Genomic DNA, 63383 nt, shown 5'->3' on the forward strand with positions numbered 1-63383 from the left:
GCAAACCGAGAGAATATTCTAAACCTGGAGAACTTTCATCCTGAGATGTCCTGTTGTGATTTAAATTCTTTAATTTAAATTTCAAAATGGGTAACTGAGAGGGAGCAGAGAAAACCTGTGTGTAACCTCTCGTCTTTTGACCAAGGAATGGCCAGATAAGGTCCCCAAGCAAGACATTCTATGGAAACTATAAATAAATTAAAACCAATTGCCGTATATGTGACTTCGCCCCCACTTCTTCACTTTTTCCATATTTTCCTATGCATCAAGTCCCATCTGTATCGATATACAAGGCCTTGATACATAGGAAACAGGGAAAAAGCGAAGGAGTGGACAGAAAAGGAGGCGAAAAGCACATATACGGCAATCGGCAACGCTGAATGCCGTTTGGTCTGCCTCGTTCTTAGATATCTCAAACTCAGTGTATATTTGAGTGTCGTCCGCAAAATAGTGAGCAGATAGTCCATTTTGTCTTGTCGTAACTTCCATGTTGTGTTGTCGACACCAATTTGAAGAGGAGTAGGGGACAAAGAAACCCCCCGATATCAATACCATCTGAGATATGTTCTTAATTGTAAGGATCCGTCAACCACGGCGTCGAAGAACGTTATTATTTTTGTTTTATTATGTTTTTTTAGCAGGTGAAGTTGATTCATTTTATAGCTACTTCCATCCGCTGCCGTTTCGATTGAACAGTTGAGGGAGAAATTCATCACCGAACATAAAGGAAAATAGACCTTAATGGAAGACTATTCTTTCTTTCATACCACACTTTATTCGTATTGCTTCAGGCATTCTACAGCAGAAATTAGATTAACACACAAAAACGACTATCATTTAGTCGCTAATGTAGACCCTGTAGTATCAAGTTGCAAAATTTAAGCGCATTATTTTTTGTACCTTTGATATTTGCGGTAGATTAATATTTCTTCTTCTTTCAAACAATCTTCATCGTCCATTTTTCTTTCAATTTCTTGTAGTGCTGTTGAGCAGGTACCGCGGATGTAAATATTGCCAATAAGTCCGTAATATAATTTTCTAGGCTGTGAAAGCAACTCGCCGAGCCACTTGAAGCAGGTTTCTTCTCAATTGCAATTTGGTACCAGTCATCTCTTTTTCTTCGTTTTTCAATTTAATCTCCCTAACTTGGATGTTTGAGAGGTAATATTGCGGTTAAGATTTGCAGTGGAACATCCATGGTTAATTCTCCAGGCGGTGGGAAAGAAAACAAATCTGTTTTTCTTACTTTGATTAATATCTTACTTCTTCAATACTTTGATACAACGCGAGAAGGAAAATTGGACCGCAAGGTTCGTGATAATCGTTCTAGTTAGTGATGGGGCTTGACAGGTAGTTTTTGAGCTTCCAAGAATCTTGATACAAATTGACAATATTCCAATTGATTTTCCCCTGCGGACTCAATATAAGGGTGCTTTGAATCTGGCCAGGTAGTTCCGGTGCTAGACCTATCTGCTGCTGCTTGGCTTGTGAATAATACCACAAGCAGAAATTTTGTTCGCTGTTTACAGCTTTAAGATGGTCGATGACGCGTTGGCAATTTTGGAATACATCTTTCTCCGATCATTCGTCATTTTTGGCTTCGCTGTGGTATTTTACGAGTTGGTAAAATATTGAAACGTTTCGAATTTTGCCAGCAGCCTTTGATTTAAAAATGGAACGTATCCCCCTTCGGTTCAAATAATCCAAGTTCAATAATCCGGTTCAAATCTAATCCTCAAGTTTTTCACAAGTTTCTTCCATTTCTTTAAACCTTGCGTCACGATGAATGCAACATTTCACCTCTTCCACCTCTTCTTCAAGTCTTGTATTGTTGGTGCTATCACCTTCTTGATCACGCACGTCTGTGATTTTTCCTTCGACCTCAGTTTCACAAGGATCACCGGATGTTATAGCAGTTTCTGGGTTGGGTTGATCGTCTTTTCTGTATTCCTGAGAGCTCGTTGAAGATGGGGGAAACAAAGTCTCTAGTCGCATCACGACAGATTTAAGTGAAATTCGTTTTTCCGGTTGTGGGTCGATCATGTCACGAATCAAATCGTAAACTTTCTCGTGTTTCAATGCCTGCATGGATGCAAGCTTGGCAGGTTATTGTTTCACAACAATGTCCCATCGAATGGCGTCATCCTCTTCCCCATAAGGATGAACTCCTCTCCTCAGAAAGTAGAAGAATTGACATCCCAGTGACCAAGTATTGCACGCGATACCAAAGGAGTTGACTGGTTCTTCTCTATTTCTTCTTACAACGAATATTTGCTGGGTTTGGAAAGGTAGAGACTACGACTTGGTATCAAAACGATTAGATGCAATTTTCTCCCGAAAAGAGCGCATCCAACGCAATGGCCCCTTCTTTATTGCTGATTCTCTTCTAGTACTCTCTATCCCGCTATCTAGATTACTATTATGATTATAACAATAAAAAAAATGATAACACTAGTTAAAAAAGGGAAAAGAGTTGGCCCGTTTGAACTATCGGCCTAATAGTCCTCGTTAACCAATCTGTGAGAGCGTAGCTCAATCAGTTTTTAATTGCACTGAGAGCGAGTTCTATCAGTCAGCTGAACGTGGGAGTTCTACTCAAAATTATGTTTAGCTAATCTCTATTAAACGTGAGGAAAATTAGATAGTTTTTTAGGTGATAACACGTTGTCAACGAGGCAACGGGGACTTCGGTAACAAAAGGCCTCGATAACCCACCTCGGTTACATCAGCACAGCCTTTTGCCTTCTGCGACAATAAAAGTTGTTTTGGGGTTAATTTGTTTGAGTCCTGAAACAAACGGGAAGGAACCCAGTTTGTTTGGGCTAGTTACTTGCATTCATTTCTAGCAAACTCGCTACAAATCATTCATTGTTCCCTAGGATGGCCTAGTCAATTTAATGACTATGGGTACTCGGTCTGTTAAAGACGTTATCTTACCCTTTTTATTAAATACTGACTCTGGCTGGCAATCTCTAATTCTCACGATAGAGAAAGGAAACTACTAACGTGAAGAACCGGACACTTTCTGTTCTCTCGTTTTCGGTTCATTCCAAAACAGTGCACTAGAGAGCTGACCACTAGTCAGTACTCAAAATAAAGGCTTGAAGAGGTACGTATTTACTAACGCGGTCCAAAAGGCTGGGAGATCTCTATTTCAAGCCCTTGATTTGGGATCACGGTCCACCCAGAAATCTCTTACGCTCACTTAGGGTTTCCCTCACGTTCCCAATACGTTAGCCACAGCTGAAAATGACCGCCAAGTTCAATAGTTGGGGCGAATTTCCAGCAGGCTGTGGTAAGTGTTGGTCGGTTCACTCTTCGGTGCAAATTAAAAATCGAGACAGTTGGGCCCATAAGGACTTGTCTCGATTTCCAAAACCCGCTCAGAATATGTCAGCGGAGAGGGAGAAGGCGAAGATAAAAGTTAATGGGTTCAAATCCCATTTCTGACACCATAATGTAATAACCCTACTTACTGCTGCATAGTAAATAGTTTTACTACTTGATTTCCAGTTCTGAATTCACCGTGTATTCAGGTCGACAGCTGTAGAAGGATTCGTACCGATTGAAAGACAGTTCGGCCTTTTATACTAAAATGGCATGGGAGAAAATGGCAACTGATGTAAAGGGAGATAGAAACATTCTGGAGGAAAAAGAAGCTACTACGGAGAATTATAGAGGGAAATATAAGAGAGACAAAGGAAAGGAGCGGAAATAGATTTCCTTGGAATTGCGGGTGAAAAAGAGTCAAACTAAGAAAGGAACATTCTAGAAAAAAGGTTCAATACCGAGTATAGGAAAATAAAAAGGTCAATCAACTTTAAAAATAATGATGTTCTTCGACGCCGCGGTTGCGGATCCTTACATGGATATCCTTTTCGTAAGATCGCGTCCCGTGATCTCAAATCAGGAGTGTCGCAGCCTCTCGGTCAGCTCGCCTAAGGTTGTCTGGATGAATTCTTCCAATAAATTCGGGGTTAGAGAATTTAGATGGTACAGGAGCATTTACAATCGTAATGGGGGAGGACATGGAGGTAGGGTTATAAAAGGCCTGGTGACCTAATTTCAGATCTGGAGTTGTTTGTTTAGCGTTTTTGGTAAAATAGCTAAAAGGGTTGCATGTAGTTAAACAAGAACAGCAGGGTATATATCGAGCAATGAGATATCCAAAACCACAGCAGCAAATTATCACGAACATAATAAATCCTATTCCAAGAAACCACCTGATACTAGTCGTCCAACTGATTATCTTATCCATTAAAGATAACTTCTTTTTTTTGGTAGACGAGAGAACACTATCCATGTGAAAAGGATTTAAAAGATTTATGCTATGTTCCTCTCGGGCAGCAGCAATAATTTGTGCGATGGCTGCTGCTGCTGCTGCGAGCACTTGGTCTATAGGGTTACTTCTTCCAATCTACAGTTTACCAGCTGATCTCCTGTGAATAGAAGCCATTTTTCTTGGGCGTTTGGTACACGCTCTAGAGACCATTTGTTGTCGCCTAGGTAGTCCATTGTTTCTGTATTGCATATTCGAGAGTCCCTCATTTTTTTACAATCAGTTACGGTTGTTTCCATTGGAATGCGCATTTGGGTTGACGTTTGCCAACCCAAAAATCGGTGTAGATGTGTTTTTTCTCTAGCCACATGGTGCATGTATGGCCAACGAATCGGATAACCTCAGGAAGTTTGGAAAATACATCGTAATAATCGGGAACTGGTGCAAGTGGACCAATTTGGAAATCGCAATCATTGCTCGAAAATTTTAAAAAGCCTTTCGGTTGAGAGTCTTTACAATCACAAATGGTAATGTTGAAAGCATGTACCAGGAAAAGAAAGGAAAAGAGGAGGAGTGGGAGTAGGCACGATCTAAAAAGAGATAAAAAGAACTAGGAAAAAAAACAATAGTTAAAAGTATCGATAAAACGGAAAAAAACACAAATATTGGGTTAGTTTTAAGAAAATAAAATTGAATTTTACATTGTTATTTGTAATAAAAACATAAAGTTAGTATCAAACAACAGGTCTAAGAATATTTCTAGGACGTAATCCAAGACGACGCTCAGGTTGTATTGGAATGGTTGACGGATCCTTACATAATATAGGAACGGAATCAGAGCAGCGCCGTCCCAGATACACCAATCCGATTCTCCAGACGAGAGAGAAGGGTCAGGTGATCCATGGTTTTGAATGCCGAACTTAAATCGAGAACAATCATTACAGCCGCTATTCTTGAGTCTACAGTTAAGACTAAATCATTAAACACACGAAAGAGAGCAGTTTTCGTAGAATGATTGGAACGATAAGCGGACTAGAACGACACAAAAAGATGAGAAGACTCAAACGGGCAGGCGTTTGAGCACAGCGTTTTCAATCAATTTAGACACAAACGGCAAAACCGAAACCGGGTTGCCGGGAAATTCGTTAGGTTTTTGGGGTCAAGATTGTTCTTCTTCAAAAGTGGCGTAATAATTGCCAATTTGAAGGGGTCAGGAAAGGTTCCGGTAGCAAATAAGAAATCAATCAAACGAGCCAATGATGACGACATAACATGCACAACAGTAAGATTAACTGTCTCTCTGACTCTGTCCGATTCTCATACCATCCGATTAGCACAGCTGAAATTGTAGTTCAATCCTTCGATCTGGGACGCCCCCGTGGTTTGTATACGCTATTGCTGAAATATTATAGAACTAGATCATCATGGAAATATTTTCCGATTTCGCCGCAAAAACTTCTACAACATACAACACGCCCAGCAGTTCAAAATCGTTTATGTGTTTCTCGGTATTCGCATTTGTCCAAGAGTGTCTTCTCGCACCTCATTACAAAAAGACACCCCTCCTGAAAGTGAGGCGTGTAAAAAAGTGAGGTTCTTGCGGGAAAAATGTCTTATTTCTACCGCGACCTAAGTTGATGAACCATCACTCCGGAAAAAACATGACTACAGCAGAAATTGTTCATTTAGCTTGTAGATTAAATTATGTGCAAATGGCTTGCCTAATACATAACGTTGCATTCTTCAAAAATACCCCTGCCAAACGGTAATGTTCAAATCGCAAGTTAAATTTTCCATAATGAACGCCATTTAGCGCAACTTAATGGAAACTCTTGCCAGAGCCACATCAAATTTAGCCTTAACCGCTGATGCTTTTGGTTTTAATCTCAAATATGTTTTTTATCACATTAGCATTAACATTTTGCTGCATGTTCAGGGAAAGAAAAAATTTAAACTCTTTCAGCAATAACTTATTGTACCAAATTCAGACTTCGGTGAAGATCCTCGGAATCAAAATAAAAGAAAGTAATTTAAAGCTACAAACAATTAAACTTGTATGTAAAATTAGTAGTGTAACTGAAAATAACCTTTAATATCATGGATGTAAAATCAAAAGAATATCGGGGAAATTTTACTTGGGGGAGATTTTCAAAAATGATCAAGAGAAATGAGGTAGGGAGAGGGGAAAAGGGAATTAAAAATATATTGACTACATTAAAATAAGGTTCAATTTCTTCTTGTTACGAGGGAATAAAATTTGAAGTTTGTGCGACTTTTTGTTAAAAAGTTCTTCACAAAATAGAAAAGCGCAATTGGCTGCACTAGCGGCGCGAAACGGGAAAAGAGGGAAATTGTCTAAACCCGAACGCACATATAACGTTCAGGGTATTACACGCCCATTGATGCGTCACTGTTGAATTGATTTTTTAAAATTTTGATTATTGTAATGACTTACCAGTAAACTGAAAAAAAGGAGGAGGTAGAGGATAAGAGGCCATGTTTACATTGCAAAAAAAGGACGTGGAAAAGTGTATTTTCATTCTGGCATTACTGTAATTGTATTTAAAAAAAGAAAACGCAGCATGACGTTTTAAAGGAGGATTTGAGGACGCGTTTATTGTTGCTTTTGGTTTTTTAATGACCGGTTGCAGAAGGATGGTGAAGATGAGAGAGAGGGAGGAAAAACATGTTTTTTGTACAGAAGATACGGAGACAATATTTGAGACCATATTTGAGACAATGTTTCAGCCATGATTATGAGACATTATATGAAAGCAATGAGATGTTTGCAATAAATTTTTTAAATGATCTGATGAAGTTTGCCAGTACGTGGAGGATTTGTATTTATGTCCCTGCCATATTCCCCTCTATTCTAAAAGAGGAGAACATGAAACAACCGTAATTAAAACAACTATCTGTCTCCTGAATATGAGCTTGGTAACGGTTTGTTTCCTGAAGGGTTTGAGTTTTTTAAACCTTCAAGGTGACCTTGGTGACGCCAGAAAAATTGACAAATGAAAAAGTAGCTGCCTTTTTTATGGAGTTGGAATCTTTTGAAGAGTTTCCTTAAACGAGTCCATAATTCTATTATTCTGACTAGAAAATGAACCACCTCCGAGCGTTCCACCCTTTATCATTTTCGAATAAAGAAATGACATTATGATTTTATCTGGAAAAAAAATTTAAGCAAAGTATAAATACGCAAAAAAATATGTTAAATTCAAAAATCTTTGCCAATTAAACCTTTCATTTGAATGATCTGCAAGAAAGCTTCTTCCTAAATATTCTCCAACCTGATTCCCACCTTTTCCCCACGAAAATTGCCAAGCTCTTCCTTCTCAGAAAAAACTTCTGCCTTCTTCGTTTGAAGCATCTTCTTCTGCTCAATTCAGGTATAGAATGTACAAACCCACTCCTATACAACAACAAATTTCCAACCGATACCTACCAACCCTACTAACTGCGCAATGTTTAGTGAAGGGGACACTTTTTAATACAAATTTCAACCAGCGTTCACCATACTACAAGCAAAAAAACTTATTCTCCCCCACCCCCAAGAGAAAAGCCAAACAAAAGCTCAAGTCACAAAACAACAAAAAACCCCACTAAAACACCAAAAGACGAAAAAAAGCAAGCATTTACTTACCAACTGATTACTGCGCTTAGCTACAACACACACTTATCGTTATCCACCAAAATGAAGAAGCAGTCGTCAAGACCACCAACAAGCCACCATTGAATACGCGAATCAGGTATCCATCAATTGTGGGGTCGACTACAACCCGCGAGATTACGCACAACCCCATGACCGTTACTATTCGTATGCTATTTGCTCAAACGCTATGAAGTATGAAAGCTAGAAAATGAGAAAATGTAGAAAACATTAGAGATATCGTGTTTCGTAATAGTTCATTAGCTTTCTGACTGGATTGGTTCAATCAAAATTTATTAAAACATTACTTGGAAAACTTTCATGGTTGCTGTTGAAATGTAGAATTTATTTGGTTTACCAGAAATCAAATAATTTTTATTGCCCCTTCAGACAGAACCACTGGTTGCTTAGCAAATATAGTCCTGATGTGATAATGGGTCTATTCTAAGATGATATAAAATATAATAGCTGCTGATCAGAAAGGCAGAACTTTTAACAATTATGAAGTCTTTGCAGCTTTAAAAGTTAGTGAAATCAAATGATTGGTTCTCAACAAGACCGGCATCAGGAAACTACTCCTACGATCAGATAGCAGTTCATAATTGTTAAGTTCAAGAACTTTACAAATACGGAGCTTATTTTACCTTGAGTGTGACACCAGTTATTTCTGAATTTCTCCATTCAGTATAAAATTTATCCTTATTTTATTCTTCCACCTCCAGTAGTGAGCACAGAACAGACTTCTTATATCAGATCGAGGTAAATAAATTTTGCTATGTTAGTTCTTGCTGAAAATTTATATAAAGCCTTTATTTTTGGAACTGTTTTCAGCAAATAAGAATTTCCAAAACATTCCCCAAAATATACAGAATCACAACAATATATTCCCATGCGATCAGAGCTAATGTTTCGTGTGTTAATCGTAAACACAAGCAATTAAAGAGGGTTAAAGAAAAGTGAAGTCATAAAGATAGTTCAAAAGTTGAAAACAGTCATAAAGAGGAGAAAAGTAAAAACGTAGGGGGAAAGAATACTTGGTTTGGTTGGGTGACTGAATTCACATAAAGTAGTCAAGAAGTTCAACCCGATGTCATTTCAGTGCCTATTATTGATATAGTTTCGTTAGTTAACCCCTTAGTTGCATCCTTTGTTTACCTCTTGTCCTTAGAATGGCCCTAAGAATGATTCGTAGAATAATCCCGCTTTCTTCGATCTATTTGTCTGGCCGATGAGCCAAATTTGTCAAATTTGTCCTGACTCATTAATTTTACTATCAAATCCCATTAATTTTCTAGGCACGTCATTTTCTCGATTGCAAAAATCGCCTCTTTCTGTTTTCTATCGTTACTGCTGTGAACGTAACTCGATAACGTAACTAAAAGTAAAGTACCCTGAGATGATTGATGAGACAGATATAAATGTCATATGGAGTAATGGATGATGGATGACTCTGGAAATGGATGACTATGTTAAGCCACATAAGACCTAAGCGTCTTTTATATATAGCGAGGGGATACCAATAAGACCTGGCAACGCTCAGCAGTCAAATTGTGGGAATCGACGCAATAGCTGCCTGTAATTTAAATCTGCTATTAACTGCAGAAGTTTAGACATGAATCTACAAACGAAAAAATGTGTAGTAGAATAAATATATTATCTCATGTTGTAAGTGGAAACCGTCTTGAACGGAGATATGGTCTTAATCCACTCAAGGGAATTTTGTGAAATCCGAATATGTGCTACTGAAAGAATTCTTAATTTCTGGCGTGCTTCTTACTAAATTTGTTTGTATTAATTAAATTTTTACATTTGATTTAGCAGTGAAGTAACCAATTTGAATTGGAGATATATAAAGAGTGAATAAGGAAAAAGAAAACATGGGGACTTCACTGGTGGTTTTTTGGCTGGATTCTATGTGACTGTTGGCATTATTAAGGATGGATTATTAAGGTGGCCAGACAAGTTTAAATCATCCATATTGTGAAAGAAGAAACCACAACGTTTTAGAGGTGGGACATCTTGAAGCCTTTAACATAGCACCTACAATAAATCCGAAGACTGAAGGCAATTTTGTCTAGTTAATCTTGTTCGACGTCCGTAGACTCAAGGAGATTGGTCGTAGACTACAGGATATATAGCGCCGGAATCTTAAGCCAGGCCAGAGAGGGAGGCAACGACTGCAGTTGCAGCAGGAGCCCCAAGCCTCAGTCTGAGCTTGTAAAGGTTCCTTAACCATGCACATAGCAACAGCCGGGACACTCTCCTTATTAGGCGGTAGCTGGCAAGTTACACGCCAGATGCACGTGAACGATCCATATCTGGATCGTCTGGAAACTGACCCACAGTCTGTGTCCACAAGGCACAGCCACGTCAGCATCCTCACTAGTATTTAAGCGGAGTCTACCTGAGACTCCACAGGACTGTGTGCATAACTGTTACTGTATGTAACAAGTACATCTGTGTTTCATATCGATACAAGTGGTCTCCCATACTTTGAGTCCGTGCATTTACTCATTGTACCTAATTGTTACAAGCTTCTACAGAAAGTGGACTTTTGCATTTTGATGTATGTGTACCCTTGAAGCTCTTGTTAAGGAATGTCAAGCCACATGAAAGTAACTTTTCTGTCGGCCCAACCAGGAGAATGAATTGGAAATTCCTATGGTAAGTAAATGTAATGAAGGTAAGAGGTAAGTAAGTAAACAATAATAACTGATACGAAATCCATAGGATTATGCTGCATGGCGTTATTGAATTTGAACTCGTGGGAGTTCTTGTAGAAAGCATTGCCATGAATTCGTGTTAAGAAGTTTAAGAAGATTCAAATATGATTTTAATGGTAGTCACGTGGATAGGGTTGTTAATTTTTTCTACAGTTATAACCATAATGGTTCTCTGTTAAATATTTGACAATAAATTTAGAAAGAACTTATTATTGCAAGGTTAGTGTGCTGTGTGATTTTCTTCAGGAGGGTTTCAGTATTGTTTACATTTTTATATTTAAGATAATGGCCAATTTTAAAATTTTTTGAATGTCATTTACCTTCACCCACCGACTAATCAAAGTTGGCACTTTTAGTTTTCATAGAACAATTAAATAGGGTTATCGTGATGTAGAAGACAGTGATGAGTTACCTTATTATATTTCTACACATCTTCATATTCTTGATGACATTGTTTGTATCATTGGGAACGGTCCAACCTTAGCCCTTTTATATCAAGAATATGCTTGTAGTAACCCAATGGAAGGGAACGGTCCAAATAAATTTCTCATTCGCAGTACTTGTACAGTTATGAAGTCATGGGCCGTGAATGAAGAATTAAGTGGGACCGTTCCATTCTTCTGAGTCACTTTAATCTCACAATCCACCTGATTGGTGAATGAGGTATTGAGTTGGACCATTCCCATTGATCAACCGAACACATATATTTTCCTTTTTGATTCTTATTACCTAACAATAATATCAACATCTATTAACCAGAAAACACTCGCAAATATTTGTTGTGATTACATGCCATATTTTTTTAATGCTAGAGGGGGATTTGCAACGTAATATCCAGGCAACTCGCCCTCTTCGAGTCCTCCAATGGGTTTCCATTGAAACTTCAAATCAACTGGGGCCAAAATTACTGGGAATTAGTCTGCTTATGATGAAGGAAGGTGCTAATGCTAATGAATATGGAATACGGGATGTGCCGTATCACGCCCCAATGTTGCATTAAACCTGTTTGTCAGATGTTTTTTTCAATAGCTGAAATTCGGAATCCATTCTGTGTCACAACTTTCCTAAGCTCCTTTCGGTTTTCGTAGCCAGCAAAAATGCTGTTTACGAAGGTCTCGCTTTGATTCACCCAGATTTTCCTATATTTCACCAAAATTCTCAATTTGGAATCCAGGCTGTACCGTATCACGTCCCAACATTGCATTCAACACAGTTAACTTATAATTTTCAAAAAATTCCAAGCTTGAAATCCTGGATATGCTGTATCATGTCCCAGCTTCAATTACTTTTGACAGGCGAACTACTGAAGTCTTCAATTTTATTGCGTTGATAATGTTCTTGTTCAAAATGTTCAAACAGTCCAGATCGGCAAAGAGACATAACTAATAAAACTGTAAAATAATGTCCTTACAAGAAAATTGGCACATCGTGAAAATAGTGGCGCTCCGAATACTAGGTATGTGGTCATAGTTCTTTTTCGTGCTAATTGATAGCTATTTTTATTTCATTATCATATTTTGGTTTCACTACTACTTTAGACCCGAAGACAAGAAGTCTTCTGTTAGCGACAACTAAGGTTCAAAGATGTATCTTCCACTGGTCTTATAATCCATTCAAATGAGGTACACGAAGCTGATAACGATGAGTCGAACGATGAAACGACAGACCACAGAAATGAAAGTGGGGAGAAGGCTGAAGTTCAAGAACACCTCGTTCATAAATAAAGTGAAAACTTAAATGAAAGCAGTCCTGTCCCGCTTACCATAGAGGAAATATTACAACGACTGACTCTGCTACATTTTAAAAAGGGTTTGTAATTCAGTGCTGTTGGTAGAGCTGCGAAACTCCTTAAAGATGTGGGCCATAACGTCCCAACTGATCCAAGAACAATACTTAAAACCACAAAAATCAAAGTCGGCGACAAGTCCTTTCACCATTTTTCACTGTCTGCTGGAATCATAATTAAATTTAAATAGGGAATTAAGGCCCAGGCAACAATGTGGTTGTTATACATATCAAAATTGACGATATTACCGTTTTCATAACTAACACGGTCGAGATGTGGCCAATCTGGTCTCGTGTGGTATGTACTGTCGACGGCGTCACCTTTGTCGTCAGCATTTCTGCTGCCAAGGGAAAACCGAAACCAAAAAGTATAGAAGAATTTTGGGTCCGTTTCTGGAAGAGATGATACAGCTAAAAAAGAAGGTCTACAACGTACAACGTACTGACTCTGGTACAGAAACAAGATTAGGGCGATAATTCACGATGCCATAACGGATGTGTGGCTGTGAGAGATGCACTCATTCTTGTTGGACTATATGCACCTAGTCTTGCTAAGTGTTTTTATAAGATAAATATTAATTTGGATTGGCCAAAGGCATAAACAATTGAAACAGAAGCTTGGAATTCGAGGAAGAGCGTGCATCGATCGTAATATTTAAAAAATGTACCCTGATTTTCAAAGAATACCAACATCAATTTAGAACATTTCTTAATGTGCTAAATGAAAGGCAGATGAACTGCGAAAAAGTATAAACACTTCCTTTACCTTCATTTTCCTCCTAATATCACCGTCTTTATCCGGCAAGTATTCAACTCTGGCCGGCGACTTTTAAAATAACTTTGTATTTTCATTTGAGAAAATGTATGGCGTTTATCATTTGACCTTAAATGTTTATTCATTGATACATTTGACCAAGAATATATGAATCATGGTCCCCTTGATCGATGTTCTGCCTTCCTGTCCGAAAACTACATCGAAAAATAAAAAAAAGTTAATCAGTTCTCCAAAAAAACCTTTGGACCAATTTTTAAAAGAATTTCTGAGCAGGATTACATATCAAAATTCAACAAAGACTTTTCATCGTCAATTTTCAACACTGTATCTGAAATGGGTGAGGAAACAACAAGATTTGATTCATTTTATTTATGCAAAACTTCTTATAAACGTATATCACTGGTAGAATTTAAGTGGATCTCAAGAGTTTGTATGAGAAGCCGATGTCATCAAATTCCATCAATATTTGCGGACTTGCACGAGATACGCGTTCTTCAAACATATGAGAAACCAGCAAATTGTGGTTCTCTGCTAAATTCTGGGTTATACCATACGAAAAAGGTTGCATCATCGTCCCAATACTACATATTGATCTATAGATACGAATATGTTTACCTAAATGTTGTATGTGAACAGACAGAAACATGCGAAGTTAATTTATTCGCGAATTAGGCCAGCAGAAACCCACTAACCTATTTGGAATGAATAAGGAAGAATCATCCAAGGCATCTTCAACCATTTTAACCAAATGGACAGACGATTTGTTTACACAGTCCTATGATACCTGCGTTGTCTAGTATTTTTTCTTTCTTATATTTTTTTCCATGGCTTGGCTTTGTTAACGTCTGCCTTTTCACCGTGTAAAACAATTTGAACAGAAATATTATGAATTTTTCATGGTTTATTTGTTAATGGTTCACAATTTTTTCAATCTTATATAGAGCATTTTAAATAATATTTGATTGTGTTGTATTTACTGATATTTATTCTTCTTGTGTTGCCTTTGGCAGCATCGTGAGTGAAGAGGAACTTGCCGTTGATAGAAGGAGAAAATGAAAAATCACTAGTGAAACACCAGAAAAAGGCAACACAAGAAGAGCAGACGGCTTGGGATCGCCGGTTTGTCCTCTGATTTGCGTCAAAAGGAAAGAGTTGGTTCCATTTCATCTATTCGGCACATCAATCCTCCTGCAACACCCAAAAGTATTTCAAATTTAAATTTTCTAATACGAGTTTATAATTTATTTCTGTCTTTTATGGTTATTGTCTGTTTTGGGTATTGAAAGGCGCTTGTAATGAGGACGGAGGTTAATGAACAGTACAAATTGTCAAGCAGTCAAAAAGAGGGGAAGATGAACCAGCAAAGAAGTTAGAGCTGTTGAACAATTTCCCCTTTCTCCAAAGGCATCGTAATCTAAGAACGCACCAGCCGCTGAGCAAGTTTTGCCACCTCTAAAATGAAAGGGTAACAACCAGGTGTGGCATCAGTTATACCACACTCTTTAAAGGCTAATGATTCGTCATTACTGACTACAGCCATCTTCTGAATCAGTAATGGGGATTTCCAGGACTCAAAAAAGGAAGAGGAAAAGTAGATAGCAACAACAACGATAATGCTTCCGTAGTGATGCTCTACGTTCAACACAACGACCGGAAATGCCGCATAACATGAAAGATATCGGTGATATCGGTTAGAAAATTTGACTTTTGTTATTACACCATTAATTAACTATTGCTATAGTTAATTTCCTTGCGTTTCTTTATTAGAATGCGAGGGAAATATTTCTCTCCATATATAAATATTAGAAGTTCTTCTGACTGTGGTATTCTATACAACAGTGTGGGTCAGGACGTCAAAAATGTTTTGAAGAATCTATAAAATTGTCATATGCGATTTGCTGTCCTTAAATGTGAGAGAAATTCCCTTGCCCCAGGAAGTAAAGCCTCTATAATGCTTCCTCTATACAGCGTCTAATATTTCAACGATAAAGAAGAGCTATTGAATAACGATGCCGTTGCGTGGAAAAAATTATTAACGTGACATTTTTTATAAACGTTAAGGTTCCTTAAATTTTATTTAACTACTGTCATTTACAGGTTTTTTTTCTTTATCGCTAATCCAAGCCAAATTATAGTCACCAAAGTCCAAAGTCCGAACTGCGCCTACAATTCAACGCGCAAATACCCAAAGAGAGGAAAATTGTATTTAAATCAATGAATGTGTTCAAAGTGGTTGAAGGATCTTCAATGAAGGTGAGAAATCATAATTAGACTTCAGTCTTTCGTTTGTATTAAGGTTTTACTTTATTTTCACCTTTTTGAGAAAGTCTCTACATCGAAAATTTTATAAGCTGTTTGAAATTTAGTTACCCTAACAGCTAATAAAAAGGGTTACCGCGAAAGATGCCGAGAGACAGCAACATTTATAAAATTTCATTAGAAGAATACAAAAAATATCACCCCCAAAAGCTTAAATCGTAAAAAGAAAGAATACAGCTCGAGACGACTCTTCTGGCAATTATCATTCTTCTAATGATAATCTTCCAGATTGAATTTTTCTTTTCAATTTGGCGATGCTTGTTTTAAAGCTTCTTGAAAAGTTTCAATACATAATGGACAACATCTAACAGTGTACTGATTTTAACGTATCTGCGATATTGGATCGCTGCTGGTTGTAGCCTGACTGTGGCAATATTTTGTTGGGGTAATATTGATGTTATGTTTCTTGGTCGTCGATAGTAATAGACGCAATTGTATTAGATGAGCCGTATACGAGAGACGCCACAGATTACACGTGAGGTCTAAACTAGACTGAGCTTGGTCCGACCAGGCGACCAGGGGGAGAGGGACATCTAACGTTCGGTTGGGGAAAACCATCACGACGCGTACATAACAATTGAAATCACAATATCGATGTGACAAGAAAAAAAAGCCTGGGCCAAGATCAGAAAGCTATTTTGGAATAATATTGGTTTCTGTACATGGGCCCAAATATGAAAGGCCCTTTTCAACCCGAGTCGTCGACAAATGTTTGACAGCGGATTCTAAATATCGCACCAACTTTGTAACAGTATCGTTTCGCTACCTGCTATTTCATTATTGTGCCAATGCAATATTTCCAACGACGTATACCTAATCTCTTTTTTTCAAGTTGGCTTAGAAGCGACCCGCATACACTTTCAACATTGGGATAATATCGGGCTGGAATTGGCCATCCAATATCAAATTTGGTTTATACAACATAGGCACAACATTGAGGAGAGTTCAAAATGCAACCCGGGTGTGGAAAATTTCTTCTGATCTCAATATAGGTGTCTATAAAAACATAAAATTGGCAAATCTAAATCAAAATGAAAGAATTAGGTTGTAAATTTAATTACTGGAGCGAAGCTTCAATATTTTTGTAACAAAGAATTGATTCCTAGTTTTCTGTTTCCGATCCCACTTTGAAGCAGGTTAATTTTGTAAGCAGAAAAATAAGAATTATCAGGCAAATACAGGGTTTGTTCAACTATCAAATTTCGGCTTTAGTATATGCACCAACTCTTTTAATGGTGGATCGTTAAGAATCAATAAGTTAAGTTCTATGAGCAAATGGGACATTTGCAAGAAAGTGTGATCCACTTTTACTTCAGTAAAAAACTTTATAACAGTTAGAACTAACTTCGTCTAGCCTTACTATTAGCGTCCCATATACTCATCTCTTAACTGATTTTTATTATAACCTTAAATGTGTGGATGAAGAATTCAGGATTAAAGAAAGGCAACGAATTTTCAGAGAAAATACTATTGATTGGGCCATGGAGTCCAACGTTTCCAGAAATAGTGTAATTTTTTTCGCCCCAATACTTATAAAACACTGTTGGGTACACCTCGTAAAGTTAAACAATTGAAGTTAGTTCAAGCGGTATTTTAAGTTTAATCTACTGGAAGGTATAACAGCTTCTTTAGACTATTTTTATAAAAATGATTCTTTCTCCAAGTGTCAATTTTGGTCAATCCTTTGTCTCCATTATGAAGGTGCCAAGAAATTTGAGAATAAATTTTATCATGGACAAGCTAAGCCTGATCAGCCAAATAACTTATCTTCACAACTTTCAAACTTAGATAACTAACTCGATTGCAAATGGTTTTGATTACAGCAATTGCAGTCACGTCAAAATTGAAGGAAAGAGGGAAAGTTAGGAGGGTAACATATCCATATGTAGACGCAGCGCTCAACAAACGATGGTTCTCCTACCTGCTTATAGTATTATTTAAAGTAACGACCTCGTGTTAACTCTATTTTAGTATCAGTGTAGCCACTATTGTATAGTGATGTCATTATTTTTACATAGATAAAAAAAAAGCATACGTGGTATTAGTTACTGCATTTGAAACTGGTTCATCAGCCAACTCATTAGACACAGAAGAGCCGTAATTTTTACAATTGATTGAAAACCGCATTTTTGATGACATATAAGGCGGCCTTTAGAAAAGCAACCCTCACACTTGAAGCTTGAACAATAGGATATCATAGTCTTTCCTAGATGCTCCGTGCATGGTTCACTTAAGGGCTGTTCGATCTACCTGGCATAGATATTGTAGAGTCTAAGCCAGATGCTGTGTGCAGATCCAACCGACGTAATAGCCTCTCGGCTGCAGGAAAAAAACTTTAGTTCTTCTTTAATTGATGACATTTTGTCCATTTTCAACAATTATCTTCCTTATGGGAAGCTGGAAGTGAATAACGCTTCGTTATCTATTAATTTTCTTGAGTATTTTGAAAATTTGTCAGTATCCTTCAATTTTTTTTATTGTGGTGAAATCTTTCCGTCCTTTAAAGTACACAACTTTAACATCTATTTTTAAGTGCAAAACATCTAGTAATATTTCTCTAATTTTAAAAGAATTGCATCCTTCGCCAAGTCTAGAGGATTGTTTGAGGGCCAACACGTTCGATTTCCTCCATGCAACCGACGATAATGGAATGACGGTACTGATTGAAGGATACTTGGACTTGAACATGAAATTAGAACAAAAATTACATTTGGACTTAAACATGAAATAAGAACAATAATTACATCTGAGAAGTTCCTCAATACATCTTAAAAACATCAAAGAATCATCAGTACATCTCATAAAAAGACTCGAATGAAATTCGACGTTTCCCGGGATCGAGCCTGCATCCATTTTCATCGTAATCAAGCATGCTAACCAATACACCGTTATTATTCTATGTACCTAAACATATTTTGACGTATTTATATGCTTCATGATTTACATTGGATTTGTAAGTTGTTTAGTTATGTACTCATGCTTGAAACACGAGTGATGTACCTTTTATTGATGCATTGATATATAAACTGGTTAACGAGATATAAATTTTTTAAAGGTGTGTAACATTTTTTGTCATTATGACTGCAACTAATTCAATAGAGATTTTTCGGCAAATTAAAATTGAGTTAAAGTGTGAGAAGAAAAAATGTGCTGTCGTTTTATTCTTGCCTACACTGTAGCTTTTTTGCGTTACGTCTAATTGGCACGGTTGAATGTTTTCGGTTTATTGATAAAAATGCATTTTTCAACTCTCATTTTAACAAACTTTTGTAAATTTGCTTATTTTATTTCTTTTTGTATTATGTATACATGATTTCCACTGCTAACTTGTTTCAATGTATCTGGAAATATTCTAAAGCTAGTTCATTGTGATCCACCTTACTTAAATAAGAGTTTGTTGAAAATAGATCAGCAGTCCTGAAGACCTCCTAACTTCTTTGGAGAAGTCTTATTTAAAAAAAAACACACACGCAGAAGTAATATATACTTAAATTCCCGCAACCTTCCCCAGTACCTCCTGCCTCTACTACCGTAATCTTTTGGAGGCTAAGATTCCTTTTTGGAGGATCCCAAGAGGGAGGTGTGCTGTGTGGGTAGGGCACCATTGGTTAGTTTATTGTAGATAGTTAGTTAATTTACCAATGGTGAAGGCCACCGCCATCTCGCCAAGGCCTTCATCACCAAAATAATTTGATTGTATCCCTCATATCCGTCACAAGATGACCTATTACTTTAAGTCCATCTTTGCTTTTTGCTGCCAAATTGACCACATCGGTTGTCCCACAAATCCTAACATATTTCTAGCTGCATTATAATCTTGAATCATAAATCATATTTTGAAGCGCAAAAGACAAAGTTCCTTTCTTTTATGCGTTGTCTGCCTTTACACAAAATACTTTTGACTGTACCCCATTTGTAGGATTTGAAAAAAATCTGCACCCTTTTGTTTTTTTTAATAATTTTAAGTTACTTAAGTTATTTTTTTCTTTGAAATAGTAAATACCTCAACAGGTGTCATTTTTTTATTTAGTGGATCATCACTGTCGTGTTTCATGCACAAACGTTTCGAGAAATTCCTGTTCCATACTTGGGTTTGAATACGTAGGCCGTTTCGCATTTGTCATTACTATTGGATTTATTAAGCTGACAAACCATTCATGGCTTTTGGACGGTTTTACCTGTTAAATTATCAACAAACATTTTTTTTAATTTTTTTATATCTAAACTACCAAGCTTGACTTTAATTTTTCTTAATACTATTTGAGGAGGCCACCAAGAAACACAGATAAAAATCGTTGAGAACAACTTTAACTATTAATTCCTAGTAGGGCTTTAATTTGAGAAATATATGCATCGAGTGATTAAAACCAAAGTTTCATTGCCGCAATCTGCACCAACAAAATACTCAATAGAAACCTATTTAGTGGTAAACTGGCAATAGCAGAAATCCCAATTCATTACGTCACCTTCAGTAGTTTCCATCCGTAAAAAAAAAGCAATCTATGGGTCTATTATTATTAGAGGTTGTGGGTCTATTAGTAATACTGTTGCTGATCCTGTGTGTAAACAACAACGTTTATGGTGTTGCAACCAGGTGGACATTTTAGTTTATCATATTCGATTTTTCACCTGGAGGCTGGAGCAGTAAAAGATGAATCCTTTCAAAATCGTGATCTGGTTGAGAATCATATGAAGGATTATCCATTTTGGAAATCTGGTGATTGATATGATCGATTGTTTTTTTCATTGATCCCATAAATCTTGTCTATTTAGGGTGTATGAAAAAAAAATAACTGGGTCAAAATGACTTCCCAGTTAATAACAAAAATATCACACTTGCTTATCGCAGTTGAAGAACTAATCCATATATCATTTAGTAGGAAAATGTGGACATGACAGGAACTGTCACGGTTCAAGACGACGAAATTTCGTTTATTATTGTTGTATGTATTATTAACTGTAATATTAAAAAACAAACAGAATCCTGACGTAGTATATAACTATTTTATGCTCCTTCGTGTGGCAATTCTCATTTTATGTCTTGTAAAAACAGTGCTAAAACAGAATAAAACATCGGATAAGCTAATATTCTTTTGATTACTTTTATTAATCAGAGTCCAGTCCTTTATGGTGATGACTTCATCACTTTTAATTTTCATAATATTTGTCATTTGTCGGGGGAATGACGTCGATTGGGCGCTGTTGGAAATAGTAGGTGTTTGGTTTTTCAAAATCAATTGGGTAAACTTAAGAATTTGGTAGAGAAAAGGCAAAGAAAAGTGGAAAACCTTTAATACAGCTTGTTAATTGAAACATGGGAGGACGTAGCAATCTCCTGTTTAGAGTTCTTAACGCAGAAATCCAGATGTCATTAAGTCAATTGATGAGCAATCCAAAGATCCCCTACTTCCCGGGCTGTACAGGATGCAATATGAGCAAACACCGTTACATAAATTAAGATTAAGTTCAAGGCAACTTAAAAACTGCGGTATTATGGAAAATGACAAGGTTGTTTTGATTAAAATTTTATTAAAATAAAAAATGGAGAAATTATGATTCTTGGAAACAAATTCCTAGTGTACGTGAATTTTATTGATTTTAATGGGTTGGATTCAAAGAAAGTTTAGTTTATTATTTATTTAGTACACAAATTAATGACACTTTGTCAACAGGTCTTGGATGCTAGCCATTAAATTCCATTCATTTTTCAGCAATAAAACTTTTAATAATACATAAAGTTCCTCCCACTTCAAGTTTTGGGATTGTAAGATTAATAAATTGTCCATATTTTACGATTTTAAAACTGGTATTGCTCTATAATATTTTTTTCTTTTAACTATAGGTTCAGAAGAATTACATTTGAGCGCAACATATACGTTGTGTATAACGTTTCCCTGTCTGTCTAATGGGTAAAAATCACTTTTTTAATGTTTCAACCCTGGCCTTTGTGAATTGTTTCTTATTGAAAGGCAAATAATAACAAATCTTTGTTGTTTAATGGATCTCACTAATTAAATTATTTGATTTATTAATAATCTCTAATGCAATGATATAATTGACGTCACGACATCAGGCCTCCCCGACCCAAAATGACAGGGGTGCAAATTTATTTCTGTTTTTGTCACCCCTTAAAAAAATCCATATTTGAAAACATATCGTCTATTTTAACATAAGCTTTCGTTTACGTATATCTGGATTAGTTATATTTCTGGGTAAATAACAGTATAACATAGAAAACACACGCTACAAGATTGCTGATAAATGACGAGACATGAGAATATCTTGCAAATTGAATTCCAAATCGAACAATGAGACTTATTGGAACTTTCCGCGATTTTTTTGGGCAAATTTTTCAATCGCTTGATTGAGATTTGAAATTCGTAATGCGATCACAGTATTAGGATAGAATGACGACATCAATTTTGAACAATGAATTTTTAGGCTGCAAGAGTACTAGAATCAATTATTTTTCTATCTTCTCAATTATTTTTCTATCTTCGCTTGGTAAAGGAAATCGATGGGAGAGAGATCGCTGTCCGATAAAAATATCATCTGTAGAAATGTTGCATTTTTCTGGACAAAGCGTTATTTAAGGCAGTACAACATATTTTCAATTAGTTATCGTCAAGTTTAACAGTTGTAATATCGTACAAAAACGAGAAAAAAGATCTGTGTTCATTTAACAAATCATACCTTTCAACGACTGGATTAATGGCAATCACATAAAAAAATATTTCCGTCCAAAAGTTAGCCATTGGATCCGAAATCGGTTCATCTCTTGATTCCTAATTGAATTTACGACCGGTTCGACGAACTTGGACTGTTGGTTCAGATCTAAAAATTGGCTCGACTATTATTTCTTTCTTAAGTTGTTTAGCTTTAGCGATAACTAAAGCGAATCCCTATTCGGATCTTAGATTGACGAGAAACTGTTTTGTTCGATCCAGATGTTTTGCGGCCTGTGACAAATCCGTTTCCACTCATTTAAGAATATTAATCTCATAAAAAACATCATGCCACAGAACAAAAAAGCAGGTAAAGTTGAATTTGGCAATATTTTTTGCTACCCGCATAGATTAAAGATGCCCATACGACTACTGATTTTTGTCTGAGTGAGCATTTTTGGCTCTTTGAAAAGATGGCAAATTTTAACTGAAAAAAATCTCTGATTAGACAGTTTTGACCACACGTTAGCTTTCTTAATGTAATCTTTTTAATACTAAGACCAAATTATGATTACATAACGTCAACTGAAAGATGTCATGAATATTTCTTAATGTCGCCATTAAGATGTCTATATTTAATATATATATGATTCAACCCGGACCATTATGCACACGGATAGCCAACATATAGTTGTCCTTTGAAAATATTAAAATAATCCTCCATTGTATAATGAAATACGCACGGCTACATAGTTTCCATTGGCAATTTATTTCCAATGACATAAATGATACAATGAATTTCGGAACATGATGCATCAGATGACTTGCCGTCGCCGTCACCATGCAATGATTGCCGTCCAGCTACGTTTTTTGTTGACTCTTCAATGCAGCCTTGAGCCAATCCCCCGAAATCTTTGTTGATTTCTTGAAGTTGGTTGAGTGTACCGTCTTTGAAATCATCTTGTTTAATTGCCTCTGTAAAAGAAGCATACAGAATTATTAGTGTGTTTTATAATGAAATCATGTAAAACGTAAAGTAACTAAAAGAAATTTACCGAATACTGTTTAAGCCAAATTGGATTTTGAGAGAGAGACCCATCTCCTCAGTGCTACCTTTTTTTCAGTTGGTCAGTCCAGGTAAACTGACTCATTAAGGAATCTGCCATGGTTTCCTTCCATGCTCTCCGTGTCACATTTTTGATGTCGTCAAACCCAAACGCTCTGCTTGTACCTATCTAAAATTGTAAACAAAAATTCATTGCACTACGTTAATACCAAATTTCACAACATTTAACAGCTTACCAATTATATCTTATTTCGGGAAAGTCAAGTTGTTTTTCAAATTGTTTCAAGTTATCCACCTTACGAAGTGGCATTGTCAAATCGTTATTAAAGACCGGGTGCTGTTTTTCGCCACTAGGGCCAGCTTCGTTAATAATTTATCTTTTATAGTTATTGTCTGTTTTGGGTAGTGATATGCGCTTGTAATGAGGACGGAGGGTAATTGAACAGTACAAATTGTCATGCAGTCAAAAAGAGGGGAAGATGAATCAGTAAAGAAGTTAAAGCTGTTGAACAAGTTCCCCTTTCTCCAAAGGCTTCGTAATCTAAGAACGCACAAGGCCCTGAGCAAGTTTTGCCACCCCTAAAATGAAAGGGTAAACGACCAAGTGTGGCACAAGATATACCACACTCTCTAAAGGCTAATGATTCATCATTACTGACTACAACCATCTTCTGAGTCAGTAATGGGGATTTCCAGGACTAAAAAAGGGAAGAGGAAAAGTAGATAGAAACAACAACGATAATGCTTCCGTAGTGATGCTCTACGTTCAGCACAACGACCATAAATGCCTTATAACATGAAAGATATCGGTGATATCGGTTAGAAAATTTGACTTTTGTTATTATACCATTAATTAACTATTACTATAGTAGATACTATAATACTCTAATATTATTCTATACCACACTGTGGGTCAGGACGTCAAAAATGTTTTGAAGAATCTATAAAATTGTCATTTGCGATTTGCTGTCCTTCAAGGTGAGAGAAATTCCCTTGCCCCAGGCAGTAGACCATCTATAAGGCTTCATCTATACAGCGTCTAATATTTCAACGATAAATAAGAGTTACTAAATAACGATGCCGTTGCGTGGAAAAAATTATTAACGCGACATTATTTATAGACGTTAAGGTTCCTTAAAATTTTATTTAACTACTGTTATTTACAGTTTTTTTCTTTATCGCTAATCCAAGCCAAATTTTAGTCTCCAAAGACCAAACTCTACGAAACTGTTGCGCTAATATTGAGAAATCTGATACCCAGGTTTCTCGCGGTGCTTAATTTATGATCAATTTGTAGACGACGCTCACCAAAATCACCCTTTTCGTATTTCCCCTTAACGCCCTAAGGGCGAAAGAGGGTTGTATTCAGCCGTAGGCAGTACGAAAAGGGTCATTTTGGTGAGCGTCGTCTACAAATTGATCAGAAATTAAGCACCGCCCATCAAAAATGGCTGAGACCCCGTTTTGAAATGGGAGGCGCTTATTCGAACTTTGAACTAGAAAAACACTAACGTAATCCAAAACGTTAATCCAGGCGGTATTTTAAGTTTAATCTACTGGAAGTTATAACAGCTTCTTTAGACAATTTTTATAAAAATGATTTTTTGTACAATTGTCAATTTTGGCCAATCCTTTGTCTCCCTTAATTAAAAGGTGCCAAGCATATTTGAAAACATATCGTCTATTTTAACATAAGCTTTCGTTTACGTATATCTGGATTAGTTATATTTCTGGGTAAATAACAGTATAACATAGAAAACACACGCTTCAAGATTGATGATAAATGACGAGACATGAGAACATCTTGCAAATTGAATTGCAAATCGAACAGTGAGACTTATTGGAACTTTCCGCGATTTTTTGGGGCAAATTTATCAATCGTTTGATTGAGATTTTAAATTCGTAATGCGATTACAGTATTCGGATAGAATGACGACAATAAATTTTGAACAATGAATATTTAGGCTGCAAGAGCACTAGAATCAATTATTTTTCCATCTTTGCTTGGTAAAGGAAATCAATGGGAGAGAGATCGCTGTCCTATAAAAAGATCATCTGTAGAAATGTCGCATTTTTCTGGACAAAGTGATATTTAAGGCAGTACAACATATTTTCAATTGGTAATCGTCAAGTTTAACAGTTGGAATATCATACAAAAAACGGAAAAAAGGAATTGTGTTCATTTAACAAATCATCCACTTTTCAACGACTGGATTAATGGCAGTGACAATCACCTAAGAACATTTGTTCGTCCAAAACTGAGCCATTGGATCCAAAATCTGTTGATTCATAATTGAATTGCCGACCGGTTCGACGTACTCGGACTGTTGGTTCAGATATAAAAATTGGCTCAACTTTCATTCCTTTCTTATGTTCTTTAGCTGCAGTGATAACTAAAACAAATCCCTAGTCGGATCTCAGATTTACGAGAAACTGTTTTGTTCGATCCAGATGTTTATTGTGGCCTGTGACAAATCCGTTTCCACTCGTTTAAGAATTTTACTAGTAATATATTTCTCATAAATAACATCATGCCACAGAACAAAAAAAGTTAAAGTTGAATTTGGCAATATTTGTTGCCACCAGCATAGATTAAAGATGCCAATACAACTACTGATTTTTGTTTGAGTGAGCATTTTTGCTCTTCGAAAAGATTGCAAATTTTTAACTGAAAAACTTCTCTTATTAGACAGTTTTGACCACACGTAAGCTTTCTTAATGTAATCTTTTTTATACTAAGACTAAATTATGATTACATAACTTCAACTCAAAGATATCATGAATATTTCTTAATGTCGCCATTAAGATGTCTATGTATAACTATATATGGTTCAACCCGGACCATTATGTACACAGTTAGCCAACATATAGTTGTATTTTGAAAATCTTAAAACAATCTTCCATTGAATAATGAAATACGCAGTGCTACATAGTTTCCATTGTCAATTTATTTGCAATGACATAAATGATACAATTAATTGCGGAAAATAATGCATCAGAAGACATGCCGTCGCCATCGCCATCCAATGATTGATGTCCAGCTACTTTTTTTGTTGACTCTTCAATGCAGCCTTGAGCCCATCCCACGTTCGTCTAACTAAATCTTTGCTGATATCTTGAAGTTCGTTGAGTTTAACGTCTTTGGAATCATCTTGTTTAATTGCCTCTGTAAAAGAAGCATACAGAATTATTAGTGTGTTTTATAATGAAATCATGTAAAACGTAAAGTAACTAGAAATTTACCGAATACTGTTTTTCCAAATTGGATTTTGAGAGAGAGACCCATCTCCTTAGTGCTACCTTTTTTTCAGTTGGCCAGTTCAGGTAAACTGAATCATTTAGGAATCTGCCATGGTTTACTTCCATGCTCTCCGTGTCACACTTTTGATGTCGTCACCCCAAAACGCTCTGATTGCAGCTATCTAAAATTCTAAACAAAAATTCATTGCACTACGTTAATTCCAAACTTCACAACATTTAACAGCTTACCCAAATATATCTTATTTCGGACAAGTCAAGTTGTTTTTCAAATTGTTTAAAGTCATTCACCCTACAAAGTGGCATTGTCAAATCGTTATTAAAGACCGGGTGCCGTTTTTCGCCACTAGGGCCAGCTTCGTGTGAATCGGAGGAAATACAGGATCTTTCTCGATCCCTCAGACTCGCAAGAATTTTCCTTTGATCTCACTGTTCGAGTTTTACATCTATTACATATCCTGCCGTAGTACGCAGAATGCCTCAGTGTAAAATATTGATTGGTTACAAGCGAAATTTTTTTATTGTTGCGTCTGAATAAATATTTTTTACCTTTCAAGTAAATGATGAACACTCTTTCCTTAGCGGTAAAAACCATATTGGAATTTTTGGGGTTATTGGTTGCAGAAATTGTGGCTTTAGTTTTCAAGTTGCTGGGGTCGTATTTCGAACGGCGACTTAGACTTGACTTGGACTTGACTTAGGCGTTTTTCCTACTTAACTTGAAAATTTTTTCAGACCATAACCGAAGTTAATTCTGAACCAAAAAATTTCAAGTCAAGTAAGAAACTTGGACTTGAAAACTCAAAAGTCGAGCACTAAAACTAAGTTAAGTCTCTCAAATCTCAAGGTACCTTTTAGGTGCCTTGAAACTGACTTACGGGCTTAAGTTCACTAAGTTTGCGGTGAAAATTGGCAGTGGCGTTGTGTTTGTTTACACAATGACCGAATATTGTAATAACGTCATTGACGAATTCTTAGAGGATATGGGTAATTTAACTGATAATTTTGACGATTTATCTACGAGGAGTGATAATGAATTGGTAGCCGAAAATCGCCAAGCCAAAAGGAGTCGTCTTATTCCATTTTATCGTACACGGAAAGATATTCTAAGATATTTTTCTGTTGATAAATTAATGACAACTTTTAGGTTCGATCGACCTTCTATAGAATACAACATCAAAAATTACTACAGAATTAATCCCCTTTAATCACGAATTTTGTATTTTCCAGCACTTATTGCCGATATTTTACCACGACGAAAGACAAAAGCACGGCGGAATTTACTTCCGCTGGATATGGTATTGATTGCATTGCAGTTCTACGCCACTGGAACTTTTCAAACTGTTGTTGAAAATGTTGTTCGATAGAGTCAGGCGTCTGTGTCCATTGTTGAAATATCCCTTTCTTTATCCTTCATATCGGAAAATCACATTCGATTTCCCGACAACTTAAATAACGTAAACCCATTAAAAAATAATTTAAAATTTCACGTAATTTTGAAATTTGAATTAAATAAATTTGAAATATAGCTGAAACGTGAGTATGCTGAAATAGCACGCATTCCAGGCGTCATTGGATCACTTGATGGAACTCACATTCGAATCCAACGTCCGATATTATACGAAAAAGCCTATGTGATTAGAAAAAAACTATCATTCAATCAACGTTCAAGAAAAAAAGTAGACTTTTTCATTTTAACGCACCTTTCGAACACGTAGCATTGTGATTCAGGCAATATGTGATGCTGGATATAAATTTTTGAGTGTATGTGGGACTAAACCTGGATCCTGCCATGATTCCTCAATTTTTAAAGGCAGTGCAATTGGGAAGAAATTTGAATCGGGATTTTTTTGAACGAGCATATTGTTGGGTGACAGCGGCTATTCCAACACTCCATTTCTTTTCATTCCTTATAATGATCCAGTTTGAAGGATATAAGGTTTTTTATGCCACATGTATGCTTTAATAGTGCTCCATTATTTTGTTTCATTTTACAGATAAGATTTATAAGAGCGCACAAATCTGATGATGATGAAGATGTTTGACCTCCTTGAACTCTTATTGTTGGCGTACTTGAATTATAAATAAGCTTTTTTTCCGCTGAAGCGCTTCCGACAAGTTTTTTTTTTATTTTATTTATTTTTTCTGTTGGCAGTAATCGAAGCACTTCCTTCAATGGCTAATATTCCAGTTACCGGTGTTGGTGAAGTAGACAACGAACTTCTTTGAGAATTACTAGTTTCCAAAGTGAAATAAAATTCACATTCCTCAGGTTCTCTAAAAAAACTAAAATTATTCACTGCTTAACGAAGGCCAACTGTAAACGTCTTAATTACCTTGACAAATTCCCGTTATCAGTTACAGCAGCGACTACACTCGTCATTGAAGCGTCATCAAAGTTTTCATTCAGATGGTCTTCTTTGTCATGGTTGTTACTCCTTCCTGCAATTCTCTGCACCAGTGGTTGCTGAGCAGCCGCATTTCCTGTCAGAGTAGATATATCTGCCGTGTCAATGCCACCCTAAAATTGCAAGTTATTTGAAATGAAAATAAATAATGCTAGTGAAAAGAAGTATTATTTACTGGGATTGCTGTTGCAGATACTGCAGGATTGTCCAACCCTAAAACTTCTTCCTAATACTTCTGGTAGATAGGTCTCAATATTCCACCCTCACCCAAAGGGCCACCCCTTAGCACAAATGATACAGTTAACATAATACAACAAAAATATTAATAGAAAAGGTTAACCAGTCTCAGTAAGCGCGTTGTTGTAGTTCCTTATTGCAACTCTGGCTAAAGCGATAAAATTTTTTCACTTTTTTTCCACTTGTTCCTGGGTCTTCTCCGTACAATCTAGGTGTTCATTATGAACAGTTGCAGTTATTTCTCTCCAAATCGAATTTCTTCGTTCTTTGGTTACACATAAGGAATAGGCTCCATTCAAAATACTCTACATATAAAATAAACATAAGTAATGGTCTTGTCTTCTGTTGTAGTACAATGATTAACACGTTACCTTGTAGATAATGAAGTTTTCCAAAAGAGTGTAAGTTTCCTTTTCAACCCAAATATCCCGCTGCCTTTTCTGTGCTTTGTCACGACTTATTGCAAAAACAACTCCGTAAACAAAAGTACAATCACAGCACTTTTGAGTCACTTTGAATAAAAGTTCTTTTTTTTATGACTTAGACACTTCAAATTCGTCTGCTGACGCGAGAAGTATTTTGAGCAACGTCCTCTGCCATTGGTTGAGTTGCCAATTTCAAGTTTAGTTGCATTTGAAAGCTAAAAAAAAAGAAAGAGAAAGCGGAAAAATTTCCGCTTTTTGTGTTCGGAATTACACTTTGACTTGAGATTCAAAGTTTCAAACTTTAACTCAAAACTTGACTTAACTCGAACTTAACTTAGATTATTTCAAGTCAAGTTTTCGTTAAGTTATAGTCGCCGATCGGAATACGATCCCTTGGCTCTGGTGCATAATTATCACAAAGAACAGAAGATGCCAGACATCGTTCTCTTTCAGCGTTATTCTTCAGTTGCTTCCTCTTCTATATTCTTACTCCTTTTTCGCCTAAAATGACGATATTTGGCAATGAAGAGGTGCCGATTAAGGGAAACATGCTAAAACACAAACATTTACATTTTTCGAGGTGGAGAGAACAGTTGCATCTTCCTCCTTGATCACGGAATGTTTGTCACTGTCGTGTGAGGAAACAGAGACACACGGTTTCTTAACTGGACGAATGAGATTTTTTGCTGGAGGTTGGGAAGGTTGCTTGAAAGAAGATGTCGTCTCATCTTCACTGCTGTCGACCACCTCGTCACATAAATTTCTATCCCCAAGCGAAGAATAAATTGAACGTCGTTTCCTTGAACGAGTAATGAATTCTCCTGCTCCCAATTTCGAATGTCACTCTCACTCCGATTCGAGCCGTCTTCATAATTTACTGAAAGAAAAAGATGTAAATAATCATTTAAAAAAAACACTGCTACAACCCACGCCACGAGGAAAACTTACGATGTGCGGAAATTTTTTTAATGGCGTACTCATTCCAGCAAGTCTTTAACAGTTCTCCTCGTCGTACTTTTGCTTGGGGATCTTTTGGAGGCCACCAGTAACACATATCATCTTTTGTCGTCCAGCAATCAGGAACAACTTCATTGCGACCACAGTGAATAAATTTCACTACCAGAAAAACCATTTTCCCAAACAAATGTTCACTTTTATATTGAAAACAAATGAAACTGAAATAGTTATTAAGTTGTTAGAGAGCACTTTCAATCTAAATTTATTCTGTTTTTCTCGCCATTCCCCGAAACTATTTCGTACCCTTGCTGCTACTTAAGATTAGGCTACCACACAACATCATCAGAAAATAGGTGGTAAACCCGTTAGCAACAGCGATTTCAGTAAGTTCCAAAAGCGATATTGCTAGTTAGAAATTTGGGTTGTAGCACAGTTTATAAAATAATTTAAAAATGAAAAAAATAAAAAAATAAATAGTTTAATTTTTTTATTTCAAGAGACTTAATTCAAATCCCAGTACGACGCAGTGTGGCAACACGATAAGCGCTAGTAGAAACTCAAGCTGTTGAAAAATTAAAGTTACAGTGACACTTAATAGTGAGCCATTCAATTTCTTGTTGTTCCATGTTTTCATGACAGAACATTTCTAGGTATAAATTAAAACACATTTCATTATGTATGAGTAAATTGATTATTGTTTACTGTATAAACGCAAAATTAAGACTGTTCAATTAATATAGCTTCAAGACGTAGTCGGAGTGAGAGTCAATTACAAGCCTCTTTTTTTATCTTTGCCAATGAACTTGATGGCTTATGTTCATCAGACATAGATGACAATGAAAGTATTGTTGCAAAGAGTCCAATTGAGAACACTTCCATTAAAGAGGAATCAGAGTGTAGAGTCATCAATTCCACTCGCAAATGATGAAATTAGGTTTTTTATTAAGTTTATTTTGTTCATTCACTGTAGATACATTTATTTTATTTAGACACATTCTTCAGTGCCATCACCTTTCACTGAAAGTGAAGTTGTCTATGATGCTTCATTAGAAGCCGAGCAAAAAAGTAGCAGTTTCGATGAGGCGAGAAACACAAGCTCTGATATTGCAGACGATGAGCCAATCGACAATGCTGGTCAATCATTGAAGGAAAAAACTTGCTTCATGGCAAGTTGAGATCCATATTCCTCACATGCAGTGTGACAAGCTGCTACGCATGCTAAAACCGTATCACCCAGAATTGTCCAAATGTACAAAGACACTGGTTCAAACTGATCGAAACAAAATGTAGTTTCTGGAGGTTCCACCCGGTTACTACAAACATTTCGGTATCCAAAATTGATTGTTAAAAGTATTTAGAATATTGAGTGTTGGGCAGTTTATCCGTGGGTTTCTACCTTTCTTTGTCGGTATTGATGATCTTAAGTTGCATAACAGTTCCACCAACCAGTTCACTGCAATTGTTGGCTTCATTCCCTCTTTCCCGACTCTCCACCATTTAAAATCTGTGTATTTCATGCTAACTCTAAAGTGCAAATCTCTTACGTATTCTTAACATCTTTCACAACGGAAGCTGTAATGTTATATGACAGGTTTTGAGTATACAGAGAAAATGTTAGAGTTAAAATTTCCGCTCTTATTTGTGATGCACCAGCACATACGGTGACGTGTTCCAAAGAGCACTCCTCTTATTTGCATGGATGTAGTAAATTCACGGCTCGGGTGTCAACATTTGCCATTGAACTCAGAACAAATCAGAGTTTTCGGGATTACGGAATGTGGGCAACACCATCATGAAGCATCAATTGTAGATTGCGATGCGAAGATTGCTTAGTTTTCTTTTTGGGTCAAATAGGGGTAGAAACATACGTAGAATTACTCTACCTAACGCTACACAGATTTCTATAGAAACCTTTTTGGTTTCTCTTCAAAAACACATTTCTAGACATGATTTTGCCCGACAAACAAAATCAATTAAACATTTAGGCCGCTGGAAGGCTTCAGAATTGAGGCTGTTTTTACACTATCTTGGAGTAGTCGTTTTAAAACCATGCCTCCCAAAAGCCTTTTATGATCACTTCCTATTTCTTCATGTTTCCGTTAAATTCCTTTCATGCAATGAGTGGTGTGTAAATGATAATGAACAGGCTCAATGTTTTCTCCATCGTTATGTCCGTCAAGCAGAAATACTTTATACCAAGGCCTTTCTTAGTTACAATGTTCATGCTTTGCTTCATGTTGCGGACGATGTGAAAAGGTTCGGGACCCTATATTCCTATAGCGCATATAGATTTGAGAATCGTTATGGTCTTGTGAAAAAATATCTCCGGAAAAATGACAATTAGTTAAACGGTTACACGAGAAAAATAGCAATTCCCTGACTTCTGAGGAACGTTTAGAAAATGGTTCCATTCATTTTACTAACATTCATGTAAACTTTAACTTTAACTTTAACTATTCAGTGCCTTCATCTGATATTTATTAGTTCAAAGTATCATCAACTCTTTCTGAAATTCAAACTTGTAGCATTTGCGATGTAATGGATAAAGCAGTCAAATTGCCTAGCTCTTTTCCACACAGGCTTGAATTTTTTGTATTTCCTTTGATGAGAGAAATAAATTTCATTATGTTGTTGAACTATATATGTACATTAATCATTTTACAACATTATGCAAGAAAAAATCTTAAGGTAGTCGTAAGGACTAAAAAATTCGGTTTCCATTTGGTAGTCCAAATGTTGTCGTTAATTGAAGTCCCTGTGGTTGTACAAATTTAGGGTAGCCTTAAAAAATCAGTTTTGTAGTCATCTTTAAGTTCCCCTCATTTGGAATTCTTTGAGATATATTTTTAAAGTCTAAGATAACTTTTGGACAACTGGACTAGTTTGCGGCGAAAAAAGAAATCACTTTTCTATGTGGGTAGTGAAAGTGCTTCCACACGCGTTTTAGTTCCATTGGGCCTCACTAAAGTTTCGTCGTTTTCCAGATTCTGTTAGGTGTCGTACTCATTTTCAAGTTAATAGCAAAGGGGCTTGATGGCATCGATACGACTTTCCCAGCGAGTTTCATATAACGGGTTTAGTTGACGAAGAGAAAAACACATAAAAAAGCATAAATAATTTTAAAAAACACTACGCAACAGCTAGCAGCGTCATTAAGAACGAGATTCAAAATGTGCGCGTTAAAAGGAACAAACGAAGAACTCGGATTCAGATCTTGTACTCAGTGTTTCCTATCTTTTCAAAAAGATATTATCTTTTTGAAAAAAACGCCTCTTTTAAATAGAATTGGCGGAAATTCTACCCGCTTAGACAATTGAGATTTAGCGCCTGTCTAGTAGAGTTTCCACCAAATTTCTCTAAAAGAGGCGTTTTTTTTTCAAAAAGATACTATCTTTTTGAAAACATAGGAAACACTGCTTGTACTCGCTTTTACGTCTACCGCTAATATTTTCACCGTTGTTATAGCAACCCTGGATATCTTCTAAGGGAATTTTGAGTGTTAAAAAATGCTATTTTTTAACGGCAAGAAAACTTGCATCATCAGATCAACCTACAACCATAAATCCAACGAACTGTTCACAAATTTTTACTTTGGCGGGAACACTTTGGAAAAGAATCGTTCTTTTCTTTGTGACTTTTGTCCGGATTACAGTCAATAGTCCATTCCGTAATATTTTGCAACAAGCAGGCGATCGATGATGTTTTTTAAAATAAGCTCTATGAGAACAGAAATGATTTCGTTCTGGATTGTCGGACCAAGATAGTGAACACTCGTTTCCTTTGAAAGGGACCGTTAAAGGTGTTCTTTAGTATGTAGTATGGCTTTCAGAAAATTCCCATTTCTAGCAGTGAAGATCTTGTGAGATTTCTCAAGAAAGTCTAGGTTTTGAACTCCAACACATCAAACCACCGAAAATATTCTACGCAATAGATTCCTCCATTATGCTACTTGTTCATCTCTGATCTTCTGGTTTATATCATCTAAAGTAGAGTTAGTTTTTAGTTGAAATTTAAGAACCTTCCAATCACCAAATGCTTTAAAAAGCTTTGTTTTTTTCTCGTGTTTTTCCAATGTAGTTGAAGTATGGGTCATACATGGGCCAGCCGTAGTAACCTCTTTTAGTCCATGAAGTATTTTCGTTGGAAAAAAATTTGCAGAAAAAGCAAAATAAAGAGTCTAATGAAACCGAATACATAAGCCATTTTCTTGGAACCATTTCTCTATTTTGCATACTACACATGAAAAACCTTGGATTGAACTTTCTCTTCTTTTTGTTGCTAGGATATTCAAAATTTTTGATTTGACGAAAGCCATTTTTCACTAAAGCTTGGGGAAAATCTTCATTTATAATCGTCGGCCACATAGTAGGATCTTCAGCATAAAATGAAAGGCCAATGCCGACTTTCTTTACATATAGACAATGATATCTAAATCTGAGATTTTTAGAATATCGGGATTATTTTCTGTGTCTGCTGGGTCAAGGCCTGCAGTCTCAATCTGAATAAATAAATCTAGATCTAGGTTTTGGTGCTCTTGGCCATCTAACTCTCCAATCTCTTTTTCTTGCTTGCTATGCCCTTTCGGCGATGACTTTCATTTAGGTCTGTTCCATTTAGCTTCACTGCTTCCTTTCCACACACAACTTCATTCACTGACTATAACACCCTTGTAGTCACTTACCATGGTATTAACAATTAACAATTTAATTCTATCTACTAATCGTTTAGTTGTTTAAAAGTGCATTTCTGTCCAATAATTCGGAGATTTGAGCCGGTCTTGTTAGTCGCAAACGAAGTATTACCTAAAGTTTCTTTTGTCTACCGCTAGATGACTTTGCAATAGTCTTTTATAATTTTAATCTGTCAAAATAGTCGGTTTTAGTTACTTTGCACATTCTGTATGGGCAGTTTGTAAGTATTTTTTTCGTATGGTTTTTTGGTACAAATAATTGAGGCTTCACAAGTACCTATTTTGTTTGAGTTATATAATTATTACATGTTTATGTGTTTTTCATAAGTCTTACTTTATTTACAATCCCCTTTCTTCCTTATTTAGATCTAACAACACCGTCTCTTCATCATCATCCTCTTCGTTGCGCTCCTCGTAATAATCCTCCTCGTCGTCCTTTTCACTGTTGATCCCGTCAATGGTAGGATCCCACCCGCCCTCCTCTTCGTCGTCTTTACCTTTTTCGTCTTTTTTTCCTTTTCTTTGCCGTCCATTCCTTTTTTAAACCTTTCATCTACAATTGAAATCTTTAAATAAAAATAAATAAAATATTATAAATTCATACCTTTGAACGTATCACCGGTATTATCTCCTGAGCCACTCCTCGTTGCGTAACCACGATAACCTGCTTACTGTTGTCTCCTCCTCTTTCCTTTGATTAAGTGATATCGATGAATGTGATTATTTGAATCAGATCTGTATTTTAACGGATAGAGTCGTACACGACCTTCGCTACAATCGAGACAAAAGGAGTCTGAAGGGGTATGAACCTCTTTGTTGGGTATATCTAGGTTGGAAAGGATGAGTGCCATGTTGCAAAATGTGTTGTCATCACACGCCCCTTTCTACGAGCAAAAAAAAACAATAAAATGTGTTTTTCTCACACGGTATACATAAAACAGTACAATATAGTAAATCACACGAGTATCGGGGACAACCAGGACACAGTAGTACGTGAAACACAAAATGAGACGCGCGAAAGATGAACGAAAACAAATTGCAGTGTCCAGTCATCGAGGAAATAGACTCGCTTCGGTTGGCGGGCGCTCGCAGATCAACAAAGCGGCGGTGGCGGATGCGGTGGTGATTCCGGCAGTGGAAGTGAATCCGTCTGGACTTGCTGGGTGGGCCCCGGGTTGAGTAATGCGGTATCAGTCTCAAGACCGGCGGATGCTGGGAATGTTGGGACGCAAAGGTAGAGAAATCGCCGGTTGCGTCAAAATATGCGGTCAGTTGGGGTTTTGATTGAAGTAGTCACTGTGTTTACCGACTTCAACGATAACACCTTGCATGTCCAATTGCTTGAAGTCCGGGTGATGAATGAGGACGTGATTGCAGACAACAAATGGAGCTAGCGGATGCGTATTTTTTTGTGAGCGATTTGTAGCTTCTTCGATCGTCGGGCCCGTTACTCTAAAATGTGGGGCCACCTTCTGCCACTCGGGGGAAAATGAGCAACGAGGGGCTGGCAGATAATCTCGGACGGGGTGATTAAAAAATAATTGTGCAGGTGATGCAGCTCCGGGCAGTGACGCGGAGCGGAAAAGCAAAATGTTTTTGTCGAATTTGGCAACGTTAAATGCGCAAGACGTCCAGGAGCCATGGATCATCATGGATCATCGTGTTGATTTACGAGTCGTCGCTAACATTAGACTTTGCATAATGAGCAATGATGTAAGGGCCTTTTTATTCCCCTAATCGTCCAGGGAAGACCAGAATGCAACAGCTGTTAATTTAAGCTCGTTGTCGGACCAAAATGCCAGCGGGCAAACCAGATTCGAAAAAAAAAACTTCCGGAAATGCTCGACCACTTGTCGGACCGTTTTGCTTTTATCTTGGAATGCAACAATATGAAGAAGGCAACTGAAACTGTCGACGCGGACAAGAAAATGACGGCCGTTAATCTTACCGAGATCTGCATGGATCTTTTTTTTAAGGGTGGGTGGGTGGCAGACGTGACTTAAACGGCTCAAGCGGCATTGAATTCCGATGCTTAGTGCACACTTCACAGTTTTTGGTTGCGTTGTGCACACTTCCCAGTTTTTGGTTGCGTTAATGATGTTATTATCAATTTTGGGCCAGTAGACAGACATGTGAGCGCGTTGACGATTATTCGTCGCCCCTTGATGCATCAGCACTAAGTTCCTGAGTTTCTTCATAACGGGGTCGGCTGCTTGATTTTCTCCAATATTGGATCAGCGGAGGCGTCGTCTGTTTTGTACGTCCAGGCCGATGAGGCTCAGTGGAGCAATTTTTTCCGGAAACGAGGGCAGACCTTCACCGATTTCGTCACTGGCGGAAGTTTGGTCTACAGAAGCCCACGACAGGGCGTCGACATCCATTTTTTTTGTGGGGGGGGGGGGGGGGGGGGTCAACCAGCGCGTGACAAAGGAACAGTGCTGCATTTTAAGTCTCAAACCGAGTAAGCGGAGGCTTGTGGTCTGTCCTTAGCTCGAACTTCAGCCACCTTTCCATAAATTGTTGGCACTTCTGCATCTCGGTTTGAAGAATTGATCGGATTGGATTTGAGAATTGATATTGAATTTAATGAATGATACAATAAAAATGTAAGCAACCAAATACAAAAAATTACTTCTTGGAAGTTTTAGAAGGATTATTTGCCCTAAAGCGGCAGCAATCACCATTTCAGATTAGTCCGTTTCGCCGTGAAAATTAATCCTGCACAACTGAAAACTCGCTCACAGGCGGCCGACGAAGCTAAGGCACTGTTATATAGCCCCTAGCTAAAATCAATAAATTTTGTGAAATATGTGTAACGGATGATATCATAGTGGATGGGATAGAAAAAAATAATTACAGGAAAATGTTCTTTATGGTTGGGAATCGATCTAACGAGCTTAATTCCCCTGTCCCCTCACTTAGGTAGCTATCAACTTCATCGGATTCAATCGATGTCCTTTTGGTTTTAAATCTGTCAAGGAAGCGGGGTTTTTTGTTGGCGAAGGGATGTTTGCATTCCTTAAAAAATGAAGAATAAAACCATTAACAATTATTTTAAACAAATAATCACAAAAAAAAGAAATACCCTTGGTCAGGCGTGCTGTTAGTGCTCTGGTGACGTTGAACCACAGATCTTAGTAGAGTATTCAGCTGCGCTTTTGCATCTTCGTCGGCCCAAATTTTTTTAAAATTTGGGTCGTAAATTGATGCCAGCTGAAGGTGATTCTTCTTAAACATTTGTTTAAATCTCTTTTCCAGTCCAAGCGAAACGGCAGAAACTAGTGGTTGGCAGTGAAAGATTGAAATGTCCTTCGTTAATTCCGTCACATAGTTTCTTGAAGCAATCTTATTTTAGGAAGAATACAGCCAATAGACATTTTTTCCTCGTTTTGGAGAACATCTAGCGCTTGTGTGAAAGGTTTAATAGTGCTAACGTATTCAATCAGAAATTCTTCTTCAGTTTTAGTTAAAGGCGCAATGTTTAAGTGATGAAATACTTCTGCGAGCTCCTTATTTTTCGACTCCATCAGCTTTGTTACGCACTCAACGGTGTCGCAGAACGAGTTCCTCCGACGAAAAGGACACCGAGTTTACTCATGATGAAATTCGATGCCAAAGAGATGCGTGCTTGCTTGTTCCATATTGCTTGAAGTTTCGCTTCAATGCGCTTCTTTAACTTTTTGAAAGCAACGTTGGAGATATTGTTAACGTCAGTATAAACACAGAAACCAACGTGCCAGCGTTAAGCAAGGTGAAATAGATAGTGGCCTGTTGATTAGATTGTCCCGTTTTTCTTTTCGCCTTGCATTCGATTAACGGTGACAATTTTTCCAATACTTCTAGAATACTCTTCTTCAGAGTCAGAAATGGCATCAGAATCATCACTAATTTCCATTTCCGATTGTAAATGTCTTGTGTCTCTGAAACACTAAGTTAAACTAACAGCAGCAGATGTGAAATGTCAGAAATAAACGAGATTGGGAAAGGTAGAGGCAGTGATTTTCTACACCTTTATAGTGTTCCCGCTTATAAAGTGGGATGGGTAGAGGCTGGGATTATACAAATCCCCAAAATCTGACGGTCCACAACATACAGACAATATTTTCTTAATTATTATTATTTGTACTTTGCACCTTTGTTTATTGTTTTATTTATATGAATTTGATGGGCTAGTTGACTCAATTGCTGGTTCAATGAGTAACATTAGTAAAGAATCTAAAATTTTCAAACTGCACATACTAGACCAAATTGATATTGTATTTTTGAAGTGCCAAGTTTAAAGCCTATTTTACATTTTCAACATATGCTCATCAGGTAACGAGTGAAAATGGGCCCTGTACGAATGAGCTATTACATCATTTCTTACAATTCACGCTACAGAAATGATTTATTCAATTAAAAGAGAAATTCGTTCTCATGAATACTTTCAAATACATGTAAATCAATTATCAAGAGCGGGTTTCAAGATCTAAGTACAGAATAATACCTTTCATGGACATCTGTTTTAGGTTACTTGTAATAGTTTCGAGAGGGCTATCAACTCGAATAACCAACTATTTTTTACCAGTATTCTTCAGTAGTTTAAAACATTGGAAACAAAGGAAACAACTCAAGGGTATAGTATAACACAAAAGGAGAAAAATCCCCCCCCCCCCTAAACATTACTGTTAAAAATAGAGCTTTACAATGATTTCTGAATGAATACGAATGTACCGACGGGGGACCAATTGGTACAGTAAAAGAAATGAAATCCATCTTAAACAAAAAACACATGTCATTCTAAAACAATAGAAACTTATTTTTAATAGCATTTCCACTGCTACTGGGCTGATTTTGGTAAGAAACTTCTCTTGGTCTGATGTCACCCGATTCAACTGAAATTTTGTGATTTAGGGCGTGGCTGTAGAAACAGGTTGCGTGGTGTGACTATTATTGGTTACCTTTACTTTGCCATCCATAATAACACATAAATATAAAAAAGATTGACCATGAAGGCGGAAATGTAATATACATGTTTCCTTTTTTGAAACTTAGGGAACGGATTGTGGCAGCCTACTTCTGGAATCATTTTGTGTAAATCAGCACTATAGTTTCCCCTCACGGTAAGGTAACCCTTTTTTTAAGCTACAACAGGGAAAAATATAATTTAAAGGTAAGACATTAAAGGATAAAATCTTACGATTAAATAATAGCTCAACCTCAAAAAGTATTCATCTACTGGCCCATCCGGCACCGATACATTGTTAAGACGTCTTGGGGTCATCTCAAAAATCGATAAAGATATCTTTATTGATGTGTGTATGTCATCTGTGGAATATCCAATTGATCATCTTTATCACGTCTGTTAGAGACGTCTGCAGGATATAATAAAATAAGGTCTTACAGGGATCTACTCTCTATCTGGTCTTGAACGTTTCATTAAAATTAATTTGATTAAATGAAAAAAATGTATTTGGGTTAATTGATAAAATAAAATAAAATAATTGATAAAAATAAATCCTTTCAAGCAATTGCCATTCTTTTAACTCAGTTGGTGTTAGGACAACTTCTTGTAAGAAATAGAAACCGAAAATCAACATGAAAATTAACAACAACTTTTGGTTACTAGAAAAGAAACGGAAAACAGCAACGTGAGAATGAGCAAGAAAAAAATTAAATCTATTTTACAGAATTCCATGAACAGTAAATTAATCTCCATCTCTTGATTTCCTTGAAGTGTGACGTAGCCAGATAAAGGCGTTTGTTTTGATCTCTAATTTCCTTGTATCTTTGATGACTGAAGAAATAATCACTATAGTAAGAAAGCCCCAAAATTAGAATATTAATAATCAGTTTTTGTAATGCTTCTTACTATACATCACCTAATTGAACTTTGTTTCCTTGGAAGCCTTCTTAGGAATTTGATCGTTTTTAGGCCGGGCTTCCCAGTTAAACATTTTGTTAGATGAAGAGAAAAAATATTTTTAAAAACAGTTTTTTAAGACATATTTTTTCTCTCTATTACCAATTCCTCTTATAACTGCAACCTGAAAAAGACTTTTTGAAAATATTTTGAATAACATGATTGCAATAAAGTATTATTACTTACAAAGTAGTCCCAAAACTTTTCGCTTGAAAGCTGTTCAAACTCTTCCGTCATGGTTTGAAGAAACACATGGTGAAGTTAACTTAAACAGTTCTATTGGGATTGCCCACCTTTAGCCAAAATGTTCATTAGTTTCTCTTTTTGCTTAATTCTCTAGGATCTACTAATGGAACGAGAACTCGGGGGACAAAGTCTGCATGTCCCAGCCAACGGGTTGACATCAAGAGGAAAAGCCAACTATGATAATATTTTCCACTGTTATGAATAGCATAAGATGGAGAGATATTAGGTTGAATGTTCGAAGCCACATTGTTATCACCATGCTGACTGTTTCCATTTCAATCGCCAGCTGATAGGATGTGGGGTGCAATTTGACTAGCCTCCACATTATTAGCAATCTTTCCTCCATTTGCATAGCCAAAAACTGTTGTTACAGAAATTTTCCATGGATTTGCTGTTCATGATTGATTTTAGCAATCTCTCCTCCATTTGCATAGCCAAAAACTGTTGTTACAGAAATTTTCCATGGATTTGCTGTTCATGATTGATTAGGGGTTGTGACGTATTTTAGATCTCGCTGTTGAAAGTTATGCGACAAAAAGTGGTTTTTATGTAATGTAATGTGGTTTTGATGGTAATTTAATGTGTCCAGAAGAAGATGATGAATCAAACCTTCTGATCTCTGGTATGGTAAGTGGCATACGGTGGTGGGATCGACGTTTCCCCATAATTGCTCTGATCAAGTGTAGAAGCATTCTCATACCCTCTCGGGGAAACCTGTGTCAAATGAAGCATTGGATCTGTACTACCCTAGAACTCATGTAAACAAATTCTTATTCCTCCTGAAATCTGTCGACATTTTGCAGACATTACCTGTTGACTATCTCATTCTGTTGAAAACTGTGCGTTCCGTTCAAACTATACATGTTGGTACGGATACGAACGCTCATTTTTTACTATTATGAGGGATTCTCCTTTGCTTTGCCGCTGTACCCTTCAGTGCTACACAAATCATGCAAAGCTAAAATTTAGCGTTTACGGAAAACCCCCATCAAAATAACAGACAGCAATTTTTTTCCTATACTTTGCACTATTGAGAATTTAGAGGGGGTTTTAACATTCCCTGTAGGGATTCATTAGGGAAGCAGAAATCTTGATAGTCTAAATGAGTTTTGGAAGAATTTGTTGCTGAATTAATCAAATTTCCATATGGTATTCGTTACGCAAAGAATAACACAAGAAAGAATTAAGTGATTTTAATTTCGTCCTTTTTTTGTGGCGAACTTGTCAGGACAAGTATCTCTGGAGTTTAAGGCCATTAGAGTTACTACGGTTGCTCAAAATTTAACTGCAAAGGAGAGTATTTTATATCGGATTTTGACAAGAAAAACGGTCAATTGATTTTCCGTCAGGTCGATTTCGACTCATAACCGGTCTTTTCAACAGCAATTTCCAAGAGACCATCACATCTTCCATGGCGTTATTTTACAGCTATATTTTGATGTAGTCAAAAGTATTCCAGTTTAAAGTATGCATTTTACTGATTTGGGACAAGAAAGCTATGACAAGATTGATTTGCGGTAAATATAAGAGAGTTACATTAGAATGTCGCCTGATTTTAAAAATTTTAGAGAGAATCGAAGAAATAAGAGAATATATTCAAGACATTTTTCTTGAAAACTAGGCTCTCTTGACTTGATGGAGCGCTGGAAAGCTACATGTTATAGAATTAAAAAACTATACTTTGGTCCAGTTCTGCATAAAGACTTTTTGTCATGAAACTATTTTCCAGCGAGCCAAATGCAAGAATTGATAGTGTTCAGGATTTTTGTGAAAAACTGCTGATTAATTTTGTGAACGATTCAGCCATACTTTATGGAAAAAAATTTATTTCGTATAATATTCATAATCTGATACACCTGAACAACGACGTTCGATTTTATTGCCCCTTAGACTCTTTTAGCACGTATTCATTCGAAAAAGAGGTGCAAGTCAATAAAAATCTAGTAAGGAAATGTGCTAAGCCTTTTCCACAAATTTTAAATAGTATCGGAGATATCAAAAATTGTCAAAAAGCCAACAAAGTCATTGCGGTTAATTGTACCGAATTGAAAGATCAACATTACGACAAGCTAGTTATTGACGGAAGTATTGTATGTACCAGAACATTAAAACATTTCTTTTTTGAAAACTAAGAAAATTGTTTGTTTTTTTTGCTTTCTAGTATCTCTCCGTTTAGGATTCTACAAGGGGTTGTCAACTCTAATACCCCTCGGATTTTTGGATAGTTTTGAGGGATGTTTCCAACGTTGGAAACCAAGGAAAACTTGAAAAAAGGTTAAAAGGGTAGGGCCATTATTTGACTTGGGAGAAATGGCAGGAAAGTTAGGAAAGGTAAAAAAAATAAGGAAATGGGAGACATTTGGAAAACCCACGGAACATTTGCAATTTTTCTATTAGAAAAACTGGAAAAAGGGGCGGATCAGGGGTTAAAACCAAGAAAGAGTCAGTAGCAAAAGTAGCGCAAGTAGTATCCTGCATGGAAACTTGGACAGCCGCTAGGGGTTCTACACAGGATACTCGTAAGAACCACCTAGCGGCTGTCCCAGTTTCCATGCAAGATCTTCAGGCAACGCAAAAGTAGCCACATTCAAATTTCGCGCGGACATCGATAGTGAAATCTGACAACGTTTTCGACGTAAAAAATGAGGGAGTAAGGAAAGAAAATGTGGTAAAATGTGGGGTATTATCTTTTAATATTTCCAGTTTTTCCAAATTTTCCAATTTTTCTATTGGAAAAGGGGAAAAAGGTAAGAAAAGGGGTAGAATAAGAAATGGACATAGAGAAATTGGAAATTTGTGAACAAAGGTTAGAGAGGGAACAGTACGGAAATTTAACAAGAATACCAAGCTTTTTTGGTTACTTCACTTTGCGTGGTAATAACAATTTTCTAGAAAAATTAGAGTTGACAACCCCTCGGGATTCTAATGTGTGATGCTCTCTTCCTTTCATCGATTTGTTTTTATATCTCAAATGGATACATTATTAAGCAGAGTAAATGCAATTGCCTTTGGACATGGATGTACAACTGAAAACCTATACCTAAAGTCTGAAATAGACGCTGGATATGAACTGATTACTTACAATAAACAATAATTATTTTAAAAGTTGCTTTAGTCATTTCGAGTTTTCAAAATGTCCCCTAGCTTTTTTTGTTTAGTTTCTCGTACTTTCAAATTGACCATAAAAATAGACGTCCAACCGATAGCACCCGTACGAAAATGTAAGTTAGTCCCTTGTAAGGAACAAGGTAGCTGTCTACTGCCATGCATACTGTTACATAGATGGTTTCCCCTAGCATGGGTTTTCTCTGAAACATACTTGATGTTTTCTGCTCTGAACTTACTAGTTATCCACTAATATGCGCAGTTAAGGCGTATGTAGGTATCATATGATGAGTAGGAAACGGACATACACTAGGGAGTTCTATATTTGCATGATCAGCTAGGGTTTTCACTAGCTTTAGTTCGTCTGTATTTATTACCTCCCTTCCCCCTCGTCGCTCAATAAATGAAATGCAATAATTTTTTATTAATGCTACCTTTAATTTTATTAAGTGTTAACACTCTCTGGGTCTGACAGCAGATTAACATGGGTTACATAAATGGGGTTAAAATTTGGAAAGACAAATTTTTAACACATTAATTAAGATAACACCCCAAATAAGAACACCCCAGTTTCGAAACAACAAATAGTTAAGAGATCCATCAATCCGATAAAAAAATGATTGAATAACTAAGTCATGGATTGTGATGGGAGCTAGGTTAAAAATTAAAAACCACAACAGGCAAATTCTATTTGTCTATATGGTAGAATCGTGACTTTAGAAATAACTAATTTGCAGAATCTTCGTTGGCTTCATCTATGGTGTTTACGCCAGGTTCCAAATCCGTTGTGTTGATTGCCAGAATGGCCCTAGTCTCGGTCGACAATTTTGAGCGTATTGCAACTCTCACATCCTTTGGTTTGATCACTTGGTTGTGATAAACCTTCCATGCTTTAATCATGAATACTGAAAACGAATAGAAACGTTTAAATTTATCTTGAAACAGCTGGACCAAAAAAAAACTTACGAGTCATAGCTAAAACATCTTCCCTGGGCAAACCAGGCTTAATCGGTGTTGGCGGCGTCCGACTTTATTTGACCTAGGGGCCATTCAGGTCAAAGTGTGATTACTCATAAACACACGGGTGTAAATGGATTCCATAATTTTTTTGACCATCAGGTGTAGATTTCCGCTCGATAGCCTTCCAATAGTATAATGGAAAATTTCAGATCAGATTTCTCGATTCTCAAATTGGGCCCTTGAACTAGTTGCCATTTTCTGAAAATAATGAGTCGTTTACCATTACGTGCGCAGTTGACGGTGAGTGTCTTGAGACGTTATGAGAGGCAGCAGTATTGTCTTCGTTAACGGAAACTCTCGTCGTTCCATTAACTGCCGAAAGTGCAGCAGTAATTCCTAGATAGAAAGTGGGATAGTTCATATTTCGTTCAAATAAAATGAGGACTTAATGTTTAATTTACTCTCAACCAAATTATCTGGATTTTTGCTCTGTAAATGAAGAATTTCAGCTTAAAGGGATTTAATTTCCTCATCTTTTTCATCCACCTTGTGGTAAATAAAACCATTTTCACTCTCAAGATCGCTGATTCGGCTTTTCATATCCAACATCTAAAAAAATGGTACAGTCAAGTCGTGGAAATCAAAGCTTTTCGGATATAAATATGTATCTTCTGATTACGAGAGGGTATAGGGTATATTGTTATTTACTAACACGGAACCACAGTTTTCTTCTGCCGTATTTCCCAAACTTGTTAAAATGATCGATGAACTAAGGGACGCAAGGGTGTTGCTTTCAGAAACACCAGCAGACGGTTTATGATATAAACTATCCTCATCATCATCTATGTTTTGTCAATCGGCGATATTTGAACCATCCATTGAGTTTTCGTAATCACTTTCATCTAAAACAGTAAATCCACACATTAAAACGACTGTTAAAAAAACAAGTGGATTTTAACCTGATGACTCCTCGAACATATATTTCTGAGTATCGGTATAATTTTCTTCATTAAGCTGTGATGAAGAAGATAAGGAAGGAGATGGTTCGACGTCTTCATTGTAAATTAGCCTCTTTTTAGCAACAGGCATATGAGAATTATTCTTTACAGTATCAGCTTTTTTTTAAGATGCTTCTTCAGCCTCTTTCTTTGCCTGCTCTTCAGCCTCTTTCTTTGCCTGTTCTCCAGCCTTTTTCTTTGCTTGTTCTTCAGCCTTTTTCTTTGCTTGTTCTTCAGCCTTTTTCTTTGTCTCTTCTTCACCCTTTTTTCTTTGCCTGTTCATCAGCCTTTTTCTTTGCTTGTTCTTCAGCCTTTTTCTTTGCCTCTTCTTCAGCCCTTTTCTCTAAGTTCTCTAGCCTGAAAAAAGAAAACCAGCATGTTTATTCCTAAAATTATTTGCCTTTAATTAAATAGATGAAGGAATACCTGATTTTAATCTCAGTCTTTGAATCAATTCGAGTTTGTATTTTGTCGAGAAGAACTAAATTTTCTAATGGTAACTTAGGCAGCGATATCATTCCAGCAGTTCCAACAGTGTAGTTCCCGGTGGACTTAACTTTGAACAAAATGTGGATGCTATCCATGTAAGAACTCTTCTAAGAAAACATTTTGAATAACCTAATATCTTTAAAAATCAAAATGAAACCAATGGGACCGTTAACATTTGGCCTGCAGGTATAGCTTCTCAACATATACTTATCGATAAAAGACTACGTAAATATTTGTAACTCATAAAACATATTTACTTGGGTCAACGGATAATTTTGACCAGGAAAATTCACAATTTAGGAGAAAAAGCACTTTTATATTCTCCCTACACGAAAACGTGTTAAAAATGCCTTGCACAGATTCAACTAAAGGTATACTGGCATACAATCAGCTGATTCCCTCCCCGCGACAAGTGAGACAACTATGATCTGTATTCGAAAGCATCCCTAAACATAGACATTGGGATCGGCTGCTGCCTTTTTGCGATGACACACTAATTCATTTCATCGTCTACGTTAGTTAACTGATTTTGCACAAGTGATAGGTTAGTTTGCTTCGACAGTGATTTAGTGAAAAAATATGGCTCAGCTGAGTGACGATGACAACAACGTTTGTAAGCGAAAGCGTCTTACCGGGAGCTCTAAGTGGACAATGAATGCAATTTCACGACAGATAGCTGAACGTCAGGCCAATTTAGACATAAAAAATATGGTTGTTACAGTTATACATTACCATCCAGTCCGAGAGGTGCAGAATTACCAGTAAAAGTTAGTCGCTTCGAGAAGAGCCAATAAACTACCGTGGTTTGCATAACTCAATAAGTTTAATTCACTTTTTGCTTCTACCTGTAGCTAAGAAAGAAGAAGAATCCTTCTTTCTTGAACCAAACCCTGTGGTACAGACAGCAGGGACAGAAACATCAGCCCTGATGGTCAACAAGGTGTTCCCCTGCTGCTTCATCAAGTCCTGGCGGGCAATGTTAACTCACACCAACCACCAGTAGCAATGGTCTTTGATGTTGACGGTGATTCCAACTGGACACAAGCAGGTCAGATCAGCTTTGTCGAAATCCAGTGGAGTTGTGATGGGTTCTGGTTGCCCTTATAGCAACGTTCCTGTTAACCTTCAGTGGGCAAAAGCAACGCAGCCCTTCATCAGCCTTCTTCAGTCGGACAGTCGAGCTATTTCATCACAGGTCTAGTTAAACCGGTATCATCGACTCATCCTACTCATCAGCAGCAGCATGTCGAGGCCCAAGATAATTTCCAAGCCACTGCCATATCCGTCCGGTCACCGTTTTATTACTAACTTGATTCCATTGAACAGTCTAGTGGGAAATCATCTTCCTCCTTCTTCTTCTTCCACTCACGTGTCTGTCCAGTCTGATAACGGCCGCAACCAGAATAAAGACGGCCAAACAGGTATTATCAAAAATTCTGCTGCGTGCTAATGGAGCGTCGAAGAAAGTGCGATCGGCTTCCTCGGTCTCTGCTAATCAACCGCAGTAGTGGTCGTCGAAGAATCCGGTACGGAATGGCCTAACTTCCACTCAAGTGGATGTTTCATATTTCCAGTCGCTCTATGTGAAGAAGCAAGTCCATGAAATGGCAATTAAGCGCGAAAAAAATGGTTTGAAACCGTAGCTAGATTCTTCATCGACTATAGGTTAGGCATGCGCTCTTCTTTCGCTTTCTTTACCGTCCGTCCGGAACTCTTTGTCTCGCTTTTGATGAGGCTTCCACGTTCCCGCCGACGTCATTTGCCTTTGTGACTGCGTATGAGTGATGTTCTTACTCTGACGTGACATGACACAACCTGAACAATTATTTTTGTTAATATCATGACTTTGATGATTTTCAGAGAAAGGATATCGGGTCATATTCCTCATGTTTCTTTCCATCTCGAAGAATGGCTTAATGAAAGTTATTTCTTTTGGTCCATTTTCGTTCTTTCAGAAGCAGTGCGATTGGTGAACCTTGAAAACGGTGGCGGCAATCAAAGCTGTCGGGTAGCGCCTAGGAAATCGGTGATCAAACAGCGCCGTGCACACCGGTTCATCTGTCACGTAAGATCTGACCGAGTACACCTTTTCGGTCACCGGGGCAACCAGATACCACGCGAGGTTGCCGACGACGACGACGTTTTTTAAATGGAAGCCAGTGGCTCCTGGAAACCGCTGGAAACAGTTCTGGATGAGGAGGAGTGGAAGGGCATTTGCTGGGTTTAGAGAAACGCCGCACTCTGTCGTTGGGATCCTTGACAGGAGAAGAACCTTGAAGCTCACGCAAGGTATTGAACGCTGCTTACGCAAACAATTTGAACGTCCCCCGATCTTTTTCTTTGTCGTTTTCTCCACTCTCTCGACCTTTTCCCCCTTTTCCCCCTTACTTCTGCTGAATCAGCTCTTAATCTCAACGGACATAAGGTAAACCACTGATTCATTCATGTCAAAGATATATATGAATTTTTGTATTTGCTATTGAATAGACTAAAGCCAACAAACTTCGTCGCCAGGCGCTGAGTGAAATTCTTTCCGATGACGATCGCATGGTAAAATAAGATAATCCTAAATTTTATGTGAGCTTTCTAAATTTAGCTAGGCCTACTTCATTTATCATTGATTAGGGCATTTGCGAATAAAAGGTCGTGCTGTTCTCTTTTCGGACGATACTTCCAAGGTTCAAATCACGAAGAAATAAAGAAATGATGGGTCGTCTCTGCGTAATTGAAATGGTGGACGATCTGCTTCGATGTTTTAAATTACATAGTTTATTCTCTTACTATTGACTTTTGTTATTTTTTCTTTCGTTCATGTTACGGCGTATACGAAAGCAGATGAGCATCGGGATCGTACAGCAAGACAGAGGCGTTTCCTTTCATTCTTCCGAACTTTCCCTTTAAAGTTATATTTCCGCTTCTTTTTTCCCTCGACTTTCTCGTCTTCCGTGCTTTTCCCATCTGTTGTCAATGATCTTTTTTTGTTCCGTGCTCTCCTTTAGAGTTGAGACAGAGTTTCTGTTTTCGAAATCGATAGGTTTGTAGAATAGGCCTTTATCAAAAGCTGTCGAAAGAAAAATCGCGCGACTCACGTCGACTCTTCCCTGTATTCGACCTAAACAAAAACCTTGGCTGTATCATATAAACACCACCTAACATCCTAACAATAACCACCTGTACAGTACCTACCGGCGAAGTTGGTACTGCGTACCAACTTAGCCCGTTTTTACATTGCGTCTTATGGCACTACGCGACTTTAGTTTTTATTTTTTATTAGCAATCTAGTTGCTGTAATGTTAAGATATTTGGGGAGGGGGGTCACTACATAACTGTTAACATGAAAAAAATACGCCCCCCCCCCCCTTTATCTACATTTCTCTACCCCCTGGAACTGGCGCCATGCGTAACTGCTTCGCCGAGCGAAACTTTGGGCAGTTGCCGTGCTTTTCTTATGGCGCTACCAAAAAAAGGGCCCTGTTTTTTAAAAATTATAAAAAATAACCGCTATACTTACGCACTTCTAGCTTTTACTAAAAGATGAAGACTAAGTTTATCTACATTTTAAGTAATTCAATTTATTTTTTTGTTAAAGTTTAGGGGTGTAAAAAAAATAAAAAGTTGGGACGGAAAAATTTTCAATCTGAAAATTTAAAAAAGTGTGCTGGGAGAACTCGATACACCGACGACGGTGTGCAAATGAAAAATTCGCCCATCCAGGTATTCTATTCGAATACGGGCTAAGGTATTCGAGTCTTCGAATACTGGGGTATTCGATGGGTAATCGAATCGCATAAGGGTTCTACTATGGGTATTCGATGCTTTCGAATAGAGTTGAACCTATTCTAGACCTATTCTAAGCAAGGGTATTCGAAGCTGGAATATCCGTCGTAGAGAGTTAAAATATCCCCTGAAAACTGAAAGTTAGCACACACTGACTCTGCAATTCATTGCAGGCTTATATATACGTTAGCAACCAGGGCGTTAGTCTGAAATGTCTGAAAACTACTTCCTTGAAAAGAGAACTACCTTCGTCCTCTTTGATCGTCTTCCGTGCTATTGCGCAACTAACGCTTCGCAACTGATGTTTATTCCATCTCGTTATGAAATGCTGACACCTTGGCGATCCTCAAATGGAATATAAGGGCAGATTAAATTAGCCTCGAGAAACACGATAAAATTTAAAGAATTACTTTGATTTGGTTGGTCGCCAACCCCAAAAGGAAAAAAATAGATGTGTATGTAAAAACGCATCTTAGCCAGTGAACAAGTTTTAAATTCATTTGAATTTGCTCTAATTGGAAACTCGGGTGTAAATCGGTGTAACGAAAATGAACTGAATTACATTATGAGCGCTCGACCTTCGATTTGTATTAAACTTCTGTTTTTCTCGGTATTAGTTTTGATGGAGGATGACCATTGACCATGTACGTCGCTGTAACATTATGACGAAAGGAAATAAATATCAAACTAAAAAGAAAAAAAATTCCCACACACTATTGAGACTTTTGGTTAACTGCAGGGTCAATTTAGATGCACGCCTATTGCATATGCGTCAGTCACAGGTGTGTTGTGTCGTTGCTCTGAAGGCTACGATATTGACATCACGTCAATAACATGCCAGAAAAATGAATTGAGTTCGAAGAAGAAAGTCTGCTCGTTTCTATTCCACTGTCCTAATTATCGTTTTCAATATACCGGGTCACATGGAACATTACCGGGTCCCAAAAAATGGGAAACTACTTCGAATAATATGCGAACTTACTGCACATGCAGTATAGCATTTTATTTTTTACGACAAATGTTCAAGACATTGTTGAAGACATTGCAGTTCAATTAAAGCGCGTGAAAAGTGCCGGACTATATATATATATACTTCATCAGTCGTTGTTGTGTCTGCTAATGGCGTGTATTATTACATGACTTGATTTGACACTACTAAAAAATATGCAAAATTTGACGTTGATGAGAATTTTAGTCTGGCGTGTGATTGGAAATGCTTGCGCGTATTAGAAATGGGAAATGAAATCACACCATGCGAGCTATATGGAGCACTTGTCAAACATATTTTTGCATTGGTTTTGTATTTGGTTGAAGGCTATTAGATTACGTGCGGAACTATCGCGTATATTTTAACTTGTTTTTCTTTCTATTTTTATATTTCCAGTAGGCCTACGAAGGAAAAACGTTGGAATACGAGATAAAGTGGATTTGGGTTTCTAGCATGGCTTCCAGGCTGACAATATTATCTTTGTCACTTGAGCTTCATCAAGTATAATCTTCTTGATGTTCAGCACAATGAACTTGTTTGTTCAGATTTCAGGAATTAAGACGATTTTACTTATGAATAAAGGCATGCATTAAGCACCAATTATTGGAGTGTTTGATTTGTTACACTTTTATATCGACATGTAGAAAAATATTACTTAATCAAAATTTTATCGAATCTTCCGTACGGTTAAAATAATACGTGGCCCGTGATCTACATCATACAGTTGACGTGCGTGACAAAGTAACGCACATGCCTAAATGTAAAAGTGAAGACTTAAAAAAAAAACAGCACCAGCGAGGCAAATTTCATATTTTCCATAAATATTTTCACTTCTCTTTCACCCCAATAATAGCAGTTGAGATGCTTTTTGCATGAAATTTGTATTCTGTTTCCTCACAATTCTACAGAATAAATGAGGGTGAATACCCGATAGATCAATTTGCCTTCAATTTATTAGTATTTTTAGAAGAGGAATAATTATTTTTGAAGGGAAAATAGTAAATGCTGTGTTTAAAGTTTAGTTTGCGTGGTCGGGGTTGAGGGCGGCCTTGGTCAAAGCGTGGTCTCTCGGCATGCAGGGGCGGCAATATAGAGAAAACCCCATTTAGCGGGGGTATTAAGATCCACTGGAATGAGGATAGTCAAAGTTGTTCTGATCGAGATAGTCCTGGGAATGGTACTGGGCCGGTGCAAGTAAGAAGAGATGGGAAGCTCTAATCTCTAAATGATATGGCATGGGGCAAAAACTGCATGGAGCGGTAGCAGAAACGGATGCGACGGATGCGTGTATTCGCCAAGACCGTATCCACCACGACCGCTTCCGTATAACTGAGCTTATGGGTGGCAGTTGTGGAGATTCCGATTGTTTGCGCGGGGGCCGGTGATTGGGGGATATCCACCATGAGGTTAAATTTCATAATAACTGGACGATGCATCGTGAAATGTAGAATATGGGATGAGCACACCGTATATCTACCATATCTCGCGCCGAGACCCGCGTATCCGAAGACTTGAGCTTGGAAAGCAACAGCCAACACCAATAACAGACAGGCTATATATCCACGATGAGAAAACCAAAATGCAAATATTTAGCTCCGAAATTATTTTTAAAATAAACGAACAAAATATTCTATTACCGTAAATTTTATTTTAATAGTTTTCGTGAAAATTGCTTAATAGTATACGTTACGGGTGAACACTGAACACCATCTATATGCACAGTGATTAGATATGCATTGCATCACCTTCGTAGGAAGTACTGAATTAATGTCCAAAGTTTGGGTGCTTATATTCTTATACTTCGACATTTAAACCTCTTAGAGTTTTTTTTTATGTACCTGTATGCTTAAGCAGATGCACGACATTCAAGTAGTTCAATATAGGCCTATATACACACTGCATGCGTCAGCCACAGGTGTATTGTGCCGTTGTCCCGTTAGCTTACGATGACAGCATTGACCTGCAGCTAAGTTGAATGAATTTGAATAAAACGCTTTTCTTCCAGCAAGTTTTGTGTATGGGCTATAGTAATATTTCAAAAGCAGCCTTTGCCAATGAATAAAATGAAAAAAATTGTGAATCTAAATTTTTTTTTTCGTTATTATGCAAACATTTAATACACAGGAAATCTGGACAGGAAATGGACGAGCGGTTTCGCCTTGGCGTTTACGACGGACTTCGCAACGTAATGCAGCCTTGGCAACAAAAAATGCGGTCAGAGGATAGGCCTTGGCGACTTCAGGTGATTTGTCCTGGACCTGGACGGGCGTTAACAAGTTGACAACGGTAGCAACGGGCAGGTCGTTGGATCGGACGCGGAAGCCTCTGGAGTCGGCGGTGTAGGAGACACGGACTTCCTTGTCTTCCGGGTTGATGTAAGCATAGCTGCCAATCTGGTTGTCGAAACCGTCACGGAGGTTGCTGGCGGCCAGTCCGGGGCGAGCATAGCCGAAGCTGGCCTGGCCGAGCTCTTCCAGGGCGGGTACTGGATGTCTATGTAAGAGTGGTAGCCGTAAGCAAAGGGATACAGTAAAGCGGGAACGGCACCGTGTCGAAAAACTGAGCTTGCGCAGCAACAGCCAACAACAGAAATAGGAAAAAAATCTGCATAAGAAAAACCCCATATCAATTTTTTTTAAATTGTATGCTTATTTGAAGGAGAAAATAAAATGTTTAATTATTTTTACCGTGAACTTCATTGTATAGTACTTCTCGTGAAGAATGAAGGAAATGCTCTCTGTTGATGCCAGTGGTGGACTGCGAGTCAATTTTTTTACATTTGGCCATCCGATTCACAAGTCACAAGATTCACGAGTCACACATAAGGTAATAAAAAAATCAAGGTATAAGTTCACAATAAATGCCCAGTCCTTATTGGGGCCTTGATCACACTCCAAAACATCGGATCTGAACAACTTTTTTAGAATTGTCAAAACTCGTTTATTTTATCCCTTTTCCAAATAAAGACCATGACTGCAAGGCGATTGGTAAATTCTGACCGTAGAGAACCAGTTTGCTGGCCGAGGGTTTCGTTCCCACAATAGAATGTCGAGAATGTCTTTATGTTTTGCTTGCTGCATCGTGAAACAAAAGTTGACCATCGCTCAATGGACCAATATTTGTCCTGATTTGTTTGGAAAATCACGAAAGGGTGATACAGTAAATAATCCATTATTTGCCACGAGTTTATCGATTTTCTACGTAGTTCAATTTTCAATTTTAACTAGATCATCAGAAGGAATGAAATCAGGGAGAGTTAGTATATCAAACGGGGGTGTATCTCAGCGGTAGAGCTTCCTACCACAGATCGGGTTGTCCTCGGTTCAAACCCGGGTGCCCCCAATCTAATATACCGTAAAAATGTTATTGTTAATCTCATATACAGATTTTAATTTTCACTTAAAATAGGAATTAAATACTAAGGAACGTAAATTGGTCATTCTTCACTAAACATTTTTCATCACGCTACGTGTTTCAAATCTGCAATGCATTATATAGATCAACAACGAGCATTGGAGGAGTTGCTCATTGGAGTCCAATCCAACATTATATAAAAGTGTATGTGGAGGATGAAAAGAAAATTTAATAACAGCCAAGGGTCATTTATTTATAGTCAAGTAAACGTTTAAGTAGATAATGAGCAAACACACCCGTCGTTTGCCCGGTCAGCAACGATAGAAGTAAGATATAGGCTAGTACTACAATATAGGCTTTAGTTCAACTGATATACCGCTTCACAACTGTCGTATAATACATGCTAGATAAAACTCCAAAGTTGAGCGAGTAAAGGAGCTAATCAAACAGAGAAATTCTTTGCGATACAATGCGTATATCCGTTTTTAGTTTTTCGTCAACAAAATCTGAGCTCTCCCTTATTTATAAGAGCGCAAGAAAGCTAGAACCAGGCTCACATTGTACATGCGTGATTCTAGTTGTTGTTGAAAGAGTTACAGCAGTTATAATTGCTTAGATTTAGGCTATCGTGATGGACAGCGACGCTTTTTCCTCCATCCTCTCTACGCTATCTGTCGCCTTGTTGGTTTTGTTTCTTCTCTATAGGTATATCTCATCTTCTAACCTATCCTGTTTGGCCATAGCCCTTAATTTTTATAATAATTGTTACGTTTTTTTATTTAAATCTATGTAATGTGTGCAGATACATGACCTCAACGTTCACTTATTTCTCTGAACGTGGTATTCCCGGCATCAAACCTATTCCGATTTTTGTAAATCTCTAGGGCATTTGGAGAGTGGTAAGAAATATCTCATTCCCTCAAATTAAACTGTTATCTTTATCATTAATGACTCTTTGAAAAAAAATTCGAATGAATTTTAGAGTTTACCTGATCACGATCGAAATATGGTGAAAAAATACGGCAAGATTTTTGGATTTTTCGACGGCAGCAATCCCAGTCTGTGGGTCACCGATCCCGAGTTCATCAAGGCCATCTTCGTCAAGGACTTTGATCATTTCACCAATCGTCGGGTATAGTATTAAAACAAATTCATGGTCTCACATTTGATTTCCTTTCAGAATATTACGTTCGAAAGTAAAGTGGTTCGTCGGATGGTTAGCAGTGCTCGCGGTCAGGAGTGGAAGGACATCCGTTCATCCATCACACCGGCATTCACCACGGGAAAAATTAAGCGGGTTAGTCCGTTTGAATCTCAAACATTTTCGCGCATTTTCGTATATTATCACTGATTTTTGAACATTATAGATGTCCGTCTTGATAAAAAACTGTGCCGATCACATGGCCATCAAGTTCAATAACATCGCAACAAGTCAAGAAAACTGGACGCCAAAATGTATGCTGTTATTATAATATTATATAGTTTAGCATAAACATGAATTAGAGATGTTTTTTGCTAATTGAATTTACAGTCAATTTAGTGCATTCACTATGGATGTGATCGCTCGATGCGCTTTTGGGATGACGATCGACAGTTTGGGTGAGAAGGACGATCCTTTTATGACGAAAGCCAAAGCCATCTTTAACCCGCGTGTCAACAAAACTCCACTAGCTGTTATTCCATGTGAGCTATTTTTTCCTTATCAAATTAAAATTGGATTTACCATAAGCAGCGTTGACTTTACTCATAACGTTTGTTTTGAATAATGCAGTTATTTATCCGAAGTTTATTCCATTATTGGGCGAGCGCGTCTTCCTCACAGAGGGATTCCAATTCTTCATTAGACTACTAGAGAACTTGATCAAAGAGCGTAAGGAGTCGGAACAGGTAATTAACATTTTTCATTTCAGCATGTAGAAATAAAACGAGAAGGAAGAGTCAATAAATCTATTTCATTTGTCTGCCGTTGAGTGTAGAAATATCAGGATTTTGTCGAAGCAGCCACGGAAACTATCACCGACTACACGAAAGAGGTTGACGGCAAGTCTGTACCAAAGTGGAGTAGCGAAGAAATGAACGAGATTGTTATCGCTCAGGTAGTACATTATTTTTTTTTCACGAATAATGTTACCAACGATTGCATAGCGACCACTGATCTCTATGTCTAGTTGAGATAGGAGTTAAGTTGCACAAACTCAAAGTGCCGGTTAATTAGAGGCGTTATTAGTTAAAATAACAGGGAATTTAGGGTTATTAATTAATAAGCTGTTATTATGGTAATCTACCCAATGGAAATTCACGAAATTGACGCTTAATTTAAAAATGTTATAATACATATTATAGTCGGTTCTCTTCTTTCTGGTCGGCTTCGACACGACAGCCACTACGTTGAACAATATAATTTTTCTTCTCGCTTTAAATCCGGAAATTCAAAACAGATTACACCAAGAAATCAAGAACAAATTGGAAATCTCTGTAATTATGCCAAGCACTATTTGTTTCAAAGATAAACCTAAAATAATATAGGTGAATTCACTAAAGGGAGAAGTCAATCACGACATGCTGATTGACTTTCCGTACATCGATCAAGTCATCAACGAAGTGCTCCGGGTCTACCCACCAGTTCCAAGGTATCCAAGGTATTCCAAAGACAAATTATACAATTTACAATTTTACTTATTTCTAGTTTAATAAAACAGAGTAGAGAGGGAATGTAACAAAGACGTAACTTACAACGGTATCGAAATCAAGAAAGGAACCATGATTACCGTGCCGTCGTTTGCTCTCCATTGCGACCCAGACAGTTATCCGGATCCCGAAACATTTAATCCCGATAAGTATACTATCAACAAAGAAACGTGTTACTTTTTTTTAACCGTTGTTACCGGTTTACGGACGATTCGGCAAATTTGACGTTTGCCGAATTGGTTTTTGCCGAATTGGTTGACTTTGTTATTTTCCCGAATCGTACATACCAATTCGGTAAAAAGCCAATTCGGCAAAATTGTTTAAAATGCCGTTGTAAGACCAGTGGCGCTAGCTGTGTGGGTTTCGGGTAATCAGCGCCACCACCAACACGCGAATTATACTGTCTGTCGTCACACTCTCATTTTTATTACTCATACAATTATTTTTTCACAATTACAATCATTCACTCACATAATCTTTTTCATCGTCCAAACACATAGCTTCATTTAACACATTTGATTCGGCATACACTTCAGAAACAGCTTTTAGAAGTTTTTTTCCATTAATCTGTTCAGGGTAGAAATTCCACAACTCAAACAATTTTTTGTTTACAGAATCGGTTAGTTTCAGTGTGCGCTTAATTAGTTTTTTTTCCGCATAGTAATTTCTTATAGAGGGGAATTAATTTGGACTCCTGATAAAGTATGGGTACCAGTAAGTAAAAATTCATTTTATCCTTTTATCCGATTATGCCAACCCTCTGCGTCGTTGTTAGTGCGGATTGGCTGGTTGAAAACACACCATTTTGCAGGGGGCCAAACTTTACTTACGATCCAATTAGCACGCATATAGGAAACAAATTTTTTTGACTAGTGCTAGTTGTGTTTTCTTCTTTTTTAATTCCTCATCCGTCTCCCAAAGAGAAATAATCTTCCTTTCGAGGTATTCAAACATTCTGGGAATTTTTTCCATTGGTATCAGGTGTAAGCTTAGGAATCTTTTTAGATATTTATGTACATTTGCGTTACTTCTATACAATCCAACAAGGCCAATCTTTTTTAGATTTCTAAATACAGCCTGACACCAGTGGAAGCCACACCCAATAATATTAACCTCAGGAAGCGTTTCCTTCACCCCCCTCGAAATTGCTCGTTGAAAGTCTGTAACAAACTCCTTCACAGCACATTCACCACCCAACAATTCCAGAATCTTTTCGAAAACCTTGCGGTAATCTCTTTGAGTCCTTCCCGACATAAACACAAAACAAAGTGGAACCTGCTTTAACTGCCCATTTTTTTTAGAAACCCATGGAGGGAAAATAGTTGAGTGAAAGGGAAGTTAATGATTTTAAAGGTTCCGTCGGCATACCATCGAACGGCAGTTTTCAAAAGCGCTAGTTGTTCGTCAGTCATGAAAATTAAATGACGTTTAGAACCAACTACAACTTCTCCTTTAAAAAACGAAGTGGGCATTAAGTCCATTTTGATTTGAAAAAAAAAGATCAGTTGGGTTTTTATCAGTGCGCTTTGCTTTTACCCGATTTACAGCCCTAGCTAACGTTGTGGGGTTAATTGGGTTCCAATTTGGGTTATCATCAAGGGCCTTAACAACCATGGGCTCAACTACTTTTAGGGCAGGTTCGTTAATATGAGATAAGGCATACTTTTTGGCTTCGGCAGCAAGAACCATGTTGACTTTATGGTGGGACTTTGCCTTGCACGAATGCGGGTGATGCTCCGCAAATTTATCTCCAATCTGGGAAACTAGTCCACGACAAGGATTTTTATTTGGCCGGTAGTTGCAGCGCCACATGGCAATTCCATTTTTTCTCGTGTTGCGAATTCCGAGACCACGATCAGTGTCGTCGATCAGCATAGGGTGTAGTCTAGACGGATAATTTTAATTTTAATTAGTAATGAATCGAAACAACAGCCAAAATTATCAATACCTTTTGCCTGCTGCTGGCTCAATGTGCCATTTTCGTAAACCATTTCCTCTGTGAGATCGATCACCTGATCTTGATCGTTCCTGAACAGGCAAGGACGGCAGACTCGATTCCTGAGTAGCAACAGGCCTGGCAAAGAAGCTAGTCTTTTCCATAGGAGCACTGAACGCATTTATTTCTGAGTTGCCATCAGCAGCAGAACTTATTGATATCATCTGGATATCATGAGGAGCACTTGACGCATTTTTTTCTGAATAGCCATCAGCAGCAGAACTTGTTGATATCATCTGCGCAAAATTAATATTATTAAATAACAAAAGTAATTTACCATGTGTTACCATGTGTACTATCTCTGACACAGGTGGAGCGCCGATAACAAAGCTGAACGTGACCCGTACACTTTTCTTCCGTTTGGGATGGGGCCTCGTAACTGTATCGGCATGCGATTTGCCATGGAAGAAATCAAAATAGCTTTGTGCACAATCGTCAGTCAGTTCCGCTTCTTCCGTGTCCGTGAAACACCGGTACATTAATTAATTTCACCAAATGGAAAAAAAAATTCAGTATTGATGGCAAAAATGTCTTTCTATATAAATTAGGAAAAGATGCAATTCGACAAAGGATTCATTCAAGTGACGCAGCCCGTCAACGCTATCGTCGGAGTTGAGCGTCGCCCAACTTAAGTGGAATCCCAAACCGAAACTATAAAATTAAATTCGTATTTGTAATTTGATCTCGTAAAATTTTCGCATGGTCTCAAGTATAAAGATTTGGGGGTTATAATGCAACAAATTATAAAGGGAATTTTTTGGTAAAGTTAGTCTGTTCATAGAGAACTATAGTCCGCAAATTATTAATTCCCCGTCATCTTGGCAAATCATCTACTGATCTACAGCAGGACAATAAAAAGAAACCCACCTACTACATTCCGTGATACGCTCTTTTGAAACCATTTGGAATAAAAGTAATAATTTAATTTTGTCTAACCTTTGCGTCAGATATCACGCTCCATTTCCTTTAAAGATTTCTTATCCACAATCTAAATACTTCTGTTTATTTATGGAGAATTTTTATTTTGAAGTTCAAATGTATTCTAAAACACGGCGTCAACATTAATTGTAGCGTTGAGCAATAATCGATATTCCTTTAAAAAAATATTCAGTGACGATGAGCACTTGACTTTTATTCATATACGGACACACATAGAAGTCTTGTGTTTTATATGAACTGCTTACAGCACTGATAAGCTAATATTGGACCGCTCTGCCAATGCGATGCCAATGCCTAGCGTGAAATGTCATTAAGATCCCGCCCATCTAAAAATAAAAAATCAGTACCTATTGCGGAGGTGACTGATAGTCTAATATTTTTTGTATGGCTATATACAATCGATGACTGCATGAGATCCAATGACTTAATTAGCTATTATAAGAGGATATTTCATTTAAGTTGGGTTACATCACTTACATGTTGATGTTGCACATGTAACAATAGGCCTATAATCCTCGAAAATTCAACGGCAAATAATAATATTTCCCAAGGAAACTATAGATACGCCCCTTGATACAAAGCGACGTATTTTATTAAAAATGTAGTGTTTTGATCGGTATCATCTCATGAATGAGATAAACTCAGTGCTCTCTCTGGGGCGGTTTTCCCTTCAGCCATGTTTAATGATAGCGTGATGATACGCAGTAAATATTCTATAGGTGAATGGTGCTTTCAATAAAGTGGGAAAATTCAAATGAGAGAGAATGGCGAACAAATACAACTGCACACGCTACACCTCCGGTTTTCCCAATATAACCTTGGAGCGACAGCTGACGTTTTTACAAATACATATCAGGAAAAATCTCATGCAGCCTGCATGCAGCTGGCTGTGTGAGTCTATACCTATATATCGGCAGTATAATTGTTGAAATGAAAAAAAATATCAGCATACAGCAGCACTTAAACGGGATTTGCGTATACCGTATATAAAATAAGTCGACGAACTCTCGGGAAAAAAATATTCAGATGAATGCAGAAACGCACAGAAATTTTAGTCCTCATTCATACTGGCCTGTCTTTTAAATTATTAAGACCTTCTTAATGTTGATTGGATAAAGAGCTAACCTAAATTGACTATAAATATTTGTTCTATTGCTCAACCTCTGTGCCGTGTTCAAAATCAGTTATTTATTGGTTTCGAATATGCAGAATATGAAATTATTATCATAAACTAATACTACTAAAGCAAAGCGAATGATGATGTACAGTTGTGTTGACACAGTGCCACTCAGACGACCTCCAAATTTATCAATTCAGCCAACGGACTTCTTGCAAGAAAACTAAACAAATGAAAAAAATGTAGATGCACGGATTGCTCAAGTCATATCAATTGCAGCTCGTGTTAAGAATATTCAGGCCCCCAAAACTCGGGAAAACCAAAAAAGTGTGAATATGCAACTTTATGTATAATATCAATACTATATCAACATAAGTCAAATATCCTCCTGCGTCAGCACTGTTTATAGCTTTTATCGCTTAAACGGTTCCCTATATAAACAGGGACAGCGGACAGGTTACCTGACCATTAATACAGTTGGTTCGACACGTTTAGCAAACTGGTAAAGAAAAAAAAATTTCTTCCGAGTAAAAAAGCAGATAATAATTTTAAGGCAAAATGGCATCACACCTAAAGATCTTACCTCAAGAGAGCTACCTTGTTTACCAACAAAAGGACATGCATTGCGGCGAGCATCAACAAACAATGAATGGCTCAGAGTCATCAGCTGCTTCCGGCGTACAATCAGCAGCAATCAACGACCAATCTGGCCGGAAAAATGGACAAAAAAATCGTCTCTTCAACTCACAGTGATTGCGAACTACACGGCTTGACTTTGGTGCAGAGATATTCCAAAATGCAAGCAAATACAGCAACAAAATTGCTTTGGCATGTAATTGTAAATTCATTCCCAGTTTCACCGGTATATCTAATTATATTTCGAAATTGCTAGTTAATATTTTATTATTTCACTGGATTGTGATTCGCAGGAATGCGGAGTGACCGGACGCAAATACACTTACGAGATGTTGGGCCACCTCATTCGAAAATGTGGGAGCGCTTTGACTCGAGCGGGATACAAAAAAGGCGGCGTGATGGCGATAATTTCGCCCAAGGTTCCCGAATTCCCCGTCGCTCTCCTAGGAGCTTCCAGCGTCGGCATGCCCGTCGCTCTTGTTAATCCCACATTCACCCAAGGTATTAGATAAATTAATTAATTGTTAATTGCGAATGCGGAGGGAAATTTCCATTATAATTTAAAAACATATTTCCTACTTTCCGTTTTCATACTTCAGATGAAATTGCTCGTCAGTTAACAGCTGTTGAAGCCACTGTTATGTTTGGTGTCGCCCCAATGGCCGAAATCCTTTAAAAGGTGGCCCAGGTGTGCCCTTCAGTCCGACAAGTGATCCTACTCGGTCCTCCGCAGGAAGGATTCGTCTGCTTTCAACAAATGCTTCAGGATTCCGGAGATATGTTTGACGAGAACATCGATGTAATTTGAATCATAGATTTACTTTTGGATTAGAAAACGCTCAATTGAATATGTTATTGAATTACTTGACCACCAAAATTGGTTTAGATCAACGTTAACGAGGATACGTTGTCGTCTTTCGCCTTTCGGCCCTAAGGGCAAAAGAGGTAT

At 37.4% G+C, this 63383-nt stretch overlaps 1 protein-coding gene across 1 annotated transcript; it reads left to right on the forward strand.

Moving 5' to 3' along the window:
- Nucleotides 1-55864: 55864 nt before the first annotated feature.
- LOC124310744 (cytochrome P450 3A9-like) lies at nt 55865-60374 on the forward strand. Its single transcript, XM_046774702.1, has 12 exons — nt 55865-55930; nt 56041-56190; nt 56239-56355; nt 56426-56520; nt 56590-56741; nt 56830-56945; nt 57035-57154; nt 57402-57533; nt 57600-57688; nt 57758-57895; nt 60053-60215; nt 60291-60374. Exons 1-12 carry the CDS (start codon nt 55865-55867, stop codon nt 60372-60374), a joined length of 1422 nt encoding a protein of 473 aa, XP_046630658.1.
- Nucleotides 60375-63383: the final 3009 nt, after the last annotated feature.

Source organism: Daphnia pulicaria, chromosome 8, assembly GCF_021234035.1.
Source record: "Daphnia pulicaria isolate SC F1-1A chromosome 8, SC_F0-13Bv2, whole genome shotgun sequence".
In the NCBI taxonomy this organism is placed as follows: domain Eukaryota; kingdom Metazoa; phylum Arthropoda; class Branchiopoda; order Diplostraca; family Daphniidae; genus Daphnia; species Daphnia pulicaria.

Excerpts from the sequence above, each read along its gene's own strand:
- LOC124310744 (XM_046774702.1), top strand. The coding sequence starts at position 55,865 with ATGACCTCAACGTTCACTTATTTCTCTGAACGTGGTATTCCCGGCATC. Across the intron at positions 56,356-56,425 it reads CCACGGGAAAAATTAAGCGG|ATGTCCGTCTTGATAAAAAA; the intron begins GTTAGTCCGTTT and ends TGAACATTATAG. Across the intron at positions 57,534-57,599 it reads AGAACAAATTGGAAATCTCT|GGAGAAGTCAATCACGACAT; the intron begins GTAATTATGCCA and ends AATTCACTAAAG.